The sequence below is a fragment of the Lathyrus oleraceus genome, chromosome 2 (assembly GCF_024323335.1).
Source record: "Lathyrus oleraceus cultivar Zhongwan6 chromosome 2, CAAS_Psat_ZW6_1.0, whole genome shotgun sequence".
NCBI lineage: Eukaryota > Viridiplantae > Streptophyta > Magnoliopsida > Fabales > Fabaceae > Lathyrus > Lathyrus oleraceus.
In genome coordinates, this window is record NC_066580.1 from 403,177,306 (window position 1) to 403,249,394 (window position 72,089).

General features: G+C 35.3%; 3 protein-coding genes across 4 annotated transcripts; all 3 read left to right on the forward strand.

The window, feature by feature from the left end:
* Nucleotides 1-28,231: 28,231 nt before the first annotated feature.
* On the forward strand, nucleotides 28,232-33,753 carry LOC127119724 (phosphoenolpyruvate carboxykinase (ATP) 1). The gene is made up of 12 exons (XM_051050029.1): nucleotides 28,232-28,400; nucleotides 28,571-28,824; nucleotides 29,427-29,602; nucleotides 29,702-29,855; nucleotides 29,973-30,057; nucleotides 30,884-30,984; nucleotides 31,221-31,519; nucleotides 31,706-31,879; nucleotides 32,011-32,076; nucleotides 32,671-32,849; nucleotides 32,961-33,299; nucleotides 33,388-33,753. Exons 2-12 carry the CDS (start codon nucleotides 28,574-28,576, stop codon nucleotides 33,532-33,534), a joined length of 1,971 nt encoding a protein of 656 aa, XP_050905986.1. The 5' UTR covers nucleotides 28,232-28,400; nucleotides 28,571-28,573; the 3' UTR covers nucleotides 33,535-33,753.
* A 12,384-nt stretch (nucleotides 33,754-46,137) lies between these two features.
* Nucleotides 46,138-49,902, forward strand: LOC127121480 (uncharacterized). Of its 2 annotated transcripts, none has more exons than XM_051051973.1 (7): nucleotides 46,138-46,430; nucleotides 46,549-46,670; nucleotides 48,400-48,665; nucleotides 48,743-48,958; nucleotides 49,045-49,323; nucleotides 49,581-49,676; nucleotides 49,767-49,902. In XM_051051973.1, exons 3-5 carry the CDS (start codon nucleotides 48,405-48,407, stop codon nucleotides 49,210-49,212), a joined length of 645 nt encoding a protein of 214 aa, XP_050907930.1. In that variant the 5' UTR covers nucleotides 46,138-46,430; nucleotides 46,549-46,670; nucleotides 48,400-48,404; the 3' UTR covers nucleotides 49,213-49,323; nucleotides 49,581-49,676; nucleotides 49,767-49,902. The 2 variants fall into 2 exon arrangements, with proteins under 2 accessions (XP_050907930.1, XP_050907929.1); XM_051051972.1 differs by having other exon boundaries at nucleotides 46,140-46,430; nucleotides 49,399-49,676.
* Nucleotides 49,903-52,500: 2,598 nt separating this feature from the next.
* On the forward strand, nucleotides 52,501-58,076 carry LOC127119725 (uncharacterized). The gene is made up of 10 exons (XM_051050030.1): nucleotides 52,501-52,675; nucleotides 53,119-53,176; nucleotides 53,292-53,527; nucleotides 54,331-54,448; nucleotides 55,357-55,431; nucleotides 55,517-55,640; nucleotides 55,745-56,205; nucleotides 56,301-56,440; nucleotides 56,744-56,830; nucleotides 57,609-58,076. Exons 2-10 carry the CDS (start codon nucleotides 53,138-53,140, stop codon nucleotides 57,718-57,720), a joined length of 1,392 nt encoding a protein of 463 aa, XP_050905987.1. The 5' UTR covers nucleotides 52,501-52,675; nucleotides 53,119-53,137; the 3' UTR covers nucleotides 57,721-58,076.
* Nucleotides 58,077-72,089: the final 14,013 nt, after the last annotated feature.

Consider the following 72,089-nt stretch of genomic DNA (forward strand, 5'->3'; position numbering starts at 1 on the left):
GTCCCCAACCCAAAGAAAATGTTATCATCATTGACCGTTGTGGAGAATTCTCTAACGTACCACTCCTGGGGGTAAGAGGAGGTATTACTTATAATCCTGCTTTAGCCCTACATCAGTTTGGTTATGCTCGAAGAGATGGTCCGCATGAAATAATTATCCAAGGCATTGTGTTTGACTATGACAACGATTCTCAAGGTCTCCGTCAAAGGTTTGTACGAGCTTGGGGAATGGTGAAAAGAAGTATTTTAGGACAGAAAAACTCTATTCCTATGGAACCTTATCTCAGATGGGTACGCGCCAGAGCTCATGAGCTTATCATGCCATATCTTGCAATCGGACCTCTGATTGTTGAACCAAAAGTTGAAGGAGGTACCCCTCAGATCATTCCTTATCCAGATATGCCTACCAATGTTGAAGAATTGAAGAAATCTTGGATCCAGTTGAGAGAGGAAAGGGATACTTTTGAAGCTCAGTTCTTTGTTGAAAGGAAGAAAGTATTAGAGCTCACCAGCCAGCTTAATGAGGAACGAAGTCTCAATGCATATCTCTGCCCAAAAAGAAGCCGTCCCTGGGAGACTTGAGCTTTCATTTTTTCTTGTAATGAACATTGAATAAAGAAATTATTAATAAAAGTTCCCCTTTTTGGTGGTTTACGCAAAGTTAAATTCCAAAAGTCCTTGAAAACATTTCATACATTGCATAGCATAACATAACATAACATTGCATAACAGGTACTCTAAAGGATCAATATTCTCACGGTCTTCCTCTCAAACAGAAAAATGGCCCTCAAACAAACTGTCAAGGATCTCCATGCTCAGAATGCTCAATTCCAGGAGATGATCTTGAACTTATCCAAGGGGCAGGAGGAACTGAAGACTCTATTGCTCGAGAAGAAGAAAGACAAGAAATCTGTGAGTTACATTAACCCGGGAAGAAGGCTTAAAGGACAGGCTCCAGGAGTCAAGATTGGAATTTCGAAGGATAAAGAAGATGAGACAGGAAATGATTCGGAAGATGAGAATGTTGATCCCTTCAACCCTGAGGACGACTATGAAAATCATGAAAATGAACAGTACTCTCCGAAAGATGATAAGTATAAGTTGCTGGAAGAACGTATGCTAGCTACGGAGGGTCAGAAGGCGCCCGGTCTGGATTTCGAAAGCTTAGGCCTGGTCTCTGATATGGTCATTCCTCGCAAATTCAAGGTCCCCGCTTTCACTAAGTATGATGGTGCGTCTTGTCCTCAGATGCATCTGAGAGCTTATGTGAGAAAGATCCAGTCGTATACCACTGATAGGAAGCTATGGATCCATTTCTTCCGAGAGAGTTTGTCTGGCACACAGTTAGAGTGGTATTATCAGCTCGAGAGCTCTAACATCCGCACCTGGACTGATTTAGCGACAACTTTCTACAAGCACTACCAGTATAATTCTGAATTAGCGCCTACTCGGCTACAGCTGCAGAATATGACTATGGCCTCTAAAGAAAGCTTCAAAGAATATGCTCAAAAATGGAGAGACTTGGCTGGCAGAGTCAAACCCCCTATGACTGATCGAGAATTAGTGGACATGTTCATGGGTACACTGACTGGCCCATTCTACAGCCATCTATTGGGAAGTTCCTCATCGGGTTTCAGTGAACTTATATTGACGGGTGAACATGTTAAAAGCGGCATTCGAAGTGGAAAGATACAGGCGGCTACCTCTGCAAGCACCAAAAAGTCCTATCAGGGGAAGAATGAATTAAATGCTGTGTACGGTCAAAGGGGTCATAACAAGAAAAATCGTGACCATACTGTTGGAGCAATTACAATTACAGCACCGCCATCTCAAAACTTCCAACACAAACAAGACAGGCCAAGAAGGCAGTTTACCAAGATCAATATGACTTTAGCACAAGCACTGCAGGGTATGCTAAAAGCAAATTTAATTACCCTCAGAGAGCCTCCTGCAAATCCCAACACTACTTCTCCTCCTTATAATCCCAATGCCAGGTGTGCATATTGTTGGTGTAAGCCCTAGAGGCCAATATTTTTGGTACTTGTATCGAATTATTTATTAATAATTAAAGGCATTTTCTTTATTATGGTTGATTAATAAAGTCCCTAGAATAGATAGTCCGTTTAATGTATTAAGTGTGACTTAATCATGAGAACACATTAAATATAAGGGCACTGTTCTTAAAGTATCTGTAGTCGAGCTTTAATGTGAAGTGGGATAACATTAAAGCATTAAGACTATTATGTTTGTAGACTGATGATCACATCTCATGGATCATGGATAAAGAGTTATCAAGTCTTAAACATAGGTATGAATATTAGGAGTAATATTTATACCGGATTGACCCGCTATGAGAATACTATATAGAAAGTTATGCAAAGTGTCATAAGTTATTCTCATGGTGATAATAGTGTATACCACTCTTCGACCTGAAACCACTATGGATCCTAGATGTAGAGTCGAGTGCTTTATTGCTGATCCAACATTGTCCGTAACTGGATAACCATAAAGACAGTTGATGGGTACTCCACGAAGCATGCTGAGGGACATGAGTGTCCTAGATGGAATTTGCCAATCCTGCGTAACAGGATAAATGTCTATGGGCCCAATATTGAACTGGACAAGGGTGACACGGTCTATACCTTGTGTTCAATATAGACATAAGGGCAAAGGGGTAATTATACACATAATTATTATCACAGGAGGTTTTGTCAGATCACATGACATTTTCGTGACTTGGGTAGCAATGATGTGTTGCTAGATACCGCTCACTGTTTATTATGTTAAATGTGTGATTTAATATAATTGTCAACGTCGCGAAAACCTATAGGGTCACACACAAAGGACGGATTGATGAGAGATAGAATAATTAAGGAACATCGTAAGGTACGGTGCACTTAAGTGGAAACGAAATATGGTAAGGTACCAAATACTTAAGTGATTTTGGCATATTATGAGATATGGGCAAAATACACTTAAGTGGGCTTTTTGGCTTGAAGCCCACACAAGTGGTTCTATAAATAGAACCCCTTGGGTAGAAGCATTGTCACTCCACTCAGACAGAAATTCAAGTAGAGACTTGGAATTTTGTTTCCCTCTTTCTCTCACTCAAAGCCTTCATTCATAACAGCTAGCACTGCGATTGAAGGAATCCGTTCGTGTGGACTGAGTAGAGACGTTGTCATCGTTCAACATTCGTGATCGCCCCGTGGATCTGTATCAAAGGTTTTGATCATTATCAGAGATCTGCACCAAAGGTTTGAATCGCCACAAGAGGTAACGATTCTATCACTGATCATGCCCATTCGTAAGGATCACTAAATGGAGAAATTTTTAAATTCCGCTGCGCCTTGGATGGCAATTCTCCAACAGTGGTATCAGAGCCACTTACGAAACCATGAATCTGATATCTGTTTTTGTTATGTAATAATATGATTAAAACAGAATGAATCAAAGGTTAAATTGAGATCGATCAAGTTACATATATGTGATATATGTAACCCTGATGCAAAATACATTATATATGATATAATGTTCTTGTTTCGTTCATTCAAAAACCTCGATGATTGTTTTCCTTTGAGCGATCAATGGTCGTTTGCTTCTTGATCCGACATTAGTATGGTGAAGCAATGACGTGTTGATCAATCATACTGAATTAACAATCGAGACGTGTTTGACGGTCTGAAATTGGTGCATTAGGGTTAGTGACGGCACAAGGGTTGTGTTGTCAAAGAGTTATGCGATTGGGGTTTTAACGCACAAGAGTTGTGCTTCCTAAACACCTTTTGGAACAGTGTTAACCGGTTAACGCGTATGGTTAACCGGTTAACGGAATGCGAAATAAATTTTTGAGATTTTCAAACAGTGTTAACCGGTTAACGCATTTGGTTAACCGGTTAACGCAAGGCGGAAAACAGTTTTCCAAGACATTTTCAAACAGTGTTAACCGGTTAACGCATTTGGTTAACCGGTTAACGCAAGGCAGAAAACAATTTTTCAGATTTCAAAACAGTGTTAACCGGTTAACGCATATGGTTAACCGGTTAACGCAAGGAAATTTTCGCCCATTCGGCTAACTCAGTGCTTTAAAAGTGTCAAGTGTTGATACGAAAAGCGACATCGATTTTAAATGAATTGTTCATTAAAATGTGATGATCGGTCGTCGAAATTTAATTTGATTTTAATTAATTAAAGGAATTAATTATAATAATAATAAAGTGTTTATTATTGTCTTGTGGTGATCGGTTATGGCCTTAGTTTTTCTTTGTTTTGTTTTGGGTTTTTAAAATACGACCTGCGTGTCGTGCCTCTCTCTTAATCTCCCAAATGTAACTTCTTTTCTCATCTCACTCCCTCGTATGTAAAACGAGTTTCTTTCATGTAATGTAATGATATGAAGAAAGCAAAGAAGTCAATGCTAAAGGAGGACAACCTTGAAGATCTTGCTTGGAGAAGCTTAGATCGTTGTAGGTTAGCTTAGGTTCTCTCATTGGCTTGGGAGAACAATTGCGCTAGGGGCCATAACTGTTTCATTTTGTTTGTATGTATGTTGATGCATGTGAATGTATGTTGATGCATGTGAGAGACGGTTTATATGATAAACAAGCCGGTGAGATCAGAAAAATTGCAATTCCCTCAAAACTAAATATTAAGTTTTAAGCTTTCCAAGTTTTAACACTCATCAAGACTAGTATCGAATAATGTAGGATTCGCCTACGCGAGGTGCATGTTCTATATTAGTAAGGTGCGATGGGATAATTGTAATATCCAACTGTTAAAACAATGGGTCAAACTTAACTAAACAAATTATAATAAGATTATATATATGTTTAGAAGCAAGAGTTGGGAATGATCCATATGATGGATTGGAATAAGGAGTTATTCACCCAACTGAAATTTTCGAGAGTTGTATGAGATACAATTGGAAGGAGTTCCTACCTAAATAACCTAGTTTTGTGTAATCCGCCTACGCGGACTTAGAACGAAGTGAAATATGGATCTCGACCCACTAGAAAATCTTCCAACGGGATTTTCCGAATCAAATGATGAGGGTCATTTGTTTTGAATAAAATAGTGGGAGCATGTTTAATTAAAGGCCTAATTAAATATGTCAATGATACTTATATTTTCATTAATCCTTGTGTAGATTACCATGACAACAAACACCTCTAACAACATATTGCGATCAAACCCTGAGAAAGAAAAATTGTCTGGGACAAATTTTCTAGATTGGTACCGAGACATGAGGACTGTCCTCAAACATGATAAAGGGAAAGGCAAGGAAGTTGCCAAACCCAAACCCACTAGTGTTGCCTTGAAGCCTAGTGGAAGCATAGAAAAGGAAGGCACCTGCTTCCATTGCGGTAAGACCGCACACTGGAAGAGGAACTGCCCAAAGTACCTGGAAGATAGGAAGAAAGAAGTAAAGACTCCAACTTCAAGTATTTTTGTTATTGAAATTAATTTATCTACTTCTGCATCATGGGTATTAGATACTGGATGCGGTTCTCACATTTGTACAAATGTGCATGGACTGAAAAGGAGTAGAGTTTTGGCAAAAGGTGAAGTCGACCTACGAGTTGGCAATGGAGCAAAGGTTGCTGCCCTAGCCGTAGGAACTTATGAATTGACTTTACCTAGTGGTTTAATAATTCAGTTAGAGAACTGTTATTATGTACCAGCAATAAGCAGGAATATTATTTCCGTTTCTTGTTTGGACAAGTTCGGTTTTTCATTCATAATAAAGAATAATTGTTGTTCAATTTATTTGAATGATATATTCTATGCTACTGCTCAAATGAACAATGAATTATATGTCCTTGATCTTGAAGTGCCAATTTATAACATTAATACTAAAAGGATGAAACCTAATGAGTTAAATCCAACTTACCTTTGGTATTGTCGATTAGGCCACATAAATGAGAAACGCATCTCCAAACTCCATAAAGATGGATTGTTGGACTCTTTTGATTATGAATCATATGAGACATGCAGATCTTGTTTAATTGGAAAGATGACAAAATCTCCATTCACAGGAAAAGGTGAAAGAGCTAATGATCTTTTGGCCCTCATACATACTGATGTATGTGGACCACTGAACATACCAGCCAGAGGAGGTTTTCAGTACTTCATCACATTCACTGATGATTTCAGTAGATATGGTTATGTGTATTTAATGAAACACAAATCAGAGTCCTTTGAAAAGTTCAAGGAATTCAAGAATGAAGTACAAAACCAACTGGGTAAGAATATTAAAACTCTTCGATCAGATCGAGGTGGTGAGTATTTAAGCCTAGAGTTTGATGATCATCTGAAAGAGTGTGGGATCCTATCCCAACTCACTCCTCCTGGAACACCCCAATGGAATGGTGTGTCTGAGAGAAGAAATCGAACCCTGTTGGACATGGTCCGATCCATGATGAGTCAAGCCGATCTTCCAAAATCCTTTTGGGGACATGCGCTGTTGACCGCGACTTACACACTTAACTGTGTTCCATCCAAAAAGGTTGATAAGACACCATATGAGATATGGAGTGGTGAGAAACCACATATGTCTTACATGAAGATTTGGGGTTGCGAAGTTTATGTGAAACGACAAATTTCAACTAAGCTTGAGCCCAAATCTGACAAATGCTTATTTGTGGGATATCCTAAAGAAACAAGAGGATATTACTTCTACAATCCTTCTGAGGGCAAAGTGTTTGTCGCTCGAACTGGAGTTTTCCTAGAAAAGGATTTTATTTCCAAAGGAACCAGTGGGAGGAAAGTAGAGCTTGAAGAAATTCAAGAATCACAAAGCATCGATACACCTATGGAGGAATTAGAGCAGGAAACACAAATGGTTGTGGAAGAGCAACCTGCTCAAGTAGAACAAGACCAGCGTAGGTCAGCAGGATACGTCACCTACCTGAGAGATATGGATATCTCATAACAGATCAAGGTGATGTATTACTCATGGATCAAGATGAGCCTGTGACCTACCAAGAGGCCATAACTGGTCCCGAGTCTGAGAAGTGGCTAGAGGCCATGAAATCCGAAATAGATTCCATGTACACGAACCAAGTTTGGAACTTGGTAGAGCCTCCTGTAGGAGTTAATCCTATAGGATGCAAGTGGGTCTTCAAAAAGAAGACTGACATGGATGGTAAGGTACATACCTATAAGGCAAGACTGGTTGCAGAAGGATATAAACAAATTCATGGTGTTGACTATGATGAAACCTTTTCACCAGTTGCAATGCTTAAATCTGTTCGGATTTTACTTGCTATCGCTGCATATCATGATTATGAAATATGGCAGATGGATGTCAAAACTGCTTTCCTTAATAGGAATCTTCTTGAGGATGTGTACATGACACAGCCTGAAGGATTTGACATACCAGAAGAAGCCCATAAGATATGTAAGCTACAAAGATCAATCTATGGATTGAAGCAAGCTTCCAGAAGCTGGAATCTTCGTTTTGATGAAACGGTAAAACAATATGGATTCATCAAGAACGAAGATGAGCCTTGTGTCTACAAGAAGTTAGTGGGAGCATGATCGTGTTCCTGGTGTTATATGTAGATGACATATTACTCATTGGAAACGATGTCCCTACCCTGCAACAAGTAAAGACTTGGTTGGGGAAATGCTTTTCTATGAAGGACCTAGGTGAAGCAGCCTATATATTAGGAATCAGAATCTATAGAGATAGATCACAAAAACTGCTTGGCCTAAGTCAGAGTACATACATAGACAAAGTGCTGAGATGCTTTAATATGCATGATTCCAAGAAAGGATTCATACCTATGCAACATGGCATGTGTCTATCAAAAACACAATCCCCTTCAACTAAAGAAGAAAGGGAACGCATGAATAAGATTCCATATGCATCTGCAATATGATCTATCATGTATGCCATGTTATGTACTCGACCAGATGTCTCGTATGCTTTAAGTGCAACGAGTAGGTACCAATCTGATCCTGGTGATGCCCATTGGGTAGCTGTTAAGAATATCCTTAAGTACTTGAGAAGGACTAAGGAATCATTCTTGATATATGGAGGTCAGGAAGAGTTGGCTGTAATTGGTTACACTAATGCTAGCTTCCAGACAGATAAGGATGACTTTAGATCGCAATCTGGTTATGTGTTTTGCTTGAACGGTGGCGCTGTGAGCTGGAAAAGTTCGAAGCAAGATACAGTTGCTGACTCTACAACCGAGGCCGAGTATATTGCTGCCTCAAGTGCAGCAAAGGAAGTTGTTTGGATCAGGAAGTTCATTAGTGAACTTGGCATAGTCCCTAGCGTTGTGGATCCCATTGGTCTCTACTGTGATAACAATGGTGCTATCGCACAAGCTAAGGAGCCTAGATCTCACCAACGATCCAAACACATACTTAGGCGTTATCATCTCATTCGAGAGATAATAGATAGAGGAGATGTGAAAATATGTAAAGTACCTACACTAGACAATATAGCTGACCCACTAACAAAGCCTCTAGTGCTAGTGGGAGATTGTTGGTGTAAGCCCTAGAGGCCAATATTTTTGGTACTTGTATCGAATTATTTATTAATAATTAAAGGCATTTTCTTTATTATGGTTGATTAATAAAGTCCCTAGAATAGATAGTCCGTTTAATGTATTAAGTGTGACTTAATCATGAGAACACATTAAACATAAGGGCACTGTTCTTAAAGTATCTGTAGTCGAGCTTTAATGTGAAGTGGGATAACATTAAAGCATTAAGACTATTATGTTTGTAGACTGATGATCACATCTCATGGATCATGGATAAAGAGTTATCAAGTCTTAAACATAGGTATGAATATTAGGAGTAATATTTATACCGGATTGACCCGCTATGAGAATACTATATAGAAAGTTATGCAAAGTGTCATAAGTTATTCTCATGGTGATAATAGTGTATACCACTCTTCGACCTGAAACCACTATGGATCCTAGATGTAGAGTCGAGTGCTTTATTGCTGATCCAAAGTTGTCCGTAACTGGATAACCATAAAGACAGTTGATGGGTACTCCACGAAGCATGCTGAGGGACATGAGTGTCCTAGATGGAATTTGCCAATCCTGCGTAACAGGATAAATGTCTATGGGCCCAATATTGAACTGGACAAGGGTGACACGGTCTATACCTTGTGTTCAATATAGACATAAGGGCAAAGAGGTAATTATACACATAATTATTATCACAGGAGGTTTTGTCAGATCACATGACATTTTCGTGACTTGGGTAGCAGTGATGTGTTGCTAGATACCGCTCACTGTTTATTATGTTAAATGTGTGATTTAATATAATTGCCAACGTCGCGAAAACCTATAGGGTCACACACAAAGGACGGATTGATGAGAGATAGAATAATTAAGGAACATCGTAAGGTACGGTGCACTTAAGTGGAAACGAAATATGATAAGGTACCAAATACTTAAGTGATTTTGGCATATTATGAGATATGGGCAAAATACACTTAAGTGGGCTTTTTGGCTTGAAGCCCACACAAGTGGTTCTATAAATAGAACCCCTTGGGTAGAAGCATTGTCACTCCACTCAGACAGAAATTCAAGTAGAGACTTGGAATTTTGTTTCCCTCTTTCTCTCACTCAAAGCCTTCATTCATAACAGCTAGCACTGTGATTGAAGGAATCCGTTCGTGTGGACTGAGTAGAGACGTTGTCATCGTTCAACGTTCGTGATCGCCCCGTGGATCTGTATCAAAGGTTTTGATCATTATCAGAGATCTGCACTAAAGGTTTGAATCGCCACAAGAGGTAACGATTCTATCACTGATCATGTCCATTCGTAAGGATCACTAAATGGAGAAATTTTTAAATTCCGCTGCGCCTTGGATGGCAATTCTCCAACACATATCACTCTGATAGCCCCGGGCATGATACAAAAGATTGTTGGTTGTTGAAGAATAAGATTCAGGATATGATCGACGCTGGAGAAATTGAATTTGATCCTCTGGAGACTCCTAATGTCATCACTGCTTTTATGCCTAATCATGACAAGACTGTTAATGTTATGGATGATAATTCTCACATTACTAATGTAGCTGACTTAGCATCTCCTCTCCTGATCATCAAGAAGAATTTATTGCAAGCTGGTTTATTTCCAGGTTGTGCTGAAAATTGTGATCTCTGTATACTCCGACCCAATGATTGCTTGAAGTTGAGGAATAGTATTCAACGGCTGATGGATGATCGTACAATTCTCTTTGAAAAGATTCCTAAGTTGGAAAACCCTATTGAAGAAATATTTGTGATTGCTAGGTCCAAAGTTCCAGTGAAGATTACCGCTACTAGAGTGCCTGTGAAGATTACTGCTGAGCTCAAGGTAGCTCCCCTAATTATTACTGCACCTGGCCCAGTACTGTATTCCTCAAGCAAAGACATTCCGTGGAATTATGGAGGTGATGTTTACATCCACGGCATAAAGCAAGATGATAATTCTGCTAATCCTAATGACGTTGACATTGTTGGGACTAGTAAAATTACTCGAAGTGGAAGGATCTTCTCTCCAGAAATCTCACTTCCCGCCCCTGAAACTCGAGGAAAGGGACCAGTAATCAATCCTTCTCAGTCAAAGACACCAGTCGAAGTTACTACCGAAGATGTTGCCAAGCAGGAAATGGAAGAAATGCTGAAAATCATCCGTAAGAGTGATTTTGATGTGGTAGAACAGCTGGGGCATACTCCGTCTAAAATTTCGATGTTATCCTTGTTGTTATCTTCTGAATCTCATGCCAATGCGTTGATAAAATTCTTGAAGACCGCTCATGTACCTCAGGAGACATTTGTCGATCAGTTAGAAAATTATGTTGCTAACTTGGCTGTTGATAATGGCATAGGCTTTTCTGATGCTGACCTGACACCAGCAGGAAAGAATCACAATAAAGCTCTGCATATCTCCATTGAGTGTAAGGGGATCACCTTGTCTCATGTGTTGATCGACAATGGCTCTTCTTTGAATGTGCTACCGAAAGTTGTGCTCGATAAGCTTGACTGTAAAAGCATTGAACTGAAACCTAGTGACGTTGTGGTGCATGCTTACGATGGTGCAAAGAGTGTTGTCCATGGTGAAGTGGTTTTCCCTATCAAGATAGGACCTCAAGTCTTCAACACTACCTGTTACGTAATGAACATTCGTCCTGCCTATTCCTGCTTGCTGGGTCGCCCTTGGATCCATGGGGCAAGTGTTGTAGCTTCGTCTCTCCATCAAAAGCTGAGGTATCCAATAGAGGGCAAGATTGTCACTGTGTGTGGAGAAGAAGAGTATATTGTCAGTAGTGTGCATACCTTCAGATACGTCGAGATGGATGGTGAATTCTTTGAGACTCCTTCTCAGTCATTTGAAGTAGTTCCTCCAACCAGTCCTGTCCTTAAGCCAACTTCCCATGTGCCCAAGGTTATTCGTGCTCCTCCTCCTATGATTTCTCTGAAAGATGCTCAAGTCGTGGTTGAAGATGGTGGTCGTACTGGCTGGGGTCAACTGATCAATGTACCGTACAAGTCTGATGAATTTGGCCTGGGGTTTAGCTCTGAAAAGATAGTCAAAGATCAGATTAATGCTGTAGAAGATGTTGATAGCGATTGCGACTTGGATAGCTGGATTTTCCCAACAATTGGTGACAGACTCAATAATTGGAAGGCTGAAGACACTATCCCGATTTCCTTTAGTCAGGAGTAATTGTTATTGCTTATTTTAGTGTTTCAAATTTTGTAATTTTTATTATGAACAATTGAACTTTTTAAAGCATTGTGTCTATGCCCGGGGCACAATAGCTAATTTGTTAAGGGTTTTGTCATTTTCATAAGCATATTCACATTCAATAAATCAATGGACTTTTTGCATTCAAATGTTGCGCTCTTTATCTTTCTTGTCATCTTTCAAATAAGCTATGTTTTCTTACACACACTCACGTAACAAATTGCAGATCCATATCCACTCTGGATCCTGTTGATAATAATTCTGCTACTGTTAATTATGGCTTTAAAAATCCGATCTACCAAGTCGAGGATGGAAGTGAGGAAGATTGCGAAGTGCCTGGAGAGCTTGCCAGACTGTTACTGCAAGAAGAAAAGACTATACAGCCGCATGAGGAATCAATTGAAATTGTAAATCTGGGTACTGAAGTAGACAAGAAAGAAGTCAAAATAGGAGCGGGCTTGGAAAACAGTGTCAAAAAAAGATTGATTCAGATGTTACATGACTATGTAGAGATTTTTTCTTGGTCTTATGAAGACATGCCAGGACTGGATACTGATATAGTAGTGCATCGTTTGCCGATGAAGGAAGATTGTCATCCTGTTAAGCAAAAGGTTCGTCGCATGCGTCCTGAAATGTCTGAGAAAATCAAAGTCGAGGTTATGAAACTATTTAATGCAGGTTTTCTAGCTGTTACTTCTTATCCTCAATGGGTTGCTAATGTGGTACCAGTGCCAAAGAAGGATGGTAAGGTGCGAATGTGTGTAGATTACAGAGATTTGAATAAAGCAAGTCCCAAAGATGACTTTCCACTTCCGCACATTGATGTTCTGGTAGATAACACCGCTCAACACAAGGTATTCTCATTCATGGATGGATTCTCAGGTTATAACCAGATTAAGATGGCACCTGAAGACATGGAGAAAACTACGTTTGTGACGCAATGGGGCACTTTCTGTTACAAAGTAATGCCATTCGGTTTAAAGAATGCAGGGGCAACATACCAGCGTGCTATGGTGGTTTTGTTCCATGATATGATCCATCATGAAATAGAGGTATATGTGGATGACATTATAGCCAGATCTCATACTGAAGAAGAACATCTCGATCATTTATACAAACTGTTTGAGAGGTTGAAGAAATACAATTTGAGATTGAACCCGAACAAATGCACCTTTGGAGTAAGATCCGGTAAACTCTTGGGCTTTATTGTCAGTGGTAAAGGAATTGAGGTTGACCCGGCTAAGGTGAGAGCTATTCAAGAAATGCCAGTTCCCCGTACAGATAAAGAAGTCAGAGGTTTCTTGGGACGCTTGAATTACATTGCCCAATTTATCTCCCATTTGACTGCTACTTGCAAACCCATCTTCAAATTACTGAGGAAAAATCAAGAGATAATATGGAATGATGAATGTCAAGAAGCTTTTGACAAAATCAAGAAGTATCTCCAAGAACCTCCAATTCTGATGACACCGGTTGAAGGAAGACCTCTAATCATGTATTTGACCGTGTTAGAAAATTCAATGGGGTGTGTGCTGGGGAAACATGACGAGTCTGGTCGAAAAGAGCATGCAATATACTACCTTAGCAAAAAGTTTACCGACTGTGAAACAAGATACTCACTGCTTGAGAAAACTTGTTGTGTTTTGGCTTGGGCTGCTCGCCGACTAAGACAGTATATGTTGAATCATACCACTTTATTGATTTCTAAGATGGATCCTATCAAATATATATTTGAGAAACCTGCTCTCTCCGGAAGAATAGCAAGATGGCAGATGATTTTAACAGAGTATGATATCCAGTATACTACCCAGAAAGTAATCAAAGGAAGCGTGTTAGCTGATCATTTGGCTCATCAAGCAGTTGATGATTACCAATCTATGAATTTTGAGTTCCCTGATGAGGATGTTATGCTTGTTACTGATTATGAAGAACCTAGACCAGATGAAGGACCCGAACTGGGATCCCGATGGACTATGGTTTTTTATGGATCTTCTAATGCATTGGGCAATGGTGTTGGTGTTGTAATTATTTCTCCCAAGGGTTTCCATACGCCTTTCACTGCTAGACTATGTTTTGATTGTACCAATAATATGGATGAGTATGAAGCATGTATTTTGGGACTCAAAGCTGCTATAGACCTGAGAATCAAGTTTTTGAGTGTGTAGGGAGACTCAGCCTTAGTAATCAGTCAGATCAAAGGAGAATGGGACACTAAACATCCGAATCTCATCCCTTATCAAGAGTGGGTGTTGACATTAATCCCATACTTTGAAGAGATTACATTCGAACATATTCCATGAGAAGAGAATCAGTTGGCAGACGCATTGGCTACCATGTCATCTATGTTCAGAGTCAGATGGGACAATGAAGCTCTCATGATCACCATTGAACGATTAGATGAACCAGCATATTGTTATGAACTTAATGCTGATGAAGTAGAAGAGAAACCTTGGTTCCATGAAGTAAAAAGATATTTAGAAACTCAGGAATACCCTAAAGGCGCATCCATCAATGACAGAAAATTTCTGAGGAAGTTCTTCGCTAAATTCTTTTTGAGTAATGGAGTATTATACAAACGTAATCATGATTCGACTTTGCTTCGCTGTGTGGATAAAAAGGAAGCAGAAAAGATTATGGAAGACATGCATGACGGTATTTTTGGGACTCATTCTAGTGGACATACTATGGCCAAGAAGATTCTGAGATCAGGGTATTATTGGTCTACCATGAAAGCTGATTGCCACCATCACTCCAGAACTTGTCACAAGTGCCAGATCTATGCGAACAAAGTACATGTACCTCCTGCTCCATTGAACGTGTTGACAGCCCCTTGGCCCTTTGCAATGTGGGGCATTGATATGATTGGAGAGATTAAACCTACTGCTTCTAATGGACATCGTTTCATTCTTGTTGTTATTGATTACTTTACGAAGTGGGTAGAGGCAACCTCATTTGCTTCTGTCACCAAGAATGTGGTGACACGGTTCATTAAGAATAGTCTTATTTGTCGGTATGGCATCCCTGAAAGAGTTATCATTATAATGGTACTAATTTGAACAACAAGATGATTACTGAACTTTGCACGCAGTTCAAAATAAAACACCATAACTCTTCTCCGTACCGGCCAAAGATGAATGGCGCCGTAGAGGCTGCTAATAAGAATATTAAGAAGATTATACAAAAGATGACAGTAACATACAAAGACTGGCATGAGATGTTACCATTTTCTCTTCATGGTTATCGCACTTCAGTACGCACTTCGACAGGGGCAACTCCTTTCTCTTTAGTCTATGAAATGGAAGTCGTTTTACCAGTGGAAGTTCAGGTTCCCTCTCTAAGAATTATGAAAGATGCAGGCTTAGATGAAGATGAATGGATTCAGACTCGACTCGATCAGATAAATTTGATTGATGAAAAGAGACTTGTGGTTGTTTGTCATGGGCAGATATATCAGAAGCGCATGACCCAGGCATTTAATAAAAAAGTCAAGAGACGGGTGTATCAAATTGGCGACTTGGTGATAAAGCGTATCATTCTACCACAAGGTGATCCTAGAGGCAAATGGACTCCCACATACGAAGAGCCATTTGTAGTTAAGAAGGTATTCTCTGGTGGAGCCATGATGCTTGCTACAATGGATGGCGAAGATTTCCCGCATCCCGTGAACGCGGACATAGTTAAAAAATACTACGCATAAAAGAGACCCGCTAGGTCGACATATCTAGGAAAAAGTAAGGGCATCCCGGCGAACCAAAAGGGTTCGGGCAAAAATTAGGGATAAACATATAAAAATGTACACCCGGCAAGTCGAAAACCTGAAAAGGCGGCTTGGGCAAAAAAGGGTATCCTGGTGGACTGAAAACCTGAAAAGGCGGTCCAGGAAAAAATTAGGGATTAAAGCGTATGACTATGTCCTGTTCACGGTAAACTTCACCAAAGTCAAAGAGACTGAACAAGCCAATCACTTCTATCCGACAGCAAGAGATGAGATGCTTGAAGACATAATAGCAATAGCAGAATTAAAATCAATAGGACTTTTTTTTCATAGCTGTTCTTTTCTGTCTCCTTGTATTAAAATTGCTTGTTTATAGGCCCTCTTTCAAAATTAATACAATTTTATTTTCAAAAGATACTTTTGTTTTACTTTCTTCGTTTTGTTTGCATAAACGTCCATTGATTTAATTCGAATTAATATATGCATTTGAATATGATTGATGTTTACCGAAAATACATGCATAAAATAGAAATAGCAATTACTAAAAGACTTTAGGATCAAGGATAAGGTTTAACCATGCGTTCTAACAAATCCGGTTGCAAATCCTATTCCCCAGCAAAACCAGTTATTCCCAGAAGAAATTGGCACTACTAGACAGACTGGTCATCTCTTTTATCCCCAGTCAGGTTCTGTTGAATATTTCTACCATCAGACAGAAATCAAATATCCCCAGCTAAGAAAGGGTCATCAATACAAATATCTCCAACCAGAATATCGGGATTTATTTTCCCATGGCAAAAAATTTCAGACGCATAATTCATTCATGCATCATTTCACAGCATATACAGGCATGCAATGTTCGCATTTATTTTCAAGAGCATAAAACGTCTCATGCATCATGACATGGCATGAGGCTAACTCTTTTTTTTCCAGGTTAATTATCCTCCTGATACAGTCAAAATAAAGATTCATTCAGACGGATATCTTTATCGATTACATTCAAGATTCAGATATATCTTTCAGATATAATCCATATGAATATTCATTCTGACAAGCATTCTGATATCCTCCTAATGATGGCATCTTTAAGCCCATCCCAAACATTTATTGCAAATACAACATATACAAATATTATCAGATATAGCCTAACGTACGGCTCATTCTGATTCAGCCAAACGTATGGTTCCTTCAACTGTTCCAATACGGTCTAGCGTACGACCCATTTGGATATTCATCCCCTCAGATACTACCTAGCGTACGGTACATTCTGAAAGGTAGTCTAGCGTATGAATACCCCTTTTATCATCAGATACAGCCTAAAGGACGGCTCATTCTGCTACTCAGATACGATCTAGCGATGATCCATTCTGATCTTTTATCCTCAGATACAGCCTAATGGACGGCTCATTCTGCAACTCAGATACGGTCTAGTGTACGACTCAGTCTGGCTCTTCTCATCAGATACTACCTAGCGTACGGTACATTCTGAAATGTAGTCTAGCGTACGACTACTTTTTATCGCCAGATACAGCCTAACGGACGGCTCATTCTACTACTCAGATACGATCTAGCGTACGATCCATTCTGATCTTTATTTCTCCAGATACAGCCTAACGAACGGCTCACTCTACTACTCAGATACAGTCTAGCGTATGACCCATTCTGATCCTTATCTCATCAGGTTCAGCTCACCCTAATATCACCTAATGGATGACTCATTATACGGTCTAGCGTACGACCCAGTGTGACACCCATGTCTTCAGATATGGTCTAATGTACGACGCACTCTGAAACTCTCATCATCAAACTTTCTAGATGGCATCTTTACACCCATCTCCATCAAGACTATCTTTTAATTAAGAAGTGCAAATTTTGGGGGCATTCTAAGTGTTCAATAATCTTCCACCTCCAGATCACGAATGGCGTACATACCATTCTAATTCTCTCGGTTTAAGAATATTGAACAGGGGCAGCTGTCATACCCCAAAATTTGCCTGTTAATTTTTATGATAAATTGATTCATGCATGGCATTCATTTCACATTTGCATTCATTCATTAGCATACATTCTCATATAAATTATAAATTTTAATTTATTTATTATGTGATACAGATATAAAAAATAATAATGGTTTTGGTTATCTGTATGATATAAATAATTTTTATATATATAAATAAAATAGTTTTAATTTAATGATAAATAAAAATAGATTTGAGTTTTAATTGTATAATTAAAATTTTAAATTAATTTTATTTGTTAAAGCTCATTAAATTATAATAACTATTTTTTTTATAATTTAGTGACTCATGTTCCATTTATTCATTATTTATAAATAGTATTTATTTAGTAATTCACGTTTTTTACTTAATAAAATTTATTTATAAGAGTAACATTTTTTTAAAAGCCCATAAATTATAAAATAATTTTGGTTGACATAAGTAAGAATAATTTTGATTTTTTTTAAATGATGAAAGTAAAAATAGAAATAGGTTTAAATTTTAATTCAATTATGTAACTAAAATTTAAATTAATTTTTATTTGTTAAAAGTCATTTAAATTATTCATTATTTATAATAATATTTGTATTTAATAAATATTTAGCAAGGTTAAACCCTAACTCTCCTAAAGTATAGGAAGGGATCCAAATATTTAACAAGGTTAAACCCTAAAGTATAGGAAGGGATCCAAATATTTAGCAAGGTTAAACCCTAATCCACACCATTATAAATACTTCATATGGCTGCAACGAGAGGGAGAGGACGAAAAAGAGGAGAGATACAGCAGAAGAAGATACACAAGGCAAGGCAGAAACAAGAAGATTCACGGGCAGGGAAAAGAGAAGCAACCATAAAGCACTCATAGCATGAATAAGAACAACACACATACAGTGAGCAAGCTAGAAGAATCAAATCCTTAGTAAGTGTTCATTATGGAATTTGCATCCAACATGATTACCTTGCAATACTCCTTAATTTATGCATGAATAATATTGGTTTAATATATATTGAGATGATGTATTCATGGTTTGGTGGATGTTGATATTGCTTTATTCAAGTATGCATCTATTCTTGATATGTCATAGCATGTTGGAGAAATTCTGTTTGCATGATTAAAGAATTATATCTGCCATTTAATTATTATTATATGAGTGTTGTTTCTAGCATGATTATGTTTATTTCACATGTTGTTATTACATAATAATGATGATGATGATATAATGGTGATAATATAAATCCTTGGTTGTCTTTAACATGTATGTGTAAGGTTTGTTTTATCATTATCACTTGCAGTAAAGAGAACTAATACATGAGTAAAATAATATAAGCTTCTTGATTTGTGCATGACTATTTTTATTATTGCATGATGATTACATATGATCTTATTTTATGTGTGTGGTTTGATATAAGATGAAGTTACAGGTTTGTTGTATTCACATGAAAGAAACAGCATGAGAAAAAATAAAGTAGCTTGCCGTAAGAGAGAAAGTTGTAACATGCATGGTGGTGTGTAGAATTAATATATGTTTTAATGAAGGCGAATAAATAACGAATGGACCAACATGGCTCGTTGGTAGCTTCCCCCTCACTACAACGTAGAGGTTCTGGGTTCGAGCCCCAGGACCTATTTTTTAACTTTTCAGTTTTTTTACTATGTTTACTCCCTTTCCACTATAATTAATTCGCCACTATAATATATCTGAATCCAATCATTTCCACACTTGCACCTCTAGGGTAACCCTCTCTTTGTTGCCTTACGATATTACGGTCATGTCCCGCGAATGTGGGGATACCCTTAGCAAAGACCCTTTCGATTAAATCATCATCATCCCTAAACAGATAAGTCATAGTCCCTTCGATCAAAAGGTCAATGTCCCTACAAGATGAATCATAGTCCCTCGAACGTTGCCTTCGAATATATCACCTTGTCCCTCGAACGTTGCCTTCGAATATATAACTTTGTCCCTCGATGACCCTTCGTTGTAGCCTACGATTAAATGATGATCGTCCCTTCGAATGCTAAGGTATCCTTACAAATGTTGCCTTCAATGACCGATCGACGACCCCACGATGTCCCTTTACATCCAAAGGATAAGACTACTTACTTCTCAATAGTAAGGACAATTTTACCCTCCTAAGGATAGGAAATACCTATAAAGACCTTGGTTAGGTATAACTCTTAAATGCTTGCTCACAGCTTAAAATACTTTTCACACCTCACACTTTTCAAAACATCTTTTAGAAAATCACCACTTGGTATACATTCGCACCAGAATCATCGCCGAGTTATATTTTTCTAAACATCTTTCAAAATCAAACGAGATAAACACTTTGTATACATTCGTACAAGAATCATTACAAATTTAAACTCTCCTTTCAAAATATTTTCTAAACACACCACATTTCTCAAACACTTTCTCAAACAAGGAAAACATAAGTGAGTTAACCAATTAAGAGCCCATGGATAACCATGGATACAAAGGGTGCTAACACCTTCCCTTTGTATAATGTACCTCCCGAACTCAAAATCTAATCAAGATCTTTCCTGTTCTTTTCCGCCTTTCCTTATTGGATAAAAGAAAAGTCGGTGGCGACTCTTGCTATCCGCAACATAGATTTTCAAAGCAAAAATACAAAGTCAATTCACCGTATCACACAAGTCCAAGCGAGCAACTCCATAGCTAGCAGTCTTCCTTGTCTTCTCATGTCTCAGATGAAATACTCCTTGATTAACTCAGAATAAAGCATCAGACACAAGATCAAAATAACAATTTGCATCAAGACAATGAAGAAGATGAATTCAATTGGATCCCAATACTTGCATCAGATGAAAACTCAGATCATAATACTTGGACTCAAAATGTTGGCATTGGCCAAGTCCTCTTTGCATAGGGAATGTTGCCTAGTTCTAAGTCCAAAAGTTCAGATCAAGCTCAACAGTCCACCAAACATTTTTTAGGGTTTATGTTATTTATTAAGTATTTTAAGGTCCTAAGACCACAAACATAAACAAAATATACAAACAAATATATATAATCAAAATATATGGCTCAAATGAGCAAAGTGAAAATGACATAAACATAAACAAGTTAAATCATATGACAATGAATGGTAAATGACTTGAAATTAAATTACATAAACTAAATAACTTGAAAGTAAAGCAAAATTAATAATAGTTAGTGTTAGTCAAAGTTAATTAGATGTTAGTGAAGTTTTATTTTTTTATTGATTAAGTCATTCTTTGGAAACACTCAACCATCTATTCACAAGCATGGATCTTTGAACCAAGACATCTTCCAAAGGAAGGAAAAAAGGCCAAGTTTCCACATAATACCATGAAATATGGGAGACTTACAATCTCACTTACTAGAATGATATGCCTTTAGGGTCAAATTTATCTCTATGTTAAGTAATCATAATTGGACTTATGTAGAAGTAAGAACTATCTGAGGTCGGACAATAAAACTTTAGGTGCTAATGCATGTTAGAGATTTGGTATAATGAACCAAACTCCTAAAACATACCGCACACTAAAAGAAAAAGATCAAACGGATGGATATATCTCATCCATACTTGTATTGGTTCATCTAACACAAGGTTATTGATGAACCAATTAGCCTTAGGATATTGAGATTTCATTTGTCAATAAAAGGGATGGGAAAGAATGGGAATGAAGATGAAGAGGGAGGGGAGATGAGATAAACACAAATTGGTCATGGGAAGAATATTATCAAATTAAAATCATTCATTCATTTTGGAAGATGAAATGTACATTTCATCAATCCCCTAAATCCAATGATTATAATCCAATAACAGTCAAATCAACATTAACCAAGGCCCAAACAGATAGTCAAACATCACAAGACCATAAAAATGGCTCAACATAATTTTTACATAATTAATCAATTAAAAATCAAATTAAAAATACATTAAAATTCAAATTAATTTGGTCAAAAACTAAAAGCTCTTCAAAACACCAAATAAATGGCTAAGAGATGTATCCTAGGTCAAACAAGGTCAAAGGACCTTAGACAAAAAAAATCATGATTTTTGAAAAGTCAGAAGTATTTTAAATAATTAAAAATATGCACAAAAACATTTAATTCATGAAAAATATCAAAATTAATCCAAAAAATAATTTTAATTCATAAAAAGGAAGATAAAAATATTTAAAGATTTTTGGTGAAAGTCCCATATTTTTTGGATTAAAAATGAAATTAATATGAATTAAACAAAATAAAGCAATTAAATAAAAAATCAGAAAATACAAAAAAAGAAGGGCCGTCAGATCTCCCTCATTAATTGAGGTGACAGATCTGATGGCCAAGCATGCGCTTCACACCATACACCTCAGTCAACGCGTCATAGGGATGGCAATCACAAGGAGCAACCAAGATTAGAACATTTAAACAATATCTGATGGTTGAGAGGCGTGACAACACACCACCGGAGCTAGGGCTCCGGTCTTCTTCTCCGGTGGACCTCACCGGACTGGTCCCCCGCCAACCATCACCAAAATAAAAAACAAGGACATGGATTCAAAGAAAAAATGCTCACGAGCTCGAATCTGGCATCAATTTTCTCTAATTCCAAGTATATAAAAAGATACATGGATTTGAATTTTGGGGATCATGAACTGAGTTACTTCAATTTGACCTCAAAGCAACTCAACCTTGTTGCCTATATTAGTAGAACTTCAGCCAATCAAAAATCACAAAGAATAGTGGAGAATTGAGAGAGAGTCGAAGAGATGAAAATTCTGAAAAATTACCTTCGAGGGAACTTCAACCTTGCTTGATCTTGATTCTAATTGTGCTTGGCTTGGTTTCAGAAATTTGTAGGAAGTGATTAAGATCAGAAAATGGCTTGGACTCTTGGAGTTTCAATCTCGAAACATAATGAGATTTAAAGCTCGATATTCAAATGAAAACCTTCAAGATTATCCTTTAATGGTGAGGGTTTGGAGTGCATGTTCAAAGTTTGGGCATGAGGTCCTCAATTCTGAGCATGAGGGGTTGTATTAATAGGCCATGAGATTCATTTCCACGCATTTCCAAATTTTGCCATTTTTAGCAATTTTCAATGCATGCTTGCATGGGCGTGTGATAGGGCCATCAAGTGATGCTATCAGGTCCAAAAATGCTTGAGAATCATGTTGAAATCATGTCATGTGGCCATGCATTTGTGTTTGAAATGTGAAGGTGAAAATTATCCACTTGATTTTTTGAAAAGAACCCATGCGCAAGTCCTTCATTCTTTAGCCAAATGAGATGATCTTGGACCTTTTGGAAAGGTGAGATCAAGGGGAACAACTTTCATGTTGAACACTTTTCTATTTGAAGCTTGGATCATGATGAATTTTGAGGTGGAAGTTTGGAAAATCAAACATAAATGAAAATTTTCTAAGTATCAAGTCAAATATTTACTTCTTCCACCTTGAATAACTTTTGTTATGGACTTCAAATGGAAAAACTTCCTTCATAAAAGTTATATCTCTTTCAAACCTATTCAATTTGGTCACAAATTTGACCTCATTCAGATTTGGCATGAAGGAGTTATGCATTTTAGAAGTTGAGGAAAATCACTTGTTCAATGGTAATGGCCCAAAATGACCTATAATCTTTCCTTTTGGCACATGCATTTGCAAGTTGAATTTGAACTTCCTCCAAACATAAAAGTTGAGTAGGACATATTTAATTTAATCATAGAACTTTAATGGATTTCATACCATAAAAAATAAGCAAGTTATGGTCTTGGGAAGTTGACCTCCTAACCAGGGTTCAGACAAAATGACCTATAATCTTTCATCATAAAAAATGACTTTCCAAGCAAAACTAGCTCTAGACTTCAACATGAAAGTTGTTTGGAATGTCATTATGAGTAACGTTCCTCTTAGAGTTATTTTCATATGACAAAAATTGTAGGAGATAGGGTCTAGGGAACCCCAGTTTTGACCAGTTGACTTTCTCTGGTCAACCACCATGAACCAACTTGCTAACTTGACATTCTCTTGATCTTTGGGACTCATGTAGGATCATATATGTGTAAGATGATGCAATATGAAATATACCTTGAAATATTTGATCAATTGATGAATAAACTTGTTGAAGAAGTCACATAAGATATCTAGATGAATTAGGGTTTCCAAGGCAAACAAGCTTCAAACTCTTGATGATTTCTTGATAAAAATGATATGTGAAGACCATGGGGATCCATATATGATGTATAGAGTCAATATGAACCATATCTTGATTAGTCTCCTTGTATTGAGGGTCTCAAACCCTAGATATAAGCTTGATGGAGCATAGGTGAGCACACACACTACCTACAAAAGAGTTAACTTATACATTGGCATATTTTTTATATTTTGGTTAGTAAACAATGAAAAACAAAGTATGATACAATCAAATGTGCTTGGTGATCTCTTCCAATGCAAACCCAATGAATGAGGGGGAAGGAGAATGCCAAGGTGTGATCCCAAAGCTAATGCACGTGATGAGATAGCATGATGGATATTAGGGTCAAAATTGGGGTCTTACACCTGGAGAGAAATATTTTGAGAAAGTTCTAGAGAAGGTAGAAGACCCACAACATGGCCAAGCGATTGTATTTCCTACTTTAATACCTAGACCCTTGCTTCATCCTTCATTGCACCTACACAAAAATATTATCATTATTCCAAAATGATCATAATGAAAATAAATCAACAATGAAGAGTAAAAAAAGATTCTAAAGCTCACTAAATATAATTTGGCGACTATCACGAGAGAGAGTCCTCATTAACAAGGAGATGTCTATCAAATGCTTATGACGCTTCTTATCAGCCTCATCCAAGGGGACTACACCCCCGACATAACCTAAGTGGTTAACGAAATCCAACAGCTTCTTCTTTTTAAAAGAGTCATTAACAGTAAAGTCACTCTCTACATAAACATATGGTTTGTTCTCTAAAATAAAATGTTTTACCGACCAACAATGGGGAAACAACAGCTAGCACTTACCTATCATCCATGTATCAATCTTGCAAATAGTTATGTGAGCCCGATGATAAAGGGGGTAACTAAAAAGAACTGGTCTGCAAAATATGGTGGCTCAGAAAAAACGTTAAAAGCCCAAATAGTCTGTACCAAAATGACCAACTCTCGCTCCCCATATCGGGCTACAGTACTCTGATTGCAGTGAAAGAGATGAAAGAACAAAACAATATAAGGTTTCCATATAGATGTTCGCACTAATATTGAAAGCCTTATTATACGCTCAACTGGTGGGGTGAAGTTGAGATGGAGCCACCATCAAAAACTTTAGAACTTCCACTTCAAAGGCGATAAAAGGCAAACGAAACCCCATAGATGAAAAGATATACCCATATAGATGAATGGTACAGTTACCATACTCATTACAAATTTTGTCTTTGGTGCTAGAAACCGCAAGCCTCCACGGTGATGGTTCACCAACGTCAGAAAATTCCCCATCCAAGTTCCCCTCTTTGGTAAAGATTGAGGCGCTTAAAGAGAATACATAACCTTCCCACGGAGAATATGGATTCACCAAGTCCTTCTTCACATATTTCGGAGGTTTTTTGCCATATTTAGTTGTTAAAATCAAGAACAGTGAAGAAACACTTCAGAGGAGAGAAAGAAATAACCACTCAAGAATGAGGAGAAAGAAAACCTATAAACAAAATAATGATAGTTCTTCCTACATTGATGAACTGACCTTGTGAAATGAAAGGTGTCCTATCAACATTCATTTCTATCGCACATGATACTCGAGTGTTTCAGTTCCCTAGAAACATCATAATTACTCCTCCAAAGACATCTGAAGTTACAAAGTAGTTGAAGCAAAGAAACTATGGCACGTAACCGATGTTTGAGAATCCTTCAAACCTCGCACCTATTGTTTAAACACGAGGGCTTAATGGGCAACTATTTTGGGCCGACCAGATCCTCCTCAATACAGCGACACCTTTATAGACCCGACCACCATAAGAAAAGAGCTTATTGGATTGCTCTCAGCCAGGCATACCCCTTTTTTTAGTCGGTCGCCACAAGGCGTAACATCCTGGATTCAACTCAAGTACTTACTAAAGCTTCTAGAATTTTCTCCTGACCATTGAACCTTTAGTAATCCGGAAGAAGAAGATCCATTCCTCCAACACATCCAACAATCATCTACATTCTACATCGTGAATGTAACGAGGCAGTTATTTCTCCCCCATATATATATATATATATATATATATATATATATATATATATATATATATATATATATATATATATATATATATATGGATGATGTCATTTTAGATAACAAGTTTCAAACACAATTTGAATACTCTCTCATCATTCACATAATGACTTGACTGTCGGAGTGTTAACACCTTGCAGGTAAACCTCCCACTTTGTCGCATCAAAAGATCCCCTCTGCCGCATCTTCCGTGACTCTACACATTTCTGGTTTTGGAACGGAATAGTATCAGAGTTGCACTCAAGATCCATTGAGCCACATGCTATCAAATTTTTGTTATTGGATCCTCCATCATTTATATTCATGCTTCAGATGTTCGTTCCATGGTGTGTATGTGTGTTAAAGAGTCCGACATTAGACATTATATGGCTTGAATATATATTTTTAAGTAAGGGCAACCTTCACCTTACATGTCAATTTTGTAAGGTTAAGTTAGACCCAACCACAATTCTAAGATGGTATCAGACCTGATTCAAGATTTGTTGGACCACGTGAAATCTAGTTTTCACTATCGTACCATCCACCATTTATATCCATACACTAATCCCAATAGTGATAGACGTAATATGGTGTGTTAAAATTCACACATAAGCCAAAATATGATCTGAATATATGTTTATAAGAGATGGAAAATCATCACCTTACAAGTTGATTTTAAAGGGATGAGTTAGGCATAATCCAAATTTTGAGATAGTATTAGAGGTTAGATCAAGAACCATTGGGTCACCTACTATAAGGTTTCCGCTATTGGGTTACATATCATTTATATCGACGCATCACGCCTAATAATGTTGGGCATGAAGGAATGTATAAAGAGTTCTAGCTCGAATAATATGTGGCATGAACATATGTTTATAATTGGGGGCAATCCTCATCTTACAAGTCGATTTTGTAATGTTGACTTAGACACAACCACAATTCTAAGATGGTATCATATTCGAATTGAAGATTAGTTGGGCCATTTGCTATAAACTTTTCGCAATCTGATCACACACTATTTATACCATACTCTATATGTTTAGTCCTAAGCATGGGGAATTGTGTTAATTAGTCTCACATCAGACATTATAGGACACGGACAAATATTTATAAGTAGAGACAATTCTCACATTACAAGTCGTTTTGCAAGGTTGAATTAGACTCAACCATACTTATAAGATTAAGTGTATATTTGACTAATTGTATCTTTTCAAAGTATCCTTATAATATATAATATGTAGGTAAGTCTAATTAAATGATATTCTATTTTTCAATTACGGATGACAATTAATAAGGTTTGAACAATGTGTTATAATACTCGTCCTCATACATGCATTTTAAAAATACAGGTGTACCATAGCCTAATCGATCAATTATAAAATATCATATTATTTAAAGTTTTTAACAATATTAAAAAAAGTTTTTAAAAGTTTTATAGATGAATAATGATATAAAAAACATTTATATTAAACACATAATAATTTAATAGCTATTTATCTTTTAAATTTTGTTGATTTATAAGTATCAATAATTTATTTATATTAATGCACAAATATAAATAAAGGTTGTTGTTAAGGATTGAACCATTGATGAGTAGGTTATACTTATTTAATTCAACTAGTACATACTAGTTAGGAAAGTAAGCATATCAGAAAAAATCGATTAACCCGACAATTCAAACCAAACCAAATCGAAAAAAATTAATTTTTTGTTCGGTTCAAAAACCGAACCAAACCAATGAAAATCGAGGTGGTTTGGTCCGGTTCTCGATTTTAGTTTTTAAGAACCACCAAATCGGTGAATTGGAACGATGATTATAATTATCATTTTTTATATTTCAAGTTCTCTTGGTTAGTTTTCATCTTCTTTTTTATAACTTTTTGCTTCTTATTTTTCAATGAAATTCTTTTTAGTCATATTACAAAATAATTTTGATATGTGGCATATTAATTTTTGTGTATGACAACCTATTATTGTGTTTTATTTATTATTGTTTTCTATGGATTAAGTAGTAAGTTGTTTGAAAAGTAAAACATAAAATAAATAATAAGTGAAATTAATATAAGTGAAATAATTTTCTTTTTTAAATTTTAGAATGTCTTAAATAAGTCTAAGGTAAAATGTATCATATGTAGGTTAATTGTACACTATCTCATGGTTTAACAATTGACAAAAATAATAATAAATTTTATAGAAAAATTCAATGTTCTTCAATTTTAAAGAAAAATTCAAAATGTATTTCATTTTCCAAAACTGTTAATTAATTTTTAGATAAGCATAAAAATTTCAAAGTATTAATAATAATTTTTTAATAATAAAATTGTTTTTATATGGTAACGTGAGTATTTTGAAAAATAAATATATATATAGGACAGTGTATTAGGACATGGGAATGAGTGTATGCTACGTAGGATAAGAGAAACACAGGATTGCTTTCCTTTTTGTTCCGATTAATGAGTTGAGTATTGACCGGTGATGAAGAGTGAGATAGAACTTAACCATGGTTGTCCTTAACCATGGTTAATTAATTAACCCTAGTTAAGCCAAGGCTATTACTGCACCCTATATAAAAGGACATCATATTGTATCAAATTTCCATCACCAATTTGTTTTTTCCATAGAATTCTTACACCAACGTTGCACCATTTTTTATGATCGTTTTTTCAACAGTTTCCTTCGTTTCTCTTTAGTTTTTTCATTCTCCATATTTTCCCATTTCCTCATTCACAACAACCTAGCTACAATTTTCTGGTTCGTTCTATTCCCTATTAACTTTGCTATCACTACTTACACCAGACACAACACTGACCGTTCAGATATACCAACACCAGACATAATACTGAGATAATATTCGCACCATTATTCTACATGCATGGTGAATGATTTATTGATTAACTCTGTTTATTTATTTTTTGTTGCAGAAGATGGCTGAAAATGGGAATGGAAACGTAGCAACAGAAAACGGGCTTGCGAAGATTCAGACGCAGAAGCAGAAAGCTCTTAACGGGATTTGTCACGATGATAGTGGTCCCACGGTGAAAGCGAAAACCATTGATGAACTTCACTCATTGCAGACGAAGAAATCTGCACCAACTACCCCTAATACGGGGAGTTCAACTCCGTTTGCGTCTCTCTCGGAACAAGAACGCCAGCAACTGCAACTTCAATCAATTAGGTACTTCACATTTTTATTTCAACGTTTAATTAATAACTATATATCGTGGGATCATATCCATAAAAAATGGCTAATATTTGGTCATGGAAAAGAATGATAAAGCCGTGAAGTAGTTAACAATTTATTAAATTTTGTGCGTACGTATTTATTTATTTTACTTTTAATAAAAGTATCCAAGAATCATTTTAACACGTTGCACTCATATGAAATGAAAACATTACACGTAAATTCCATATTTGTAAAAATATCTTAAAAGTAGTAATATTAAAAGACTTTACGCACCTTCCATTAATTATCAGTGAGCTTTTAATGCATAGTTTTAATTAAAATCAAATTTTTCAATGATCTATTATTATATTTGACTATTTAAACAAAAAAAATCTTTATTTGGAACATATATGAAATGAGATAAATTGTAGCGGAAAATCCGTGTGTGCATTATAAAGTAAATTGGAGCAAAATGAGGATTTGTGGGGCCATTTTATATTTAGTACATGCGCGTTATGTGTGAAGAAAAAGTTGAGATGGATCTGACGGTGCCAAATTTTTGTATTCTGTATAATAAATAAATAATATATTTTTATTTTTTTGTTGAAATATAGTGCATCTCTTGCGTCGCTGACAAGAGAAACTGGACCAAAGGTGGTGAAGGGGGATCCAGCTAAGAGCCAGAGCCAGAAGGTTGATCATGTGCATCACGTTCATGTTACTCCAACCATTGCTGTTAGTGACAGTGCTTTGAAATTTACTCATGTTCTCTACAATCTCTCTCCAGCTGGTACTCTTACAAACCTTCTTTCTATGTTATTGGTTGAGAATTGAGACGATTCATGTGAAGTTGTGTGATTGATTTTTGTTTTGTTTGGATTTGTTGCAGAACTGTATGAGCAGGCTATCAAGTATGAGAAAGGTTCGTTTGTTACTTCCAATGGAGCGTTGGCAACACTTTCTGGTGCTAAGACAGGTCGTTCTCCGAGAGACAAGCGTGTCGTTAAGGATGACGTTACTGAGAGTGAACTCTGGTGGGGAAAGTAAGTATATCCGGGGCGGGTTTGAACCCGGGACTTCTGGTTAAGCTATTGCATAGTAATTGTATAATTTTATTTGATGCTATAATGATAATATTGTGGAAATATTTGAATTTGTAGGGGCTCTCCTAACATTGAGATGGACGAGCAGACTTTTTTGGTGAACAGAGAAAGGGCTGTTGATTACTTGAATTCTTTGGACAAGGTGATTAAATTGGGTTTTATTATTTCATGGCTGTTAAGATAGTGATGTTGACATAGTGGTGGCTATGTTGTCATTTTGTCCAAGTGGGTTTTTGCCTGAAACAGGACACTATCTTCAATTCATGACATGTCACATTAGGTTGAAAATAGATTGTGTTTTGTATTTTAGTATGGATATGGGGATATTTTGTCACCTTTTTTTCATATTGCTAAGTGAAAATTGAAGATATGTGTCCATTCGATTCTTTATGAAAATCATTACTCAGCCTCAGAATTCATGCACAGGGAATTAGTATATATGCTTTTCCTTTCACAGGATAGACCACCATGCCTATATGGTGTGCTAGGCCTATCCTTTTATGTGTTGTTAATTACCTCCATTCAAAAAGCATCTTTCTGTGGTTTTTTCTTAACCCTGAATAAGATTGTTTCAGTTACAATTCGAATTTGGGGTTATCCTGATCCCTACAAGGTTATTTCTTATGTTATAATTTCAATTAAAAACTTATTTATTCATTGAATACTAAATATTGTTTTTTATTGAAGAATATATGCTGTTGCTACAACAAGACTAGGTAGTTTAGTTCCTTTTTATAATTAGGGGTGACTATAAGCTGAGTTGGATTAATTAAGTTTTGGATGAAGATAAAATGTATTAAAATTATTTGGTTTTGGATGAAGATAAAATGTATTAAAATTATTTGGTTTTGGATGTGATTTTTTTATTCATATTTCATTCAAACTAATTCAATCCAATTGGACAAGTTTTACATGTCAAGCTGATTTTTGTTATCCTAATAACAATGTTTTTGTCTAATTAATTGCAGGTGTATGTGAATGACCAATTCTTGAACTGGGATCCACAGAACAGAATCAAAGTCAGAATTGTCTCAGCCAGAGCATACCATTCATTGTTCATGCACAACATGTAAGTGAAAATTTTGTTCATGCACAATTGCCAACACTATGTTGTTTGGTTTCTCTTTTGTTGCATCGAGACAAAAAAGGTAGGTATATAAGCTCCACCACCAGATAAGTATCCTATATCGTTGAAAGCCTTAAATATGATTATATTATCTAAACAAAATGGTATGTAAAAGTATCACTATAATAATGCAAGAGATCCCAACTATGTAAACAAGTAGATAACTGGGTTGGTTACAGGTGTATCCGACCCAGTCCTGAAGAGCTGGAGAATTTTGGTACTCCGGACTTCACTATATACAATGCGGGAAAGTTTCCATGTAACCGTTTCACTCACTACATGACATCTTCCACTAGCATTGATCTTAATCTTGCTAGAAGGGAAATGGTTATCCTCGGCACACAATACGCCGGGGAAATGAAGAAAGGTCTTTTCAGTGTCATGCATTATCTCATGCCTAAGCGCCAAATCCTCTCCTTACACTCTGGTTGCAATATGGGCAAAGATGGTGATGTTGCACTCTTCTTTGGACTCTCAGGTATAGTAATCAAGGTGGTTAGGTTACCCCTTCCAACCAGCCTACACCCCACGATATGTTCCCTTCCTTGTCCTATACTCCCCTAGATATCTATATACTTAGCCATGGAAATTGGTTATGGCTTTTGTTCACATTTTCTTATAATTCTAATGGATTTTTTATTTATTTTATTGGAGAAAAAAACAGGTACTGGAAAGACTACTCTTTCTACCGATCACAATAGGTATTTAATCGGAGATGATGAACATTGCTGGAGCGAGAATGGTGTCTCCAACATTGAAGGTGGTTGTTATGCTAAATGCATTGATCTTTCCCGGGAGAAAGAGCCTGATATCTGGAATGCAATTAGGTTTGGTACAGGTATATATTTATCTTTGACTAACTTTATATTCACCCCTTGTTATTTTGTCACGGTCTATATTGTAGTCGCGTATATTTTTTTAAGATGTTGAAATATGTTTTTGATTTTCTTCTTCTTTCGCATATACCAGTGCTGGAAAACGTGGTGTTTGATGAGCATACTAGAGAAGTTGATTACTCTGACAAATCAGTTACAGGTAATGAATGATTTTTTTAATATCAAGTTGAGTATTTGGATTCTCTTAATTCTTTAGTTTAAGGTTGACTTCATCAATTTTGGCTGTTTAATGACTAAGATTGTTTCATTTAAAATTATTTGTTCTTTAGCTGACAAAATGAGGACTAAGCTGTGACTTTGTCTTGCCAATTAACAGTTGACTTCGTACAATCCTTACAAGTTACAACATGTACTTCATATGTAACAAGTAATCTATATGTTATTCTGAAAGGTCACTTTTTATTAAAATATAAACCTCCTGTTATACAGCACAAGGGATAAGGACTGTATTAAATAAAGACACAAACATTTAATTTGACTGATAAACAAGTGATTCAAACCTCTACTTGCCAACTGCTGAATTTTTTATTGAATTTGTAAAGCTGTAAATGGTAGTCATCATTACAACAAGTCTTTATAGCACCGACACTTCTAATTGAATGCATAGTCGATGGACATGACACAGACACAGACACATGTGGTCAGTGTCGTGTCTAATATACATGTTGGTGCTTATAGTTCATAGCGAGAAATCTCTTCTGATAGTTATGTGTGTGGTGATTTTTTATTGCAGAAAATACTCGTGCAGCCTATCCGATTGAGTACATTCCAAATGCAAAGCTACCATGTGTTGGACCTCATCCAAAGAATGTTATTCTTTTGGCATGTGATGCATTTGGTGTGCTACCACCTGTGAGTAAACTAAACCTGGCGCAGACCATGTACCATTTCATCAGTGGATATACAGCTCTGGTAATATTTCATTCTATCTAATTTCTTCATACATAATATTTCATTCTAACTAAATTACGACTGTCTGATCTTGATCCAACTGCTACTGAGAATGACTGCGTGAAAATGTAGGTGGCTGGAACTGAGGATGGTATAAAGGAGCCACAAGCAACATTTTCGGCCTGTTTTGGTGCAGCATTTATAATGTTACACCCTACAAAATATGCTGCAATGCTTGCTGAAAAAATGGAGAGTAATGGTGCAACAGGGTGGCTTGTTAACACAGGTTGGTCTGGTGGCAGCTATGGTACCGGAAAACGTATCAAACTAAGTTATACTAGAAAAATAATTGATGCTATTCACAATGGAAGCCTCCTGAAGGCAGAGTACAACAAGAGTAAGATTTTTGGCCTTGAGACCCCAACAGCTGTAGAGGGTGTCCCTGCAGAAATTCTCGATCCTGTGAATGCGGTTAGTTATTCTATACTCGATCTATACGCTATACTAATAATAAAACACTTTGAAAATAATCTCTAACGATGTTGTTAATGGATTGCAGTGGGCTGACAAAGATGCCTACAATGAGACATTGCTGAAGTTGGCTGGATTGTTCAGGAAGAATTTTGAAACATTCACCAACTACACAATTGGAAAGGGTGGTGACAACCTCACAGAAGAGATTCTTGCAGCTGGACCAATCTTTTGAAGCAATATCTTGTGTTGTGTGTGGGGTTGGGATTGTTAGGATGTTGGGCATAGAATAAATGTGGCTTTAGAATTATATTGGTTGGGGTCAGGTTCTTATGTTTTTTTCTAGTACTTACATTTTTGTATCCTTATATGTTGTGTTCTAGTCTTTACATTTTTGTATCCTTATATTGTTGTTATAAGAAAAATGCCATCTCAATGATATCTTTTTTCCTAATTTTTTCTTATCAACAATTTGCTAATTTTTTTAAAAAACAACAAACAGGATCCGATTATGATATTAAATTAAAGTGCAAAAATAATAAACAAAAAAAAATTGTTAAAAAAATACTATGATATTAAATTAAAGTGCAAAAATGATAAACAAAAAAAATTGTTAAAAAAATACTATGATATTCAATTAAAGTGCAAAAATAATAAACAAAAAAAGAAATTGTTAAACAAATACAATATGTGGTTCTCTCAGCATCTCATTCATTTTTAGATTTCTCTATTGGAGAATTTTACTATTCAATTTGTTTTTCATTTTACCATTCAATTGAGTTGCATAGAGTAATAAACAGAAAGAAAAAAAAAAGTTGAAAAACATTGAAAACTTCTATTATAACAAATTGTGATTTATCAATTTTAATAAAGATATATTATGATAATAATGCTTCTTGAAATAAAACATGACCCTTTAGGTATCTTTCAAATTTGAAGATGTATATATAAATATTTTTTTAGATAAAATAGAGGTGTCTCACTTAATTGTGTTTGATGATGCATCTCTTTTATAAGTGTGGAGAAGCACCCTAAGAGTTGAAAAAGTAACCCTCTTATATTTATTAGGAGGATTTTTGACTCAATTAACATATTTTTTACCTTAATGGACTCTAAATTACAATTGTTTGATCCAATTTTCTTGAGGTATGTCTCTTAATGGACTCTAATTTACAATTGATTGATCCAATTTTTTTAGGTATGTCTTTAATAGGAGGATTTAACACGTCCCCTTCCGATTAAACTTAGCACCCCCCACATAGCCTTCGTGTGCATCGAAATCTCCATGGCATTGATAATTACAACACCCCAATTTTGAAATCAATTTATTTTATCGAGTTTTATATGCTTAAATATTTTATTAGAATGTTCTCTGTTTTTATGGAGTTAATTGAGGTGGGATATAATTTATATTATTTATCACTATTTTCAATTAATTAAAATAATAGAAAGCAGAGAAAATAAAAAAATAGTGAGATAAGGGATGAAAATTGGTATAACGTTGAGGGTGGGGGACTAGAAATAATAAAAGGTAATATTAGGTTTTTATTTAAAAGAAAATTTGAGATAAAATTAGAGGAGGTGTAGAATTTGGAGTAAGATAGAAGTTTGTGAGACAACAACAAAATTTAGGATTCCAAATCAAAATTTTAATTTTTTGTTGCAGAATTCAGATAAGGGGGAATTATTCACTATTGGGTGTATATTTCATAAGGGGTAGTGAGGGATCATCACTATTTTTCTTGTTGTGTTTGTATTTTCCTCCATTGATGATTTTATGGATGAGGAGAAGGTTTGCGCATAACCTTTCTCTCAATTGTTGTGATTGACGTTAATCCGTGTTCTGATTTGTCTCTAAAATTTGTATATGATTTGTATGTAAAAATCATAATGTTGATTGTTCATGTTGTTATGTCTAATATGAGAAACATGTGAATTGATTTGGTGAAAATATGTGGAGTAAATGATGAATTTGTGTGCAAATGATGTATTAAGCATAGAATAAATATGTATGATGTTTTTCTGCTCGATTTAAGTGGTTAGGGGTTAAAATCAGAGCTTTGGAAGTGCTCTCATGGAGGAAAACACAGTTCTGCCTTCTGCACAGCGATGACGAATGTCACCTGGGTGACGAGCAACCTGTCAATACAAACAGAGAATCTGACGGATGTCGACGTGGTGACGGGGAGACTGTCATGGTCTTCGAGACAAGCTTCTCGCTAGGCATCAGTAGAATGTCATATTTATGTAAGGGATGGTGACAGGTTATCATAACGACCGTCATGACGAATGGTTGACCTTCAGCCCTTCGGTTGACCGGTTTTGAATCGTCAATTTGATATTTTGAGTTGATTCTGATTCTAACGACTGTTTGTTGTTGTTTTATTGAGTTTAGTGAGTTGGTGAACAAAGTTGTTATGTTTTAAGAATTGTTTGATTTTGCTCTATGACTAAATTGTTGTTGAATGCTTGTATAATTATGTATTGGTGAGTCATAATTACATATCATGTTTATTATGTGAAGTGGTGGCCTTATTGGCAATGTGTGCGGTTTGAAAGGGAACCAATGATGATTATTACATATGTATGTGTTATTGCATCTCATGCATCATAGTGTATGGACTTCCATCCAATGTTGTGTCGTTGGTTCAAAAGGGGGGACCAATGACAAGTCGCTGATTTAAAAGGGGGAATGAGTGATGTTCAAAATGGGGGATCAGTGACATGTATGGTTCGAAGGGGGACCATCGGTGAGTGGACTAAATAAGTAACATATCTCTAATGTCCAAATTGGTACCACATGCATATAGAGTCGAGGAGTTAATGCATTGCATGCATACCTATTTTGCTATCAAGTTATTATTGTAGTTGGTGAATTGTTATAATTGATATCTATGTGATTGGTGATTGCTTGAATTATACTATCCTTTACTATTTATGCACCACTAACTCTATTGAATGTATTATCGCCCCTTGTTTGTTTTGTTTTGTGGTGTTCGGCAATGTGGTGGTACAGATACTCAAGTAGAGGAGACCTTGTTGTTGTGGGTTGCAGGATGGCGATAAGCCTATTCGTTATTTACTGTTTTCCATGTTATTTAGTTTCGTTGATGCTCTAATCTATAATACTATGACGGGATGTTTGTTATTTTTTTTGTATTCTGAGTTTGAGTTATATCATTTAGTGAAGTACTTTATTTCATTTAGACAATTAAAGTATGATTTATATTTGAGTTCCGCTACTATTCCTTATTATTACATGATGAAGATATATTTTGAGCATATGTAACACCAATATTTGAGGAAGTATTTATTTATCTTTTATAAATAACGAGTCGGGGTTCTAGGGTGTTACATAGTTGGTGGTATCAGAGCCTGGTTAGTCCATTCGGCCTAGCTGTGTGAATTTGTTTATTTCTCTAGCGTACGACACGTGTGTAAACACTATTGATGCTCGTTTTTCTTTACTTACCGCTTGCCAGCAGGAGTGGGATTAAAATAATTGGGTGAGTGTAAGACCCTAATTTTGACCCTAAGATCCCTCATGGCATCATATCATTGCTCAATACATTGCCTCAAGGATCATAACATGTATGGCTTCTTAACCCTAGGGTTGGGACTTGTGTGAGTTGGTTTGAGACCACCAAGCATGCTTGTATTGTATATTATTGCTTTTATTATTTTTGTTTACTAACCAAAAGCACAAAAATATGTCACTAACCTCTTTTGTTTTGAAGCTCAAGTGATCATGTGATCCCCTGCTCCTAGGAGGCTCCTATGCTCAATGAAGTGGCTAGATGAAGATGAAAACAAGCATGACAATGGTCCACAAAGTTCCCAATCATCATATATGTCTCCCAAGTATCTCAATTTGTCAATTTCATCAAGATAAACCAAAGGGCTTGTGGATTGTTTCCCAAGTAAACCCTAATTCAACTGTGCTTTGACTGTGCCTTGCTCATGAAGCAACCTCAACCTATGATCAAATTCAATCAAGGGAAGTTCTTTCATTCATTATTTCATGCATATATGAGCTTATGTGATTATACTTAATCATTCATTCATCAAGATTTGAAGTTTGGCCTTGAGAAGTTGACCAGTCAAGTCATCTGACCAATCTGAGATCCACTGAGACACAACTTTTGATATGTTTGTTAAATGAAGATGACCCCAAGAGTTAAAATATTCTTAAGAACCATATGAACAACTTTCATGTTCATAAAAAATCCATTTGAAACTTTGAATGTCATCATTCATTTCAAAACATTATAGGTCATTTTGACTGAAACCCTAATTTTAGGTCAACTTCCCAAGGACCTAACTTCCTTATTTTTTATGATTTTGAGGTGAGACCAATTGAGTTGGAAATTTTAAGATGTCTAATTCAAATGTTATGTTGGAAAAAATTTCATAATCCTAAAATAAACACATATGATAATACAAAACTTTATAGGTCACTTTGCACCAAAACCATTGAATTTGAAAAATGTCCAACTTCAAGTGCCAATAACTTTCTCATTAAAAATCCAAATGATGCAAAATTTAAGTCTAAATTGATCCTCTTGAAAATATCTACAACTTAGATGTTGAAGGTTTTTTCATTTGAGGCTTGCATCATTGGAACAGAAGGGCTTGAAGTTGATCACTTTTGGTAAAAAATCTCAAAGGAAACCTAGACATGTTTTGTACCTCAAACTTCAAGGCCAATTTTCACAAATTTCCAAACTCCAAATAGATTTTTTCCCAACATAGATTTTGTTCCTTATGTCAAGAGATTTCCAACCATTACTCACACCACCATGTTTGAATTTTCCATATGGGACTTTTGAAGAGATGAATGTATAGGTCCAATTATGCAATTCACTTTGTAACTTCATGCACAAGCTAACAACAGGCCAATTGCACGTCCAATTCAACTCATTGTGATATCAGCTTGCAAATCCATCCATTTTTGGGCCTCACATGCGCCTGTACAGGCCCATGCATGGAGGACCCAATTCTCATGCAAATGAGTATTGCACATCATTGCCTCATCTCCAGCTATAAATACATGGCATTGCTCATTCAAATCTCAACCTTAAGGTGATCTGAAAGGTTGCTGAAGTGAAAACCCAACCATACTCAAAGGAATTCCAATTTTCATTTCTCAATTTCAAGCTTGAATTTCAACACAATCAGTTGATCTTCAAGTTTTAATTCCTTAGCCTTGCATCCATATCACATCTCCTGATTAAATTGGAATCAAAAGCTTGAAGGAATCGTGTTGTTTAAAGCTGCTCTTCAAAGGTATGACACCAAACTGTTTTAATCTAAAGCTTGCTATACAATGTGAATTGCTTGTATTTATTGTTACATAGATGAAACCATTCTTTTTATATTAACTTGTTATTCTATTTGCTTATTGTTATTCTACTAACCACTAACCATTAACTACTAACTTCTAACATTTATATTATTGCACTTTACTTCCTTGCAATTTATTTTATTGTTCACTAACCATGGACTTAGGGTTGCATAACTTTCTTTGTTACAAATCTATTGTTAGTTGATTTTTCAATCATCTTCAATACTTTGCATCAATGATAAGTCATCCCTTAATGTGTCATTTACATTGAATAACCATTATTATTGTGATATTATCATTCTTTATCTTGTGATTTACTTTTATGTCATTACCTTGTAATTTACATTCAAGTACTCATTATCATCATCATTGTACAAACTCATCATGCATGTTTATTTACTTGTTATTTATTTTATTGTCATCATACATTAAAAATAACAAAAACATGATAAAATGATAAAGACCAAAAATATTCACTCCACTCTTAATCAACTTGGACTTAGAGGATTTCATCTTAGGACCTTTGCTTGGAGGCCTTTTCATTACTCTTTGTGATACTTTGTAAACACTTGGATTTTCATCCGTAACTTACATGCATGTTGTAAGAATGACATCATGGCACCACCTTAGGGGGACATGTTTGTAAAACCATTATCCTTTGTTTAGCTTATGTCACTTTTGCACACAAAAGGCTTTCTCTTGGGCTAACTTACATTGAGACTCTTTAATTTCTTGTTGGTTACTTTGCATTCATGTTGCGTAAGTCAAATTTCATAATTAAATAAAACAAACCCTTGATTCAACGTCAAGTGGCATTTTTATAATCAAATTCAAAACAATTAATAATTACGATTATTATTGTGCGCCACGAGCCTTAAGCGGTGAAGAATGAGTGAGAATGGAGCATTCCTACCCTTACTCTGATTATTTTGGACGCAAGACGCTTGGCTTGTTGTCTAGAATAATCACCTCCGCCCATAGACTTTAGTATAATATAATCACAAACACTCATTTCATAAAACCATTATTTAAGGTAAAAATAATACAACTCATCAAACTCATTTTTGTGCCTTAGGGCATCATCCCGAAAACCCTTTTTTCAAAGGTAAAATCAACCGACACACAAACATTTTCTACTCCGAACTACGGAGCTCTGATTCCTCATCCCCGAATGAGTGATACGTAGGCACAAGGGCCATAATCCTTGGCGAGCACTATAATAACAAAAACACCCCCTTCTCTTCACACATTCTTTTGAAAATAAAACAATAATAGATAAATCCCACGTATGTAAAACAACTCAAATGGTTCCCATGGAGTACCATGGACGTAAGGGGTGTTAATACCTTCCCCTTACGTAACCGACTTCTGAACCCAAATCTCGATTGCGAGACTGATTCCTTATTCTCTTTTAGCGCTTCCCGTGCGCGTCTCTTTTCTGAGGGTTTTATCGACTATTTCCCCTCTCCTATCCGATAGAGGTAAACTAAATAAAATTCGGTGGCGACTCTTATGACTTTGCCTCTCTTTGGCATCTCTTCAGTCCCGGTTTCATTATCGTGAAATCCCGATGGCGACAAGGTGGCCATTGGAACCACAAAAATCACTTGAAGTGAGTTGTATTTACAAATTAGAAGTATCCACAAAATGAAGTCAAAGTTGACTTAAGATTCAATTCGAAATAAGTATTAATGAAAGAGTTTAAAAAATCAAAGGCATAATGCCTAGGTTTCTAGTTTTGAAAACAATGTCAATGTTTGCACAAAATGAGTTTGGCTTGGGTTAGAGTGGAGAGAAGAAGAGAAAGGCTAGTCCTAAACATGCAAAGATGAGAGAAGAGATAAGAACCCTTGGATTTCCCTTCTTGAGATCATAAAGATGATTCAAGATGCTCCTTTCCTTTGGACTTAGCAATTAACTCAAGCAATCAAACAAATATTCAATCAAGCTCCTAGGATCTCCATTTGGCTTGTCTCTCTTAACTTGGATGCTTATGACAATGATCCTTCTAACTATCTCAAGTTTGGAATCCCTATCACACAAGAACAAACAATAAAAAAGTTCACAATGCAATAAGAGGAATGGACAAAGAGAGAGTTTAGATTAGGGGTCCTTTGATGTCAACTTCAAGATTAAGCATTCTAAAGGCATGAGGCCTAGTTGCTCTTCAATCAATTTTAGCATTCTAAAGGCATGATGCCTAGTTGCTTTTAAACTCCATTAAGCATAGGTGAGGTCCTAATTCTAAGTCCTTTCTCCTTTTTTGCATTGGGTTCACACAAACAATCACAAAAGCAAACACAAAGCAACAATATATTTACACAATAATGTGCTCAAGTGAGCAAAAGGCAGATGGCATAAACATAAAATATGAGCTCAAGTGAGCAAAAGGGAAAGGCAATATGAATAAATGAGCAAGAAATTAAATTGCATTAAAGTAAATTGCAAGAATTAAATGCTTGAATTAAAAGTTAGTAATTAGTAGTTAGTGTTAGTGTGCCATAAGACAATTTAGTGCTATGTTAAGCAATCGTAAGTGGACTAATGTAGTAGTCACACCTATCTGAGGTCGGTCAATAAAATTATAGGTAAATAAACAAAAGTCAGAGATCATGACTAGTAAGTCAAGCTCCTACAACTTGTCATGCCAAAAGAAAAGAAGAAAGACCTTGCATAGATTTCAGGTTCTTTGCTTGACCAAGAAGCAACCTATCTTGGACACAAAGCAATTCACTTGATCTTTGATCAAGTTGAATTTGATTTGGATCAAAGAAGGTTAAGCCTCTCATATGTCAAGGCTAACCACAAATCATTAACTCATTGGTCAAAAGGAAAAGAAGAAGATGAGAGATGAAGATGGAATGTACAAAAGGAAAATTCAAATGACATAACCAAAACACAATGATCAAATGTGAATGGAATCAACATCAATCAATGGTAAACATAAGTGAAATGAAGATTAGAAGTCAAGAAAGGTCAAACATATTTTTGGTATTCTTTTGGAATTAAAATAATACATAAAATAAAATGGACAAATCATGGTCAAACTTCAAATCCAATTCAAATCAACTTGGATAAGTCCAATTGGATCATCATAAGTCTAACATGGTCAAACAAGGTTTTACAAAAAAGTTCAACATTTTTTGAAAACAGAGACTATTTTAAAATCATTTAAAAGCATTAAAATATAACACAAATGGATTAAAATCTCAAATAAATCTCAAATCAATTAAGATATTGATGAGAATATTTTCATAGACTTATCATGATCCAAATGTGTTAAGAAAATATTTTTGGAATTTTTGAATATCAAAAAGTAATTAAAATGAATTAAAAACTATTAAAAACAAAATAATTCACAAAAAATATTAAATGGAATCACAAAAATAATTAAAAATCAGATTATGAAACTAGATTTAAAAAGAATTTTTTTGCAACTGGTCTCATATTTTTGTGATTCCAAATAAAAGAGTTATGAATTTTTGAAAATAAAAGGAATTAAAGAAAATAAAACAGAAATTAAGAAAATATGGAAAAACCACAGCGCTTGGATCAACATTCATTCATTGACGTGGACTATCCAAGGGCCATGAGGCGCGCGCGCATGGTGATCATTAGTCAACATCATCACACGTTGGATTTAAAAAAGTCATAAAGAGCAAAGGCCAAGATTAGATCCTGTAATCACCATCCAATGGCTCAGAGTAGTTCAACGTGGGGACGGTGGTGGAAACCACCGTCTTCTCCGGCGAGCAAACAGAAATCGGCCACCAGTTGCAGGTTTTGCAACCTCAACCAAACTACACGTGCCTTATACCAAATTAAAGCTGGGGTGATGTACATCACCCATGTAACCTTGGATTATCTTCAAGATCCCTATGAAAGGAGAAATCTGAGATGGAAAATCCAGGTGTTCAATCTGCAGTGCATCAATTCATGAAATTAAAGCCACCATTGGCTTGCCTCTCACACGAGGACATCAGAGAACCAAACAAACACAAGCAAATCACATCATATAAGGAGATTCAGATCAAAACAATTGAGATGTAAACCTTTAAAGTGCAACTTTGATGAGCACGATCCAACCAAACTCTTGCTTGCAGCTTGATCTTGAGGTATTGTATGAGTGCAATGCTTAGGAATTAGTATTGAAGATCAACTGATTCTGTTGAAATTCAAACTTGAAAAGAGAAATGAAAACTCAAAATTACTTTGGTGTGAGGTTAGGATTCAATTTCTGCAGAGCTTTAGGCGCCTTCAGGTTGATTATTGAATGAAGCAAGCATGTTATTTATAGCTGAAAATGCAAGGCAAGGTGAATGGAATCCGTGTGCATGAAGCTTTGTGTCCTCCATGCATGGGCCTGTACAGGCGCATGTGAGGCCCAAAAGCTAATGGTTTTGCAAGCTGAGCACATACCAAATGAAAATGGACGTGTGAATTGAATGGTATTTGCTTGTGTAAGAAGATTTTATGTGAAATGCACAAATGGTCACAAATATTCCCCTCTTCGAAAGTCATACATAACAAATCCAAACATAGGCATGTGAGTAATGGTTGGAAAGGTCTTGACATAAGGAACAAAATATATGTTGGACAAAAATCCAATTGGAGTTTGGAAAATTGTTAAAACTGGCCATGAAGTTTGATGTACAAAACATGTCTTTGAAAAATTTGCCAAAAGTGACCAACTTTAAGCCCTTATGTTTCAATTATGCAAGCGTCAAATGGAAACACCTCCAACATAAAAGTTGTAGATATTTTCAATATGATCAATTTGGACTTAAATTTTGCATCATTTAGATTTTTGATGAAAATGTTATGGGCACTTGAAGTTGGACTTTTTCAAGATTCAATGGCTTTGGTCCAAAGTGACCTATAATATTTTGTATTATCACATGTGTTTCTTTTAGGATTATGAAATTTTGTCCAACATACCGTTTGAAGTAGACATCTTAAACTTTCCAATGAAATTTTTCTCACCTCAATATTATAAAAAATGAAGGAGTTAGGTCCTTGGGAAGTTGACCTAAAATTAGGGTTTCAGTCAAAATGACCTATAATGTTTTGAAATGAATGATGACCTTCCAAGTTTCAAATGAATTTTTGATGAACATGAAAGTTGTTCATATGGTTATGAAGAACATTTTTGCTTATGGGGTCATCATCATTTTACAAACACATCAAAAGTTAGGTCTCAGTGGATTTCAATTTGGTCAGATGACTTGACTGGTTAACTTCTCAAGTCCAAACTTCAAATCTTAATGAATGAATGATTGAGGACACTAATAATAGGCTCATATATGCATAAAATAATGAATTAAAGAACTTTCATTGATTGAATTTGATCATAGGTTGAGGTTGCTTCATGAGCAAGACATAGTCAATGCACAGTTGAATTAGGGTTTCCTTGGGAAACAAGCCTCAAGCCCTTTGGTTTATCTTGATCAAATTGACAAATTGAGATACTTGGGAGACATATATGATGATTGAGAGCTTTGGGGACCATTATCATGCTTGCTTTCATCCTCATCTGGCCACTTCATTGAGCATAGGAGCCTTCTAGGAGCAATGGATCTCATGATTGCTTAAGCTTCAAAACAAAACAAGTTAGTGACATATTTTTGTGCTTTTGGTTAGTAAACAAAATAAGAAAAGCAATAATATACAATTCAAGCATGCTTGGTGCTCTCAAACCATTCACACAAGTCTCAACCCTAGGGTAAGGAACCAAGATGTTATGATCCTTGAGGCAATGCAATGAGCAATGATATGGTGCCATGAGGGATCTTATGGTCAAAATTAGGGTCTTACATACTACTATTGAGGTTTTTATGCCAAGTGTTTTTCATTTTTCTGCTGCTTATCAAATGAATTGTTTCCTTATTATGTGGTTCAGAATGGTTTTAATTATGCGAGTAATTCCTACTTGGTGTTTTAAATATGTTATACTTGTTTTTAAATGCTATTTTATTGTGTCGGGAAGTAAGGTGTTGCACTAATGGTCCCTCCAACTAACTTATGTTGACGGAGGATAACATGACACACGACATGTCATGATAATGCAACAAAGATGGTGATGTGGCATGCCACATGGTTGTTTTTGAACCTTTTACTAGTTAAATACTCGTGCGTCCACACGGGTAAAAGTTATTTTGTATGGTACAATTTAATCATATAACTATGAAAAGATTGTAATACATAATAATCAAGATTTCAGATCTTTTATCATTGAAAGCAACATGTATACATGCTTTTTTATCTCGCTCTAAATGGTTGTGTCCCGTACACTACACGGATATGAGATATAATTTAATTTAATATTTATTTTTCCTAAATTTTTTGAAAGAGTGGATTGTAAAAGGTGTATAATAAATCTAAGGAGTACTATATGTAAAACAATTTTGATCATATAATGCATCATCATATGAACGTCTTTGTCAGTCTTAATATCCACACATTCACGCACTTCTTCATTTTGGTTGAACGTGGACACAAGCCATTGGATTCTTCTAATCCTTTCACCATCTCCAATTTCTCCATCTAACCAACTGTTCAACGTCCGATTAAGACGTTCAAACAAATCTATATTCCAAAGTCGAATCTTTATCGGAGACGCAACAACGAAAAAGATTAAATCGGCATTTCGCTTGTGAATGTATTCAGACATGGTTAAAACTCAAAAGCTTGAAGGAGAGTGGAGTTGAATGAAAGAAAATGTGATTATAGGATAAAAGTTGTGTGAAAAATATGACTGAAGGGCGAGGTATTTATAGAAAGAGGGAAAATGCATGCGCCAAAGGGTTAGACGCCACACATGTAGACGTCAAAAACATTGACGCCACACTAGTACAAAAAGAATAATATAATTTGTAAATTTACACCCGTTTTACAAAAAACGGGTGTAAAAAGCAAATGCGGTGGCAGTTTTGTAAATAAAGTCTTATTTTGAATTTTAGTACGTAACAATAGACACCCTATTTTTAAATAACGGGTGTAAATTCAAATATTATTTATTATCAACTCTATATTACACCTGATATTCAAAAAAAGGGTGTAAATTTAAAAATAAAAATAAAATATTCGTGCCTTAAACAATAACTTTTATTATTCTTATTTGTTTATTTCTCTGCACTCACTACAACATTTTAATTCTACGACAACGCCTAAGTTTTGGGATGTAAAATAATTGTTCTCATAGAGTTTAATAGAGAACACATTTTATATCCTGTTGCGGTAGTGTATATATTTTTTGAAAATATTTTACAACGGTTCGAAACAGTTCTTATAGATGATAAAGAGAACAATTTTCATTAACAATTGATTAAAACCGTTCTCATATATTTTTTTTTACCAATTTTAATAAAATATTAATTATAGGAGACCGCTCTACTATGTTTTGATAAAAATAAATTATTTGTAAAAATGTCTTCTGGTTGGAATCGAACGGTGTTCCTTGTACTAACAAATTCTAATCGCTTCTAAAAAAATTATATTCCGTTTCTGAAATTCAGAGCGGTAAAACCCAATTCTGAGCGCTAAAACCAATTTTTTCGTTCCCTTTCTGAAATTCATAGCGCAAAGTGAAAGTGAATTTCATCTCCCAAACCCTAACCCTTTCTCCCTTCTCTTTCTTCTCTCAAACCCTAATCCTTTTTTCCTTTCTCCTTCTTCTCAAACCCTTCAACTTGCGTACATAGAGTTAAGCTTTTAGGGTTTATCAAGAGTTTCACGAAATTCACCTCAATCAAAGGGTTTCAAGGATTCATCGTAATCAAAGGTTTGAAGTAAGTTTCTATGCTTTTTCTGATCTGTTTTGAAGATTCAGTTTGTATGGTTGCTCAAAAAAAGGTTCCAGTGAGTAGAAGATGTTGGTTATTAAGTTTTTTGATTTTGCTGCTACAGGTATTTGTTATGCATGCTTAGTTCAGAATGTTGATTACAGGACAAACTCTTGGACCTGACAAGTGTAACACGTCTCTTTCCCATCACTAAGTACCTTGGTTTTCTTGCCACTAGTATCACATGTATGTTCTTCATTGAATCTATTTATCAATACTTTGTTTTAGATTTGTGTAATTTATTGAACATATTTTCTGTGTAGACTTGAATGCTATTGTCATTGTTGTACAATGCCTATGGGCAACTTGATCATATTCACAATATAGATAATAGACAATGATAATATGGTTTTGGCTTGAATATATCTTTGGCCCCTGCAAATTTAGTGTTATTTAATTTCAAGTTTTGAGAGGATTTGATCAAAGATTTACTTGTCAATTCCGGAGTGCCAAAATCCAGCCATATCGCCCGCTTTGCTGGGCCGTTATAGGTGGTGAAATTAATCAAGCTATTAAAATAAATTTCAAAATAGTTGAACATTTTTGTTCTCTTTTTTTATGCATGTTGCATTAGTGCTTCATAAGAATTGGTTATTTTATTGTCTTTATCTTCGTTGGTGTTTTGTAGTGGAAGATTTCTCGCTTCCAATTTGTTGTCATGGGTCTAGTTAGCAAAATTTTGTTTTTTAGGGTTGCTAGATCTATGCTTCCTATGGAAGTTTTAAGCAGTGAATTGAATTTTCGTGTATTTATACTTTACTCTGTTCCGCAATTTCGATATCTAGATGTTCTTTATGGATTGAGATATTATCTGTTTCATGATTTGTTTTGGCATCTTTATGTTGGTGAGATTTTGGGTGATAGGTGATGATTGATGATAGTGTGTGTTGCCAATTGTTAATAACTCAATTTTACAACTACATTGAACATTGATGCTTGGGTGGTTTGAAATTTGAACCACTAAGTTCACTTCAGGAGCAAATGAGTTTTAGGTTCTAGTGATCATGAAACAACACAGGATTGTGTGTACTAAGCTTAAGTTCATTAGTTAGATGCACCATCATCATTATTACTTTAATTTTGTAATTGGAAAGCAGTATATGTAGATTAAAAACTTGTGGTAAGAAAAATGTATACTATAGAAATTGGTTAATATTTCTTCACATTTTTCTTACGTTTCTACTTTAAAAAGAAAGTATCTCACTGTAACTCCAATTGTACTGCATGATAGTAGTTTTCCAATGCTTAAATGCAGATGGTTTATATTGGTATTTGAGTATTCACATTTTATGTGTCACACAATTTTGGTTAAGATAAATTAAGTATGGGTTTAATATATATAAAATTTGATTGCAGTATGCATTTTGAAAAAATAGCTTCTATGCATTAAAGCTGTTGCAGATTTGCACATTTTGGTCTTGTCTTTTATACTTGTTTAACAAAGTTTAAATATGTGATACCATTAGGGTCTAGCGTAGGAAACTTGCATATGGATTTTGTATATCAATGTTCTCATAGTACCTGTGCAGTCAAAGAGAATTTCATTTTGGTAGTTACTCATTCTCTTTTCTCATGATTTTAGGCTTACAAAAATCTTGATGGATATTATTGTTCTGTTGTTATTCTACTGTTTAAATAGACTTTTTAGTTCATTTTTCTTCTGTTCATATTAAAGTGGTATTAAAGTAGAAACTGAGCATGTATTAATTCTATGTGCAGTAGTTATTGTGACTTATGAGTTATTATGACATATAGAAATTGAACGTGTATAGGTAGAAGTGAACCATGCAATTGTAAGTTATTGTTATTAAGTGTTTTTTATTATATTAATGGTGAGATGGAATGTTAGGTAGAAGTGAACGGCCTTTCTTAGATGGAATTTAATGGAATTTAATATTGTTTTCTCTCTAAACAGGAATTATGGATAAACCATCTAGCTCTTCACCAAAAAAAAAGAAGACTAGAGGTGTCACAGCATTGCTACGTTTCATTGCCAAACTTCCTGATGGTGAAAAATACCAAATTGATTTTGATCCTGATACCTTCCAACCCATTGGTCAGTATGCTGCAAAGTTTAAAAGTTATTTGTCATTCATTGCACGTAGCAAGGTTAGTATAAATGAAAAGCAATGGAAAAAGATAAGCGATAAGTTGAAGGACGTGATATGGGACGATATCACGGTATGCATTTTTAATTAATTATTTTAAAGTTATTATCTATAATTGCTTCAATTACTAACACTCCTTATGTTTTGAAGTGTAAGTTCACTTGCCCCACTGATAAAGAATTTAGGAAGCATTGGTTTGTTTATATGGGGGAACGATTGAAGCAATTTAAGACATTGCTCTCAAATGTCTATATATTTGGGAAAGGAGATAAGCATGGAAATACAACTCCATTTGAAAAGTATAAATTTATCAAAGAAGAAGATTGGGATTTGTTTGTCCAGACTCGACAAAAAGAAGATTTTCAAGTTAGTTAAATTTGTAGATTTATTTTTATGTTATCTAAATTGATTTGGTTTTTGACGTTTAGTTTAATGTGATTTATTTGTAATAGGAGAAAAGGCTAAAAGGAAAGACACATGCATCAAAGAATATCCACCCTCATATTTTGTCTCGTGGTGGTTATGAAAAACTTAGGGCCACCGTAATGGAAGAGAGGAGGAAAAAAGTGATTGAAGAGGCCAAAGGTGATGAAAGTTTGAAAGGTGATGAAAGTGATTGAAAGGTGATGAAAGTGATTGAAGAGGCTCAAATCCAACAAGGAATGAAACTCCTACAACAGATGCAATTGGAGCTCCGCTCCGAGAGGCCTAAAGAGATGTTTATAAAAGAGGTATGCGTAACTGGATACAATTAATCTACTAAAAATTAGAAAAAAATTAATTTAATTAATGTTCACTTGATACAGCATGTAGAATCTGTGGGTACGAGCACTAACGGAAGTTGCTCAAAGGTTATGACTACTGAAGATTTAACTAAAAAAATGGATGCTTCTGAAGATTACCTCAAAAAGATTAACAATCTCAAGGAAAAAAGTTTGTGATGTTGTTGTTTTTGGTGGCTTTAATGTAACTAGGAGTTTATATGCAGGGGCATCAACAAGATAACGGATGGGCATGTGGATATTATGTCATGAAAAATATGTTTGACATTATTGATGCTTGTATTGTTGAAAGATTCAATGAGGTATTTTATATTACATATATTTAATGAAAAACATGTAAATTATTGTTTTAACATGTAGTTGTTTAATTTATTATATGTTTGAACTTGCAGATATTCACAGACACCTCATCATATGAAAAAGAGTCAATTGATCACATCCGACAACTTTGGGCTCAATTCTTTTTGCAAAAGGTTGAAGAGCAAGAGAACCAGGAAAAGAAAGATTTAATGACAAAACAGAAGCGATTAAAAAAAACTTATATATAGATATATTTTTGTTCCATGAATGATTTATTGGTACAAGTTACATGAACAAAGTGGTTGAATTTTTTTCTTACATGAATACAATTTTTGTTGATGTATGACTTGGTGCAAGATTCTAAAGATTAGAGAAATGTTTGTTTTGGTTATTTTTGTTTTTTATTGAATATCCAGGAATATATAAAAATATTTGGTTTAATGAAATTTCAAATAAAATATTTTTAAAAAAATTGAGATATTTTACACCCTTCATACACAAAATAGGGTGTAAATGTGTTAAAATTAAATGTAATTATAAGATATTTTACATTTGATATATCAAAAATAGGGTGTAAATATTTGTCATTTTACACCCGTTTGAATTATAATAGGGTGTAAATTCGTTTAACTTCAATGTATGTAGGTGACAATTTACACCCGTTTTATATTAAATAGGGTGTAAATGTCCTAAAATTCAATGTATATATCTACCAATTACACCTTTTTTTATCTAAAACAGGGTGTAATAGGTGACAATTTACACCCGTTTTATATTAAATAGGGTGTAAATGTCTTAAAATTTAATGTATATATCTACCAATTACACCCTTTTTTAAAATCTAAAATAGGGTGTAATATATTCTCTTTTTACACCCGTTTTAAAACGGGTGTAAATTCTTCATACATATCTCACCCTTTGAATTTACACCCTATCATAACGGGTGTAATATGTATAAAAAACGGGTGTAAAATCTTCTTTCTGCACTAGTGCCAGCAAATGCAACTACATGCATACGCCAACTCCCTTGGCGCCACCATTTAATACTTCTAAAAACATGACTAGAATTTGACCTAAATCTATATACACTCGTGTTTTAGACTCTATTTTTCTTTAATGAAAATGACTTGAACTTTTCTTAGAGTATGTTTGTAAAGTTAGTTTTCCAAGTCCAAAACGCAAGTTTGCCAAACAAAACAATTCTTAGCTTCCTTATTTCCATGTTAAGTATGCCTTGGAATGTGGTATTTTGAGTTTAAAACGCATATTCAAATAGTAACTTAATAATGCAAAAGTGACATGGCACCACTAATTTGAATAAAATTAATCAAAATTAATGTTTTAATTAAACTTTAGTCAATTTAACATTCCCGTCGACCTAAATTTCTACACCATTGTCAAATAAATTGACCTATATTCAACCAAAATGTTGATGTTATTTTTTTATCCAAATTAGTCTTGACACATTATTGGTGACAATGGAGTCTCGTATAAATTTAAATAGAGATATAAATATCTCACAAATAATAAAAAAAAAAAGGGCTAAAACTCAATTTTAAAAATAGAAAAAGTAAAAGTTACTTTAAAGCAAAATAGGAGCATCAAAAATATATTTTAGTCTATTATTTTATTTAATATAAAAATATGAAATTATAATTTGAAATACTAATTCAGCAGCATGAGTTAAATATTGACTTTGAATCTTATATGAGACTGTTGTAAAATAATTATTAATAATACTTTAATTTATTAAATTTCTCTCTCTTTTTTTTTAATTTTGAAAAGATTATTTTAGAATTTTATTATTAATGTTATTATTCAATGAACAATTGTATTGGTAAATATTTTGTTATTATAGAAAATTCAGTATTAATGATGATTTACAAAAAAAAATGAAGTGAATCTTTTTTATATAAAAAGTGAAGTGAATCAATTGTATTTCTTAATTGAGTGAATAAAACAAGGTTTAATACAATGGTTTATATTTTTAATTCTCTAACCTATAATTTATTTATAATAAATGATTTGATTTATATTTCTAAAACTTTATCCGACATGGAGAGGATTATAGATACCTTTGTTTCATTTTTTCTAAAAATAATTTTTAGACTATTACATATATTTTTCTTTTAAAAAAATTTACAAATAAAAATTTAATAATAATTTGATTGAATAGTTATTTTTAAAATCTTATTTTAGATATTTTATTATTTTATTAAAAAAAGTTTGAATATCAAGATTTTAAACAATCATTAAATTTTGAAGCCATTTCAATAGATTTTAATAAAAAATATTTTTGAAATAAGTATTGTAATTTAAACTATATCTTGGATCTTTAATAATATATATTTATATTATAAAATATCAAAATTAATCTTTCAATTTAAAAAATGATAAATAAATAAATACATATTATAGGTATAATACCAATTAAAGTCAATATAAATATTATTATTTTGAGTAAAAATTGAATTTAAAATAAATTAAATTAATATTTGTGAAATTCAATGTATTATGTAAAAATAATTTAAAAATATATAAGATAGTATATATTCTATAAGAATTTAATTGATATACACTATTTTACATTGTCATTAATCACAATCTGATTTTTTTGAAAGATATAATTTTTATTTTAACTTTGAATTATTATAATTTATTGATGTTGCATAGCAATTATTAGCCTATTTTATGATACAAAATATAATTAAAAAGATTATTAATAATTAATTTTCAAAATATAACGTTTGACCATTATAGTTGTTTTAGATTGGGCCGGATAAGGCCCAAGTACACTTGTAACAATTATTATAATTTTGTCGGATTTGTGATTAAAATCTTCTGAGGGGGGAAGAGGGTCTATGGAAAATTCTGGAACAAACAAAATTATAAAATCACTTCCCCCTTCCCAATTTTCTCTCTTTTTTTTCTTTCGGTTTCTGCCCTAATCCACGATTTCATTCTATTGTTGCTGATTTCACTTCATCGTTCATCAATTCAGGTACTCTCTTCCTCAATTTCGATTCTTTCTCTTCTCCTTCTAACGCTTTTTCTTCATATCTCGTTTCAATTTCTGTCATTCTTATCGTTTTTTTCGATTTTTTTCGATTTCCCCCAAATTCCCACTGGATTTGGTTTCCTCGATCTTATACTTGTTTTTCTTCATTGATTCTTGCTATGAGAGTTTTCGATTTCGTACGGTGATCGTCTTTGTGTGTGTAGCAATTTGGGGGAAAATTAAGCGGAGATTTCAAAAACCCTAATTTTAGTACTTTTCAGATAATGTTCGTACTTTTTTTGTTTCTGTTTTCTTTTTTGTGTGATTCAGTTTTTTTAACACTGTCAGTTACTGTGGCTGAGAAATTCATGTTTGAATTAATGTTAATTGTGTTGATAGTTTTGATTAAATTGGATTTTGATTGAATTCCTGACTATTTGTAACAGTTGATTTGATTCTCTAGTTATGATTGGAACCTCAATGCGGGGGGGCTATGAAGGAGATGTAAGCATTCTCATCTTCAAGGATTGAAAATTTGAGATTCAAATTACTGTTCTTGTTTTTTTTTTATTTTTTAACATTGTTTAGTTTCTGAATTGAATTTGGTTTTTGTCTTCAGGAATATGAGGATTATGATGATTATGAGGACGAAGAACTGGAGGAAGGGGAGGGATATGAAGATGAGGAAGGTGAAGAATACGCAGTGGAAGAACCTCGGAAGCCTACTCCGGAAGAACTGGAATACCTTGAGTTGAGGAAGAAGTTGAAAGAATCGATTAGAAAAAAGATGAAGAAGGAGAATAGTATTTCTCTTGCAGATTCCAGTGGTAGAAGGAAGCAAGTTCATTATGATAAGTGAGTATTACAATTATTTTTAACCCTGTGCATATAGCCATATTACAAGCTTGAAGTATTTTAACATGAATATTTTGATGAGACTATACCCCAAAAATAATCAGAGAATAGGTGTATGGTTTATGAGTCCACCGAATGCAATTTTATTTTGGTCTTTTGTTAGCAAGTTTATGTTTCATACCACAGTGAATTTGGCAGACTCATGATGAACCCCTAGAATGATTCCATAGTTGCATTGCACGGTGGTTCACTGGGATTCGGACAAACCCACTCCAAGTCCTATTGTTGTTCTGCCTACCACCCAATGCCATTACCTTAGGGGCATGGCGGCAGTGAATTTACAATGTTAATTTTTTTGCAAGGCAATTTTGTATGACGTCAATTGTTTCAGGGATATAAACTCATTTTCTTATTTGCTTCACTTTTAGAGGCTTCCTTCCTCTATATCTAATTATCCATTGAGTGCTTTCTCTATATCTAATTATACTTTGCATGCTTTCTCTATATCACACTCTCCCCATAGATGGAGTACTACCCTATTATATGTCCATTTTTTATTGTTTTAACTAAGATTGTACTTTTAAATTTGTCATGGTTGTGTTACACATGTTTATTATAATCATGGTAATCGAAATTCTGAGGCTACACTTTTCTTTACTGTCTTGCATGTGCAACTATTAACAATGCTTGTTTTGTGCTCTTCATCGATATGATTTGTTCTTGCATAGCACATACAATATGTGAAATATGCCAAGAGGAATAATTTTGAAATATTTGTTTTCAATTGTCATTTGTTGCTGCAGTTACGGGTCCTTTTTTGGCCCATCTCAACCGGTTATTGCCCAGCGAGTAATCCAAGAGAGCAAATCCTTGTTAGAAAATCGGCATTTGGTGCCCAAGCCTTCTAACTCGCATCAAATTGTATGTATTCAACACCTTTTCTTTTCCGCATACCTTTTAATATTGTTTTATCAAGTCCCTTGTGTTTTCGTAAATCCTCATTGAGTTGTGATTACTTTATACTGTGGAACTTTTTAAATGTGATCTTGTATGGTAAATAAAATGTATGGGCTATGTAGCATGCACACTTCTCAGATTAGGTGTGTCCAGGTGGTGGACACAAGTTACTCGAATGACACCTTTATGACATGTATTTGATAACTCAGAAGAGTCCTTACGAAACTCTTTTTTCCTTTACCTCGGCGCACGTTGGGCACTCTTCAGACACATGCACATCTTGTTTTAAAATTTCTTTTGGTAATAAAAAATTCCTCAACTTAGATGCATATATAAAATTTCATTTTCAATTTAGTTATTTTACAAATCATGTCCAAATTTTATTTAATTATAATATATATTTATTAGTGTCCGAGTCGATTCATAGTGTATACCAGTGTTATCAAATAGCGGCACCATGGTGGATATACATGGCGGTTTTTGGGCTCGCCACAATGGTAAATACCGACCGATATTCTGGGGTTTTCTGCCATAATCTGTAATAACGGAGCCAAAAAGCGGCCGGTATGGTGGGATTTTGGCTCTCCGCCATCGACTACACTGGTGTATACATAATCTTACACTGACTATAGTGGAAAGTATTTTTCTATCTAATGAATGTATATATAATCTTACACTGATTGAATAACAAAGTTGTTATACACTCTCCCTTTCTTGTGTGGCTAATCTTGTATTTTATAGCATTATTCTAATTGATGTTTGTTTATTTTTTTCTCAATGCTGTGCACCCATTACTTGGGATATGCAATTCCCATTGCTTGTTTTTGCTATCCAGTACTTATGCAACTTTCTCATAATACTCCCGTCTACAGAATAAAAGTACAAATAGGGGTTCTAGTGGTGTATCAAAGTCTTCAGCTCATCAGCAACCACCCAGAGTCAATGAGGTATTGTAGCTGCTTCTGTATACATTTTCTTTTGTAACTCTCTAGTCATTGTCTTCTAATATGATGAACTGTTATGGTTAAGCAGAAGCTAGTTAAAGCTGAGAAACTCAAGGTTACTAGAGATTACTCATTTCTTTTGTCTGATGATGTGGATATTCCTGGTCCATCAAAAGAGCCTCCATCTAGGAATACATCTATGCGCAATTCAGGTATGTTGTTGTTTGGATGTGCTGTGTTGTGTTTAATTGTCGGGGTTTGAACATATTTTACTGTGATTAAGGAAACTTATACAGGGTTTTTGCTGATGTTAAAGTGGGACAAGCAGCTCAAGTTCCAGGAAAGAGTAAACATTCTTTGAGCAATGGTGGCAAACTCATTCGAAGTACTGGTGATAATCGGAGACCTGTTGCAGGGGCTAGTCATTTGGCTCCTAAACCGCAATCCAATTATAAGTTAAGTTCTTCCAGCCAGGCCAGTAAGGCATCAGTAGATTCTAGAAGACAGCTTGGTAGCAACAATGGGAATGGGCCAGGCCGGCCAGTGGGGTCAAAAGGCATGCCTTCAAAGATGCCTGTTAATACCATGGGGAGTAAATCAGTCACACCTGGCATGAGAAATCCTGTGAATGGTGTACAGAAGCAGCCTCCGTCAAAGGTTTTGTCATCTGTTCCAAAGCATAGTATGGATCAAAGAAAAGATGTACGAGAACTGCATAAACCCAAAATGTTACCGAGACCACCACCGCGACCACCGGTAGCGTCATCAAGAGCTCAGGTATACAGCGATACACATATGCGTGCACATGTTATGGATCCCATAAATTTGATTCACTGCTCCTTATTACTTCTTTTTGTTCAATTGCTTGACAGGTCAGTAAACCACCACTTAAACAAGTTCCTAAGCGTCCTGATTTTCATGATCAGCGCCCCAAGAGTAAACTTGGGAAACGACGCCTCGATGAGCCTGAGGATGAAGCGGATGTTAGCAAAATGATCAGATCGATGTTTAAGTAAGTTTTCTATGATTTTAGTTTCCTTTTTTCTAGCGTTGGTGCTTGATTTTTGTGTAGTGTACTGATAATTGAAAAGTTTCAAATGGGTGAGACTTGTGTTGGTGCTTGATTTTTGTGTCGAGTACTGATAATTGAAAAGTTTCAAATGGGTGAGACTTGTGTTGGTGCTTGATTTTTGTGTCGAGTACTGATAATTGAAAAGTTTCAAATGGGTGAGACTTGTTTTAATAACCGAAGTCTTCCTCTTAATACATATATTTATTTTACTTCATATTTATACTTTTGTTGGATTATTTGCAGTTACAACCCCAGCAGATTTGTCGATGATGACGACGTCGATAATATGGAGGCAGGCTTTGATGAAATTGTGCAGGAGGAAAAGAGGAGGTTGGTTTCTCTAAAGCTTAATCTAAAATACTTATTTAGTTCTTCAATCACATTTTTGCTTTTTTATTTAGAACACGGAATTTACCTGATAATAAAAACCTTTCTCTCATTACATTGTGGTGCCTGTTTATAACATATTATGGCGGAAAAACCCACAATTTCGTTTGATACTTACTATTGTGGAGAGCCCAAAAACCGATATATGCTAATTGTTACAAGTGATTCTTTCTATAATACTTGAAATACTTCATATAAAATCTTGCTAAGCAGTTAATGCATAGGGAAACAGTACATTCCACACTTTCTTTGTTTAGTATCTAGGTAATAAGGAGTGGTAGCTTCACACTATCAAACAAACACACTTCTCAGTACACTTTTTTCTAGTGAACAGAAGATAGTACTACTAGAAAGTGGTGTTAGTAGCATTTACTGTCAGAAGGTTTATACTCAAAAACTGCTGTGCAAGACTTCTTTCATTTTCCTGAAGTCATTGGTGATGATGTCCTTTACTTCGTTTGGTTTACGAGAATGCTCTTTATTTTTGCTTTTACTAATGCAAATTATCACTTTGTTTTTTTATTTTATTTTAAAAGATTTTAAAATATTGACTTTCATTGTCTATATTTAAAATTTTCAAAACATACATTAATCTAAAACAAAGTAACATGCTTGTAGATAAGTAAATAATAGGAAATATATTTGCTAAAAATTGTTATAACATGCAATATTTTACAAATAAACAAAAATATTTTCTTATGACGATGATTGTGTGTTGCAGTTCTTTAATTGCTAAAAAGGAGGATGAGGAGCAACTTAGGTTGATAGAGGAGGAGGAAGAAAGAGCGCGGAAACGAAAGATGATGTTAAAGAAGCGTAGGGTTGGGGGGTAGTAACATGAAAATCGAAGACCATACTAAGGTTTCAAATTATCTGTGTGATTATCATGGAATCTGAATTGCCGAATTCGGTCCAATGGTGGTGAAAATTAAGTTGGGGCCACAAACAAATTGGCAATAGCGATGATGTAAAAGCAAGTGGTGTTTTGCCAATCAAGTTTGTATTATATTTTGTAACTTGTAATAATGCTAATCATGCAACTAATGATTGCAATTTTTTAATTTTTACAACGGGGGCAAATACTGGGGTTAGTTTTTACAGATTTGGCCTTCAACCATAATTTTTATTTGTTATATTGTTTAGAAATTAGATGATTTTGAGTTTAATAAAGATGGATTTAGGTTGGTCATGAGCACTTGTTTAATTAAGATGAATTTAGGTCTGTCATGAGCATATGCATGAAGTATTTATCCGTCTCTCAGTTTGCCTGTTTGATATTGGTGACTGAATTTTTTTCACAACTACCTTGATTGATATCAAATCAAACACAGCGATGTTGCAATTTAATGAACTCATTCTAGTTTCAAGTTATGTAACGGACACTACCTACTGTTATTCCTTATTAATTATAAATTGTTTATAGTCACGCACCTGCATAAAAACAAAAATATGGTATATTATTTCATTTAAAGAAGTTTCAGTTCTAGTATTTTTATTTTATAAATCAAGTATTCCATGGGTCTGGAGAACTACAATGGACGAAACTTTTAGTTGAGTTGAAAAAAATCCTTTATTATAAGTGTTGTATTTTTTCAATTCAATAACTTGTATTTTCTTTTTCATAATGGTCTTTTTTTTATCTTTTCTTTTTTATAGTTGTCTTTTTTATAGGATATATGGAGTAGAATATAGAATTTTTATCCAAATAATCTAGTTTTTCAATTTTTTCTTCAAAATAATCCACATTTCAGGTAAATTTCTAAACTATCTCACATTGAAGCACGTGTGTCAGATGAACGTTTATCCTTAATTTAAAGTTGAAGCGTCAATTGAATTGTCTTCTGCACATGGTGCTGCAAATTCAATTGACGTTTGTGTGCAAGGAATGAGAGGAACCCCAATTGATCTGACGCATGTGTGTTGTGTATTTTTTTTTTGAAAATAATAGATATTTAATCGGATCAATTAGTATTAATATTAATATGCGTTTACATAAGAATATCAAAAATACTAATGTCGTTGATCGGGATGATCCAACAGACCTCTGGTACCACATCCTCTAGTTATCTGAACGTGTGTCTTAACTCATGTTGATGATTTACTCCAAGTGTTTGAGAATTTGAGGATCCAGGAACATCACCATCATCTGCAGGAGATTCTCTAAAATATTCAGACAAACTCACGTGGTCCTGTGTATGCAATGAAACGCTACCGTTATAGTTGAGTTTGTGACCAATGTCAGAGTAATTGGGTTGTGTTTGAGTTATTGGAAGGCGACTAGGACGATTGAAGGGTGACATTGGTGTGAATTATGTGTCGAGGAAAGGTTAAAATGGTTATTGTGGTGTTTGATAGTCATATGATTGTTGCATGTTTTCGTTTTGTGATGTTTGAGCTTCTTGGCTATAGTAGGAGGGACAAATGATGTTAAATGATCGTTGGGTGTTTTGGCTAAGGCGGCTATGGTATGATGATGTGTTGCATGCATAACGATGTTGGGTGTCTTGATGATGATCTTCTTGTTGGATGCGGTATGTGGGATACTCTCGGTATTGTGGTTGGGTGTTTGGCATGTTAAGGTCGTAAGTTTGTCTATTTGTGGGTCGATAGTTTTGATGACTAGGGGTTTGTGAGTAACCGGTCTGGCAATGTTGTGGGAGGTTAGAGGTTAAATCTTCTTGTGTATAAGTTACCTAACATGGGTCGTATAGGTAGATATCCTTGACGAGGAACTCAAATTCAATTGATCTGTATTAAACCATATAATTACGAGTTGGTTTTTCTTCAGTTGGCATCACAATGTCAGTTAAGATATGGTCTTGTCAGTGCTTTCATTTTCGAAACTCAGATCTAGCGAAGCTTTGTCAAAGGTTAAAGTTCCATTGGTCGTTAATTCTTCGTAGATGCCATTCTCCAAGGTTTGTCGAGGGATTTGAGATGTGTTGAAGCATACCGAACTGTAATTTAACACAGTCACTATGGTGCATCTCCACAGTGGTGAACCTTATGATCAGTGTGCATGCAGTCTAAACGACTGTATCTTATTCATTGATTTCATGGTCATGATCCAAGTTTAGATATGGACGACAAATGAACTGAAAAGTGAAAACATATTAGATTATAAAATGGTTGATATTAAAAACAAATTACTACGAATTAATTTGGTTAATGATAATACATTTGTTGGTCGAAGGTGATCCAAGAGATTGCGATATTGGGTAATACAATGTCTATGACATCTGTTGTAACTCATACCACGAGTCGACCATCTGCACCAAAAAAGTAAATATATTATTTAGAGATAATAATCGATAAAATAAGTAAATATCATTAATTGTTAAGAATTTACCTTTGTGCGTACGAAAATGTGAATGGATTGTGGTTGACGTGCGTTAGGGACGGTAGTCTGGATCAACCCCATGCTTGGAGAAAAACAACGCATTTAGAAAATGTAGATGTGTCTTTGTGTACATTTTTATACTAAGAGCTATAAAGATAAGCCAAACAAGCGGATCCCTAACTATAACTTCTTATTCTATCTACATGTCTTAATAAAGGTAAATACATAACATGCATACTAGAACCACTATCTTCGAGAAATAAAAATAAACTAATTAAAAGCATAATATAACACCTCATTTTTATTATTCGAGTGTCTTCGATAGAATTTTCATCTAACTGTAAGTTGTTGTAATATGACTTAAGGCATGAAAGGAGTATACCTTGACCTCTCGAGTTATCATATAACAAGTCAACACCCAAGAGTTCCATGCAAATTGAACTCGCATGCTTTTTCCATTTACCGCCTTACCCTCGATAGGCAGCCCCAATAACATGTACGCATCTTCTAACGTTACAGTACATTCACCGATTAGAAACCAAAATGTGTGTGTCTCGGGACGCCATATTTCACATAAAGCTAGAATAAACTTATTATCAATCAACCAAGACATGATTTTGCTAACATGTCCAAAATCGGCGAGTTCGACAAAAGATTGAATGAACTCGTCGATGACAACAAATTCGTAGACACGAGTTTGAAACCTAGAAACATCCTAATTTCTGGTCAATTGTTTAATGAATGATGTACGAAAGTGATGAAATAGGAAACTATCAAAGCTAGCACACAGGCGGTTACAATCTTTGACCGTCATAGGCAAAATTTTAGTGTACAGGAAACAATAGACCACAATGAGGGGATGCTTAATTTATCCTATGCTGTCATACTAAATAAAAGTTGGTGCGAATATGGCAAGTTCCAGGCCTTCCGTATACCTTGCTCCTGTAACACCCCGATAAATAAATAAGATAATTATTTAATTTAAGTTAATATTTTAATTATTAATTTAATTTAAGTAATTGAGATTATTGGATTATTTATTTATTATTATTATTTGGAATAATAATTAATGGAAAATATATAAGTTGGAATATGGAAAAAAGGGTTCATTGTTGGTAAAGAGTTTTCACGTGAAACAGAGAAAGCGGTTGAAAGGTGAAAAGTGGAGAAAGAGCAAAGGTTGAAGATCGGAAAAGCTTGGAGCTTAGAGATTGCCGGATTATCTCAGGTAAGGGGGGTTTATCATCGTTTAATGGGTATTATAGATTAACATGTCATGGGTAGTGATAAGCCGTTAAATTGACCCTAATTGGGATTGTTGGTGCTGAAAATTGTGATGAATAAGTTGTGTTAAACCTGGAATTAAATCGGTAATTGGATGAGTAGTGTTTTCCCGAACGTGTAGCTTTTTACGGAAATTGAATCGGAGGTCCGGAAGTCCTCCAACGGCGGAAAATGCGGAAACTCTGCATTCTGCCTTGTGTTAGCGCAGGAACTGCTGGTTTGTCTGCGTTAACCGGTTAACCCAGGGCGTTAACCGGTTAACACTGTTATATTTTGTGGAAATGTGCTGTTTTGCCTGCGTTAACCGGTTAACCCAGGGCGTTAACCGGTTAACACTGTTGCGTTTTGCCAGAAAGTGTATTTTTGTCCTGCGTTAACCGGTTAACCCAGGGCGTTAACCGGTTAACACTGTTGGAGATTAGAAAAATTGTTATTTTTAATGTTGTGAGCCTAATCGGTGATTGGCCTATTATAATTAATTGTGATGAGTAATTTTGTTGGATTGATGTTATGAAATGTTGATACAAGTATGTTACTGAGTTGTCCCGTTTACGGAAAGTTGTTGAAAATACTGAGTTGTAGGCTTGATGAGCCAAAGTTGATTATAAGTTGATTTTTGTTGAAAACGTTGTTGTGTTGATATTATTATTATGTTGTCGAAAGTTTAAAGTCGTGTATGCCATGTACATTCATATGCATTATGTCGGAGCTTTGCTCACACCACGTTGGCCTGGATTGGCAAATTCTAAGTTGAAAGTTGAAGGCTTATGCCTTGATGCTCACTAAAATGGCAATGATTTTAAGTTGGGAGTTTTACTCCGAATGGTACCACATGCATGACAAGTCGAGTCACATTAGAGTTGCATTCATGTTGGTCTGTTGTATGGTGTGTAATAGGAATGAATGCATTCCAGTGTTATATGTGTTGTATGTTGTGTGTTGCGTTGATGTTGAGTATAATTGAGCTGATAACTGCCGTTGCTGAATGTGTAACCTGATTTGGGTGATAAAACGTGTTAATTTACTTAACATAACATGATGAATTATAATGCTTATTATATCGATTGAGGAACTCACCCTTACAACTATTTTTCAGGTAACGAGCAATGAGTTGAGTAGAAGCTAATGCTTGGAGTCTAGTGTAGTCTCCGTTGTGGGTCATGCTCTGATAGATGTAACATCGGGACGGGATGTTTTAATTATTTTGTTGTCGGTTGTTGAACTATTTTTCATGTAATATGTTATACGTTTTAATTGGTTGACATAATTTCTATCCGCTGCGTATTTTTGAAATGTTTTATGGTTGATATAATAAAAGAGCATGACAGATGTTATTTTCGAAGATGTGACACCCTTGTTTTGTGTATTTACTCTGATATATATACTTGTTGTTGTTAGTAAATATTTGGGGTATTTTAGAAGGGTGTTACATTAGTGGTATCAGAGCAGGTCGGTCTTTCCGGCCAGTTGTCGTGTCGTTACTGTCTAACAATTGTGTATTGTTACCAATCTAACTTTAAGTTGTGTTGTATTGATAAGTTGAAATGGCTGGAAGGAATGACGCTGCAATGGCTGCCGCAATGCAAGCAATGGCACAAGCTGTGCAGAATTTGCCAAATGCTGGTGGTGATGCTGGATCACGTAGCTTGGCGACTTTTCATAGAGAGAATCCGCCGGTGTTTAAAGGGAAGCATGATCCAGATGCAGCCTTGGGATGGTTGAAAGAAATTGAGAGGATCTTCCGTGTTATGGATTGCACTCCAGCTCAGAAGGTTCGGTATGGTACTCACATGCTAGCAGTCGAAGCTGATGACTGGTGGCTAGAGACTCACGAGAGGTTGACCGTGGCAGGTGAAGACATTACTTGGGATGTATTCCGTAGGGAATTCCTGAGAAAGTATTATCCGGAAGATGTCCGTGGTAAGAAGGAAATCGAGTTCCTTGAGCTGAAGCAAGGAAACATGTCTGTCACTGATTATGCTGCGAAATTTGTGGAGCTGTCCAAATTTTATCCTCATTACACTGGTGCTGGTGCTGAATTTTCAAAGTGCATCAAGTTTGAGAACGGATTGCGCTCTGAGATTAAGAAGGCTGTTGGGTATCAGAAGATACGCATTTTTACTGAATTGGTTGATAGCTGCAGGATATTTGAGGAAGACAATAATGCTCATTACAAGATTGTCAGTGACCGCAAGGGAAAGCAGCATCAAAACCGTGGCAAGCCGTATGATGCTCCAGTTGGAAGAGGGAAACAAGGAGCTGCTCCGGCTCAGAGGACTAGTAGGGGAAGTGCTCCTGCTGGTATAGTTTGCTTCAAATGTGGTCAGGCTGGTCATAAGAGTAATGTATGCACTGCTGAAGTAAAGAGGTGTTTTCGCTGTGGTAAGACTGGTCATGCAATAGTTGATTGCAAGCACAAGGAAATGATTTGTTTTAATTGTGGCGAAGAAGGGCATATTGGAAGTCAGTGTCAGAAGCCAAAGAAATCTCAAACTGGAAAGGTGTTCGCATTGACCGGAACTCAAACCTCCTGTGAGGACAGACTTATCCGAGGTACATGTTTCATAAATGGTACTCCTTTAATTACTATTATTGATACCGGTGCTACCCACTGTTTTATTTCTGCTAACTGTGCTCGAAGACTGGGTTTAAAATTGTCTGCTTTGGATGGTGAATTGATTGTTGAGACCCCAGCGAAGGGATCAGTAACTACTTCTTTGGTATGTTTAAAATGTCCTTTGTCGATCCTCGATAAAGATTTCTATGTTGATTTAGTATGTTTGCAGTTGGATGGGATGGATGTAATTCTTGGTATGAACTGGTTAGAGTATAATTATGTTCATATAAATTGTCATCATAAGTCGGTGAGGTTTTCCACTCCTGAAGAGGAAGGAGTTGACTTATTACCTTTCAGAGAATTGCGAAAATTGATGAAAGAGGGAGCTCAGATGTTTTCCTTGATGGCGACGTTGTCGGTTGAAAGTAAAGCTAAGATAGAGGAACTGTTAGTGGTGAAAGAATTCCCTGAAGTTTTCCCTGATGAAATTCCCAGTGTGCCGCCAGAGAGGGAAGTTGAATTTACTATTGATCTGGTACCTGGTACTAGGCCTGTTTCGATGGCACCGTATAGAATGTCGACATCTGAATTGTATGAATTAAAGAAGCAATTGGAAGACTTACTTGAGAAGAAGTTTATAAGACCAAGTGTGTCGCCGTGGGGAGCTCCAGTGTTGCTAGTAAAGAAGAAAGAGGGTAGTATGAGGCTTTGTATTGATTATAGACAATTGAATAAAGTAACGATCAAGAATAAGTATCCACTACCGAGGATAGATGATTTGATGGATCAATTAGTGGGTGCTTATGTGTTCAGTAAAATTGATTTGAGATCGGGCTATCATCAGATCAAAGTGAAGGATGAAGACATCCAGAAGACAGCGTTCAGAACTCGGTATGGACATTATGAGTATTCTGTGATGCCTTTCGGTGTGACTAATGCGCCGGGAGTATTTATGGAATACATGAATCGTATTTTCCATACTTACCTGGATCATTTTGTGGTAGTATTTATTGATGATATTTTGATTTACTCTAAGTCCGAAGGAGAGCACCAGGAACATTTGAGATTAGTGTTGGAGGTTTTGAAAGATAAGAAACTGTATGCGAAGCTGTCCAAGTGCGAATTTTGGTTAAGAGAAGTCAGTTTTCTCGGTCATGTAATTTCAGGAAAAGGTATTGCTGTAGATCCTTCCAAGGTAGAAGCTGTATTGCAATGGGAAACTCCTAAGTCGGTTACCGAGATTAGAAGCTTTTTGGGATTAGCTGGATATTATAGAAGATTTATTGAAGGATTTTCTAAGTTAGCACTTCCGTTGACTAAATTAACTTGCAAAGGTAAAGCTTTCATGTGGGATGTTCAGTGCGAAGAGAGTTTTAATGAATTAAAGAAGAGATTGACGTCGGCGCCGGTTTTGACTTTGCCAAATCCGGAGGAACCGTTTATAATTTACTGTGATGCTTCATTGATGGGTTTGGGAGGTGTGCTCATGCAGAATAATAAAGTAATTGCTTATGCGTCGCGACAGTTGAGAATTCATGAAAAGAACTATCCTACGCATGATCTTGAACTTGCTGCTGTAGTGTTTGCGCTAAAACTTTGGAGGCATTACCTTTATGGTTCCAGATTCGAAGTTTTCAGCGATCATAAAAGTTTAAAGTATCTATTTGACCAGAAAGAGCTGAACATGAGGCAACGTAGGTGGTTCGAATTGCTTAAGGATTATGATTTCGGTTTGAATTATCATCCAGGAAAAGCAAATGTTGTGGCCGATGCTTTAAGTAGAAAGACCTTGCATGTGTCAGCAATGATGATTAAGGAGTTGGAATTAATTGAGCAATTTCGGGATATGAGTTTGGTTTGCGAAGTAACACCGCAGAGTGTGATGCTAGGAATGCTAAGGATTAATAATGATTTTATGGATAGTATCCGAGAGGCACAGAAATTGGATGTGAAATTAGTAGATATCCTTAATCGTTGTGGTCAATCAGAGAAAAGTGACTTTAAGGTTGATGCGAGAGGTGTGTTGAAATTAGGGGAAAGGATTTGTATTCCTGATGATGCGATTTTGAAGAGAAGTATTCTAGAGGAGGGTCATAGAAGTAGTTTGAGTATTCATCCAGGAGCTACTAAAATGTATCAGGATTTAAAGAAATTATTTTGGTGGCCCGGAATGAAAGAAGATGTGGCTCGTTTTGTGTATGCGTGCTTAACTTGTCAGAAGTCGAAGATTGAGCATCAGAAGCCTGCTGGGTTGATGCAACCGTCGGAAGTTCCCGAATGGAAATGGGATAGCATTTCTATGGACTTTGTAACGGGGCTGCCTGCTACCTTACGAGGGCATGATTCGATTTGGGTGATCGTTGATAGGCTCACGAAGTCGGCTCACTTTATACCTATTAACGTCACTTACCCAATTGCGAAGTTGGCAGAGATTTACATTCGAGTAGTTGTAAAGTTGCATGGTGTTCCTCTGTGTATTGTGTCGGACAGAGATCCGAGGTTTACATCGGGATTTTGGAAAAGTTTGCAAGATTCGTTGGGATCTAAGCTGAGGTTGAGTTCGGCATATCATCCTCAAACTGATGGCCAGACTGAGAGGACTATTCAGTCATTGGAAGATTTACTGAGAGCTTGTGTTCTTGAACAAGGAGGTTCATGGGACACTTATCTCCCATTGATCGAGTTCACATACAATAATAGTTACCATTCTAGTATCGGAATGGCGCCTTTTGAAGCATTGTATGGTCGTAGGTGTAGAACTCCGTTGTGTTGGCACGAATCTGGTGAGGGTGTAGTTCTTGGACCAGAGTTAGTTCGAGAAACTACCGAGAAAGTGAAGTTTATCCGGGAGAAGATGAAAGCTTCTCAGAGTAGGCAGAAGAGTTACCATGACAAGCGGAAGAAGGATTTAGAATTTCAAGCTGGTGACCATGTGTTTTTGAGAGTCACGCCTGTGACCGGAGTTGGGAGGGCTTTGAAGTCTAAGAAGCTCACTCCTCGCTTCATTGGTCCGTATCAGATCTTAGAACGAGTTGGAAAAGTTGCTTATCGGATGGCATTACCACCTAATCTTTCGAATTTGCATGATGTATTCCATGTGTCGCAGCTTCGGAAGTATATCTCAGATCCGTCTCATGTGGTTGGCATGGATGATGTGCAAGTGCGAGATAATTTAACAGTAGAGACAAAGCCTGTACGAGTTGAAGATCGTGAAACAAAGACTCTTCGAGGAAAAGAGATTGTGTTGGTTAAAGTCGTTTGGTTGGGAGCTGCGGGCGAAAGCATGACATGGGAACTTGAGAGTCGGATGAAGGAGTCTTATCCGGAGTTATTTGCTTGAGGTATGTTTTCGAGGACGAAAACTCTTTTAGTAGGGGAGAGTTGTAACACCCCGATAAATAAATAAGATAATTATTTAATTTAAGTTAATATTTTAATTATTAATTTAATTTAAGTAATTGAGATTATTGGATTATTTATTTATTATTATTATTTGGAATAATAATTAATGGAAAATATATAAGTTGGAATATGGAAAAAAGGGTTCATTGTTGGTAAAGAGTTTTCACGTGAAACAGAGAAAGCGGTTGAAAGGTGAAAAGTGGAGAAAGAGCAAAGGTTGAAGATCGGAAAAGCTTGGAGCTTAGAGATTGCCGGATTATCTCAGGTAAGGGGGGTTTATCATCGTTTAATGGGTATTATAGATTAACATGTCATGGGTAGTGATAAGCCGTTAAATTGACCCTAATTGGGATTGTTGGTGCTGAAAATTGTGATGAATAAGTTGTGTTAAACCTGGAATTAAATCGGTAATTGGATGAGTAGTGTTTTCCCGAACGTGTAGCTTTTTACGGAAATTGAATCGGAGGTCCGGAAGTCCTCCAACGGCGGAAAATGCGGAAACTCTGCATTCTGCCTTGTGTTAGCGCAGGAACTGCTGGTTTGTCTGCGTTAACCGGTTAACCCAGGGCGTTAACCGGTTAACACTGTTATATTTTGTGGAAATGTGCTGTTTTGCCTGCGTTAACCGGTTAACCCAGGGCGTTAACCGGTTAACACTGTTGCGTTTTGCCAGAAAGTGTATTTTTGTCCTGCGTTAACCGGTTAACCCAGGGCGTTAACCGGTTAACACTGTTGGAGATTAGAAAAATTGTTATTTTTAATGTTGTGAGCCTAATCGGTGATTGGCCTATTATAATTAATTGTGATGAGTAATTTTGTTGGATTGATGTTATGAAATGTTGATACAAGTATGTTACTGAGTTGTCCCGTTTACGGAAAGTTGTTGAAAATACTGAGTTGTAGGCTTGATGAGCCAAAGTTGATTATAAGTTGATTTTTGTTGAAAACGTTGTTGTGTTGATATTATTATTATGTTGTCGAAAGTTTAAAGTCGTGTATGCCATGTACATTCATATGCATTATGTCGGAGCTTTGCTCACACCACGTTGGCCTGGATTGGCAAATTCTAAGTTGAAAGTTGAAGGCTTATGCCTTGATGCCCACTAAAATGGCAATGATTTTAAGTTGGGAGTTTTACTCCGAATGGTACCACATGCATGACAAGTCGAGTCACATTAGAGTTGCATTCATGTTGGTCTGTTGTATGGTGTGTAATAGGAATGAATGCATTCCAGTGTTATATGTGTTGTATGTTGTGTGTTGCGTTGATGTTGAGTATAATTGAGCTGATAACTGCCGTTGCTGAATGTGTAACCTGATTTGGGTGATAAAACGTGTTAATTTACTTAACATAACATGATGAATTATAATGCTTATTATATCGATTGAGGAACTCACCCTTACAACTATTTTTCAGGTAACGAGCAATGAGTTGAGTAGAAGCTAATGCTTGGAGTCTAGTGTAGTCTCCGTTGTGGGTCATGCTCTGATAGATGTAACATCGGGACGGGATGTTTTAATTATTTTGTTGTCGGTTGTTGAACTATTTTTCATGTAATATGTTATACGTTTTAATTGGTTGACATAATTTCTATCCGCTGCGTATTTTTGAAATGTTTTATGGTTGATATAATAAAAGAGCATGACAGATGTTATTTTCGAAGATGTGACACCCTTGTTTTGTGTATTTACTCTGATATATATACTTGTTGTTGTTAGTAAATATTTGGGGTATTTTAGAAGGGTGTTACAGCTCCCATATCATTGCGGCATGCGCACATACTCGTCAGGATGCATACAATCATCTATCCGATGTTTACAAGGCCATTACCGTCATGAATGTCTACAACGAAAACTTCTCAGTGCTAGCAAGGGAGGAATATTGACCTCCATATCAAGGGGACATATTTTGACACAAAGATGAGATGCGAAGAAAGAAAAAAGGACGGTCAAACAACACACGTATTAGAATAGAAATGGATACGACTGACAAAATGATTAAATTATGTAGTATATGTCATCAACCCCGACACAATAAGAAAAAAATGTCAAAAACTCGGAGCAACCTCTGCATCATAATTTAGTATCTTCTTTCAATTTTTGTAACCTTTGATTTTGATATATTAATAACTTTTTGTTACAATGTTAATAACATCACCCCAACTTAAACACACTTAAACACAACAACACTTTCCAACAAGAAACCAGATATCACAATAACACATATTAAAACAAATAAAAATACTTAACCACAATATTTGAAAACAACATTTTTAACTGATAATAACAATCAAACTGATATCATTTGATCCAAACATCATTTCCCTCTCATCCTTATCATTTTTAACTCGCACCCACTCACGTATGACATCGTGTCTCTCAATACTTCTAATTTTTTCACCTTTAGGTATGTCTCTGTCTAACCAACGAACTAACTCCCTTTGTAGTTGCTCGAAACTACAAATGTTCCAAAAGAGCATCTCCATCGGAGACTTGTCTCTCGAATAAATCACTTTCCCATAGCGGCGACAAAGACGACCATGTTTGCAATATAATAAAAATAGATGTGGAAAAATGAATCACACCACACATCTCTTTATAAAAAAAATTACACAACAAACACAAGCGCCAGACCAATCGGCATCTCCTCTCATTCCTTACACACAAACGCCAATTGGATTCGCAACACCATGTGTAGAAATCAATTCAATTGATGTCTCCTCTTTAAATTTAAGGATATGCGCCAATTCATTTGACACCTAGGTGTTGATATTTTTTTAAAAGTGGGGTAGTTTGGGAATTCATCTGAAATATGAGTTATTTTAAAAAATAATCTTAAAAATTGGGTTATTTGGATAAAAAAATTCTAGAATATAAAGTGAAAAAAGATGATGCAATTTTTTTTATAAATAAAAGATACTTCTCATAAATTCAAGCATCCACAAATAGATAAAATATATTACAGGATCTCATAAATAATTATCAGATACTCCATATTTATGGAGTATGTGTTATGTTCTGCAATTAGAAATAATGATAAATGTAGAAGTTAGAAGATTTAACTTGCCACCCACTATTTATACCTGATATTTTTCATAATTTCAAAATTTTAAAAATATATTTATTATTATTTCCGACAGTACAATAAAAAATTTTGATACATATTATTTTGTTTTTCTAAAAATTCTCAAATTTATAATGGAATTTCAAAATTTATGGTAAAAAATATCAGAAATTTCAAAAAATCCAATAAAATTAATTCATATAGGACACTTCGGTTTGAGTGAATTAAATTAATCATTCGTTATACTAATGGACTGATTTGCGCAAACTCATTAATTTTCGAGTTGGGTTGGATAGTGGGTTGCCGGAATAATTTTTCTTTTACACTCCGATTTGGATGAAGTAAAATAATCATCAGTTACACTAATGGACTAGTTTGAACAAAATCACTATTTTCAAGTTGGATAGGATAGTGGATTGTCTTATGTTATATTAATATTAAATGACTAAATGATGAGTTATTATATTTTTTCATAAAAATTACTCATTATTACTATTATTATTATTATTATTATTATTATTATTATTATTATTATTATTTTTAAAATTAGATAACCTATTTTTACTATCTTTTAACATCATAAAATAATAAATGATATCGTGAACTAATAAAAATTATCATAAAATACTAGCAACAAATTAAATTTGTCTGATATAAAATTGTATTAACATCAAAATAACTTAAGAATGAAACATTTAAAATTAGTTGAAGTTATGGTTCACTAAAATAGTAAAGGCTAAGACACTAAAATATCAACAACTAAGTTAATATTCATAAAAATGATTGAAATTATAATAATAAATGTTTGATTAGTGGGTCAGTGAGTTTTTTGGGTTTGAATTCGATTTTACCCAAAACCTGATTTTCTAAATGGGTTTTTTAGTTTTTAAACTCTATCCACCAAATTACCCGATCCAACCTTTTTTTGGTGCAATTTTTAGGTGGAGCGATGCAGCAAAGCGGGAATGTATCTGCAAGGTTAGCACTCCCACATTCAAGTTAGTAAGTGAAAGAGTAAAGAGTATTTAAATTTTGTTTGAAACTTATTATCTGAAATGATGCAATGATCTCGCTATCTATCAGGCGTGGAATGCGGAGGACCGTTGGACGTACTTGAGGAGTATATCTTCTACAATGAGATATACGATAATATAGTGGTCAAGCGAAGGTTCTAGAAGCACATTTGGCAACTGGTTGTCGTATTTCGGTCCGAAGTGTTCTATCTCATGGTGGTCGGGTCTAGAGAGATATGACCTGCCTAAAAAGTTGCACCCCAAGACTTAACAAGAGTTCCAGATATCAGGGAATCTTTAGTAACCGCAATCGACTTTCTTAAACACTTGTCTCCGCTACTTTAAAATTGAAACGTTTGTAGTATGTTGCAGAAATAATGAGGGACAAGTGTATTTAATGCTTTATTGTCACTAACTCGTTGTCACCCGTAATTTCTAACAGACCACCCTAGGTATGCAGGTCAAGAATCATTTACCCTGCCTAGGGTACTCAAGCGTCCTTTACCCTCATGTTGATTGATGGAACAAGACGATAGTGACCC

Excerpts from the sequence above, each read along its gene's own strand:
- LOC127119724 (XM_051050029.1), top strand. The coding sequence starts at position 28,574 with ATGGCTGAAAATGGGAATGGAAACGTAGCAACAGAAAACGGGCTTGCG. Across the intron at positions 30,985-31,220 it reads TCATTGTTCATGCACAACAT|GTGTATCCGACCCAGTCCTG; the intron begins GTAAGTGAAAAT and ends GGTTGGTTACAG. Across the intron at positions 32,850-32,960 it reads TCAGTGGATATACAGCTCTG|GTGGCTGGAACTGAGGATGG; the intron begins GTAATATTTCAT and ends GTGAAAATGTAG.
- LOC127121480 (XM_051051973.1), top strand. The coding sequence starts at position 48,405 with ATGGATAAACCATCTAGCTCTTCACCAAAAAAAAAGAAGACTAGAGGT. Across the intron at positions 48,666-48,742 it reads TGATATGGGACGATATCACG|TGTAAGTTCACTTGCCCCAC; the intron begins GTATGCATTTTT and ends TATGTTTTGAAG. Across the intron at positions 48,959-49,044 it reads GACAAAAAGAAGATTTTCAA|GAGAAAAGGCTAAAAGGAAA; the intron begins GTTAGTTAAATT and ends TATTTGTAATAG.
- LOC127119725 (XM_051050030.1), top strand. The coding sequence starts at position 53,138 with ATGATTGGAACCTCAATGCGGGGGGGCTATGAAGGAGAT. Across the intron at positions 53,528-54,330 it reads AAGCAAGTTCATTATGATAA|TTACGGGTCCTTTTTTGGCC; the intron begins GTGAGTATTACA and ends TTGTTGCTGCAG. Across the intron at positions 56,441-56,743 it reads ATGATCAGATCGATGTTTAA|TTACAACCCCAGCAGATTTG; the intron begins GTAAGTTTTCTA and ends GATTATTTGCAG.